The 72,089-nt window shown below is 46.6% G+C and overlaps 1 protein-coding gene across 1 annotated transcript; it reads left to right on the top strand.

Annotated features, from left to right (window-relative positions):
- Window positions 1-16,892: 16,892 nt before the first annotated feature.
- LOC146197886 (propionyl-CoA carboxylase beta chain, mitochondrial-like) lies at window positions 16,893-71,198 on the top strand. The gene is made up of 14 exons (XM_084593167.1): window positions 16,893-17,299; window positions 17,368-17,481; window positions 17,572-17,640; window positions 17,709-17,765; window positions 24,120-24,344; window positions 25,679-25,720; window positions 29,003-29,069; window positions 34,163-34,283; window positions 43,913-43,994; window positions 49,505-49,628; window positions 49,850-49,957; window positions 52,369-52,469; window positions 56,097-56,295; window positions 69,361-71,198. Exons 1-14 carry the CDS (start codon window positions 17,099-17,101, stop codon window positions 69,480-69,482), a joined length of 1,632 nt encoding a protein of 543 aa, XP_084449293.1. The 5' UTR covers window positions 16,893-17,098; the 3' UTR covers window positions 69,483-71,198.
- The last annotated feature ends 891 nt before the right edge of the window (window positions 71,199-72,089 follow it).

Genomic DNA, 72,089 nt, shown 5'->3' with positions numbered 1-72,089 from the left:
CTTGCTAGATCCAGGACAAACTAAGACCGCCGCTCAAGGACAGATGAAAAGATTGGTTCATAAATACCAGGACACGGCTGAAGATCTCATAGAGGAATTGAAGAGCAGATACCTTAATACGTGCAAAGGGGGTTCATCTGCACCATATCGAGGACCAGAGAACACAGAGCTAGGTAGAGACATATCAATAGCGGAGGTATGGAGAGCAATGAGTCAGCTAAGAACCACATCAGCAGCGGGAGCAGATGGGGTCAGCAATAAAACGCTGAGAAACCTAGATTTCGTATCAGTCACGGCACTCACAGACTTTCTTAATGGGGTATGGAAACGAGGTAGAATGCCTTCAGAGTGGAAACATGCTAAAGTGGTCTTCATTCCGAATCCTGGGAAGAAACTTGAAGAAGGCAACCTCAGGCCGATATCGCTAACATCGTGCCTAGGGAAGCTGATGGAGCATGTAATACTAAACTGAATTCAGGAGTATGCAGAGGAAAGGGAGATATTTTCCGAAACAATGCTAGGTTTCAGAAGCAAGCTGTCCACGCAGGATGTAATGATTGAACTCAAAGCAGACATAACTGACGCGCCCAATAAAGGGCGCACAAAAACTGTACTTGGCCTTGATCTACAGAAAGCCTTTGATAATGTCACACACGAAGCCATATTAAATAATCTGGAGGAAATTGCCCCTGGCAAGAGGATTTACGATTACGGTAGGGATTTTCTAATCGAAAGAACAGCAGAAATAAGCCTTGGAGACATCATGTCTGAAACAATTAAGCTAGGAGACAAGGGCACCCCACAGGGCTCAGTTCTTTCCCCTTTCTTCTTCAACCTAGCGTTAAAGAACCTCCCACCATTACTGAAAACTGTGAAAGGGGTGAAACATACGCTATATGCTGATGATGTCACGTTATGAACATGCAGAGGCAACGATAGGGAAATAGAAGAAAATCTTCAACAGGCAGTCGACATTGTTGAAGAATATGCGGAATGGGCAGGGCTGAAATGCTCACCAAGCAAATCGAAACTTCTGGTAATCCGAGGAACCAAAAAAAAAACGCAATATCAACGCTGAAGACATTTTGGTGGAATTAAATGGCACACCGATAACCAGAGTGGACAAAATCAGGGTCTTGGGACTGATAATACAAGACAATGGAAAGAACACAGAAATAATAAATCGACTTACGTCAACAATTAACATGACAACCAGCTTGACAAGGCGAATAGCCAACAAAAGACGCGGAGTCAAAGAGAAAGATTTGTGCCGAATTGTTCAGGCTTTTGTGATAATCAGATTAGTGTACACCATCCCCTACCTCAAGCTAGGGGTGGCAGAAAAGAACAAAATTGAAACAATCATAAGGCAGGCATATAAAGCAGTACTGGGGCTACCCCATTGCACCCCTACGGAAAGACTTTTTAAACTGGAGGTCTACAATAACACCATGGAACTATGCGAGGCACATATAATAACACAGCTAAAGAGGCTCGCCACTACATCCACGGGATGGAAAACCCTGGGTAAATTAGGACTACAAGATAGAATCCCGGAAAAAAAATGCACAAGTAAAACTGCCGACTGAAGTAAGGAACGCACTTACTATTAAACCGCTACCAAAAAACATGCACCCTGCTTTTCATCAAGGCAGGAGAAAAGCAAGAGCAAAGGCCCTTGAGGCCAAGTTAGACTGAGGCTCTAAATACACTGTTTATGTAGACGTGGCGGAATACAAAGGAGGCAAATTTTCTGCTATCGTGGGCGTGAACGACTCGGGTAAAACATTAATGGCAGGTTCAATAAAAACAAACTACTCAGGGACAGCGGAGGAGGCGGCTATCGCCATGGCGAAGGTCAGCACCAAAGCGGTTACCATAATTAGCGACTTCAAATCTGCTATAAACAATTTTGCGAGGGGCATGATCTCCAAAGAGACAGAGCGAATTTTAAGATATAAAGACTGGAACCAAAAAGAGGTGGAATTAATATGGGTGCCGGCATACTCGGGGAACAAAGGAAACGAGTTGGCTCACAGTATAGCTCGAGGTTATGTCAGCCGAGCAGTGAGCCAGGTTGATTCCCCCAATTTCTCGAGAGATGCACTAATCTCATTTCATGACTACACTAATCACTTTAAACTAGAAAGGCGGATATATCCTCCACCAGACAAGAAACTAGACAAAAGGCAAGAAGTAATCTGGCGTCGGCTCCAGACGCGTGCTTCTTCAGCCCTTCTAAATTAGCGCACATGTGCCCAGCACAATACAATCCAAATTGTAAACACTGCGGCGAAATAGCAGGATATGATCACATATTATGGAGCTGCAAAAAAGCGCCGCCACCTGCGGACTTACTACCAGTCCCTTCTTTTGAGCGGTGGGAAGCTATATTGGGCAGCTCAGACCCGTTAACGCATGTTAGGGCTACTAAGTGGGCTCAAAAGGTCGCCGAGAGCAACGGTCTCGAAGCCATCTAAGTGTAGCGCCCACAAATCGCTCATTGCTGACAATAAATGTTTTCCAATCCAATGGTCATTTACTGCAATAGCAGAGCATTCTTTGCGTTATGAAACGTCATTTTGATGTCGTAATTAAATGTTTATGCATGACGTATTTTCCGCCCCACAACATCAGCCAATCAGATTTCAGGAGTCGGCTTTTGACAGTGGGCGGTTCATTCCAGCCCATTCGTAATACAAGCGTAAGTGCTTCCCTTTCTATCATATATACCTCTGTTTTCCCTCCACAGTTACTTATATATATTCTCCATGCATCATGAATACTACCGCTAAAAATCGTTTTTCACGCTCACGTCATTTTTCCGTCACCGCAAAAAGCCGTTTCAACACACCGCAATTTCGCGCCCCAAATTTGAAACACGTGACTGTTCTGAAAACCAATCAGAAAAAAAAAATGGCGCCGAACGGCGGTCATGTGCGTCGAGATAAGGGCCACCGGCCACTGGTATCTCTAAACCCTAGAGCTTCAGGAAGAGTGACTGCGCCTGCATCGACTTCCGGATAAGTCAATTGTTTCAGTGGAGTTGCCACGTACTGCACATGCGTCATCTTCATTGTTAAACTTTTTTTTTTGTAGCTGCGTGTTCTAAAACACCCTGATCAAGCTTCAAAAAGTAAGGCACTGCCTTTATCGAAGAAATTTTTTAAAGTAGGCTTCCCTCCTAATCAGCCTTTTCTACTTTCAGTATAATTCTACCGAAAGTGGATGGATGGATGAAATGGATGGATTATAGGAGCGTCTTCTTTGAAACAGGGTGGTAGCAGTAGCTATCATGCTCATTTTTCTCCCTATATCTTAATTAGTGATTTAGAATGGTTACCTAAACCATCATTGTATTTATTAAATTTTCGTTCCTACATTACTAACATTATGTCACTTCTCTGCTTGCCACCAATCTTCCAGTCATTTTTTGCTAGTTTCCACCGCCGGTTTATTCACCCGGCCACTGTTATCTCTAAACCCCAGAGCACTGTACCCCAGATGCCCCAGACCTTCAGGAGTGGTTGCGTCTGCATCAACTTCCGGATGGATACCATTACATTCGAGTATAATATGGTCAATTATTTCACTGGAGTTACCACATACAGCACATGCCCCATCTCCATTGTTAAATTTCTTTTTGTAGCTGAGTGTTCTAAGGCACCCTGATCTAGCTTCAAAAAGTAGGGCACTGCCTCTTGAGTTATCAAAGAAATCTTCCTTCCTGATCTGCATTTTCCACTTTCGGTATAATTCCACACTCTCTTTCATCTGAGGAGGAGGAGGAGGAGGTAAACTTTATTAAAGAAGAGGTCGTAGGCGCGGGGTGGGTTGGCGTTCCCGTCCCCGCGGTGGGCTCCTCTTCTAGGCCGGACGCCAGGTGGCCGACCGACGATGTCGTTCGGCGACCTCTTCGGCTCGCTCCGTGACTCGGAGTTGAACCTCCGGGTCGGAGCTGAGCAGCGCGGCCCCCCACTGAGATTGGGTAGAGAGCTGCAGACTCTGTGATGGCTTGTCTTGATTACATGAGTATAGGATGTGTGGTGTGTCTGCCTTTTGATGTCCACAGAGAGAACAGACAGGGCTGAACTGCTCTGGGAACCATATGGAGTACATGTACGGATTAAAGAAAGTGTCTGTTTGAAGCTGGCGCCAGGTGACTTGTTGTGTTTTACTTAGTGATCGATGTGGTTCTGGGAAGATTTGTCTTTCTTTCTTGAAGTGGGTAGTAATTTCTTTGTAGGTTGTCATCCGCTCCCTAGCCGACCTGAGCTCAGGGCAGCGCACCTCCCGGTTAACTACGAATCCTCGGGCAAATTGGTGCGCTGCCTCGTTCCCAGGATGGTCCGAATGGGCAGGGACCCAGATCAATGTGATAAGGCGGGTATGGGAGATTTTTTGTAAGATTTTGATGGCTGCGGAGTGGGCCCTTCCTTTTGCAAAATTTCGAATTGCAGTTTTAGAGTCGCTAAGGATGTATTTGGCAGTGGTGGAGGTAATGGCTAAAGCTATGGCAGCCTCTTCGGCCTCCTCCGGAAATTTTGTTTTATTGATTGTCGCCGATGCGAGGGGAGAACCTCGATGATCGACAACTGCCAGGGAAAAGGCATCTCTGTCCGCATGTTCTGCCACGTCCACGTGCGCCGTGTCTTTCTGTACTGAAAATCTTTCGTGTAATTTTTGTGCTCTAGCCCTTCTTCTGTCCGTATCATATTCTGGATGCATGTTTTTAGGCAGAGGACGGACTATTAATTGCTCGTGCACGTGTCTTGGAATCGGCAAAGTGTGGGCCCGGGTTCCTTCATATTGTATTCCTGCTTTTTTTAGGATGAAACGTCCCGTTTCAGTGCTTGACAGTCGTTCGTACTGTGCGGTGAGGTGTGCTTCCACCATTTCCGCTAAGGTGTTATGAATTCCTAACTTTAGTAGTGTTTCATTTGGGGTATGACGAGGGAGGTTTAGCGCAATTTTATAGGACTGCCTAATTAGTGAATCCAGGTCGTCTCTTTCTCTAACTGTGAGGGTGACGTATGGTGTAGAGTAGATAACTCTGCTAAAAACGAAGGCTTCTACTAGTTTCCTGGTCTCAGCTTCTTTAATTCCTCCACGCCTATTCGCGATTCGTCTGAGGAGGAGGGAAATTTGGTTCACGGTGTTTTTCAGTTTCTTAATTAGTGTGTCGTTTTTTTGGTTTGACTGTATGAGCATTCCCAAGATTCTTAGTGTTTCCACTTCTTGGATGGCTGCACCTTCCGCGTAGATTTTTATCGCAGGCGCTTTATTCTTTCTTTGACGCTTTGGGTGTAGAATGAGTAACTCAGATTTCTGGGGGGAACACGCGAGTCCCGCGGCTTGCGCCTCCTCTACGACTACGTCTACCGCTTGTTGTAGCGTATCTTGTATCGTGCCAATACTCCCCTTGGTGGTCCAAAGGGTGATATCGTCCGCGTACAAAGAGTGTTCTAGGTCTGGGATTCTTGCGAGTTCGTGTGCCATTTTGATTAGGGTTATGTTGAATAAAAAGGGGGAGAGGACCGATCCTTGCGGAGTTCCTCTATCTCCTAAAGTGAAGGTGTCGGATTTGATAGTGCCAATTTGAATTTTAGCCGTCCTATCGGAGAGAAAGTCTTTGATGTAGTTAAACGTTCTTGCGCCTACATTCAGCAGTGAAAGAGATTCTAGGATTGCTTTGTGTTTAACGTTATCAAAGGCTTTGGTTAAATCTAGGGCTAGGATTGCCCTGGTACTCCTTTCTTGCTCATGAGATAGGACTTCGTTTGCTAGTCTTAGCATCGTACCCTGTGTTGATAAATGTGGTCTAAAGCCGACCATAGTGTTTGGATATAAATTCTCTTTTTGCATGTGGGACTGGAGTCTGTCTAGTATGACGTGCTCTATCAGTTTTCCTATGCAAGAAGTAAGCGAAATAGGTCTGAGGTTTTCGAGCGCGAGCTTTTTGCCAGGTTTTGGGATAAATTTAACGATGGCATGTTTCCAAGACGCTCGGAGTTTTCCCTCCCTCCAGCACTCGTTCGCAAAGTCCGCGAGGGCTGTGATAGAAGCGTCGTCTAGATTTCTGAGTGTCTTATTGTTAATGCCGTCCTCTCCTGGGGCGGATGTTGTACGTACCTTAAAGAGGGCTGCTCTTATTTCCGCCAATGTTATGTCAGCATCCAGGATGGAGTTAGGCTCTCCTTTATAATTGGGCAGGGACTTCGTCTCACGGGTTGTGCAGAAGTATTTCTGCTGTAGCGTGTCTATAATATCTTGATCCGTGCCTGGGTCTATGTTTAAAATTTTGGTGATTTCCTTTTGAGTGGTAGCTTTGTTGGATTCCGGATCAAGGAGATGCCGCAGAAGATTCCACGTCTGCTTCATGCCTAGATTGCCATTCACATTTTCACAAATATGGCTCCACTGCTGTCTCGCTAGTTCTGCGGTGTGGTGTTGAATTTCTTTCGTGAGTGTGACGATCCTGTTTCTAAGCTTTTTGTTATATTTTTGCTTAAGCCATCTTTTTTCTAGGCTCTGCCTTGCCTCCCACATGTGCGTAAGTCGGCTGTCAACCGTATTTACGCCTAAGTCATGTACTAGTTCCTTAGTGGCCTTTCCCACATCCGATAGGAGGGTCTGTGTCCAGTGTTCTAAGTCTATGATTGGTTCGTTGTTTTGGTCGCGGATAGTCCTAAGTTTGTCCCAGTCGGTGATTTTGTTTTTTCTGGGTTGGGGTTTGAGATTGGCAATGGTGATTTTAGACATTATGATATAATGGTCACTTCCCAGATTTTGTCTGGTGTTGCTCCAGCTTAAGCCTGGGAGATTTTTGCCTATCGTTAGGTCCGGGCACGTGTCCCTGGTCACGCTGTTTCCTATCCTAGTAGGTTGCATGGGGTCCGTGTATTGGGTGAGCCCTCTTTGCTGGATAAAATCCATTAGGGCCGTTCCTTTCCTGGACATGGTTGCGTGTCCCCATTGCACGTGTTGAGCGTTGAAGTCGCCCACAATTAGGGTTGGGTTTTGGCCTGCGATTTGGAGGGTTTTGAGTATAGCGGCTTTCGCTGGTCCAGCCGGTGCCCTGGGGTGGCTGTATGCGTTTAGTACGAACAGAGAAGAGGAGTTTCTTCTGCTAGGCAGAATTTCAATTAATATACAATCGAGCTCTACGTTTTCAATCTCGTGGTTAACCACGGTAAGATTTCTATGTACCAACGTAGTGGTTAAAGGCTTTTCTTTGATGTGACATGGCAGAACCGCCCGGTACCCTAGCAGTTTTAGTCGAGACATTCTGGGTTCTTGAATCGCTATAATGTCAGGTTTTTCGGATTGCGATTGAATGTGTAACTGCAGATCTGTTTTTTTGTTGCGCATAGACCTGCAGTTCCACTGCCAAATTGTTACGGTTTTAGGATTGGCCATTTTGCTGGGATAGATCGATTGGCGCCCCTTGAGCTAAAGGGGGAAGCCGGTGTAAAATTTCCTGTAAAACGGTGTCAATTACTCCGAATTTGTGATTTACATCCTGTATGTGTTGTTCGAGTCTTTGTGTTAAATTATCAACTCTTTGGGTTAGGCTATCGAGTTTCTGGCTGTGCTCCTCCACTTTTTGTTCGAGTTTTGGGACTCTATCCTCCACTGAGGTATTTCTTACGTCAGCTGCTACTGCTCGTTTTTTGCGAGGCGTTTCTTCCTTGCTAACTACGCTTACTGGGGTTTCGACTGAGGCGGTCACAGTAGTTTCCATTTCTGTGACTTCCGGCAATGGGAGTGGTTTCGGAGGTGGGTCCTTAGATATGACGGGTGCTTTTAGTTTACTATTTTCCTCCTCCAAGTGTTTGATTCTATCCGTGAGAATTTGAATGTGATGGAGTGCCTGATCTAGTTTAGACTGTAATGTCTGCAGCTCCATCCCCTTCCCATGAGAGGCCACTCCTGCCCAGCTCACCTGTTTCGGCCCGGGGCTCTGAGTCCGGCTGCTAGTGCTGGCGCCTCCTCCATTGCTGCTGCTTCCGTTTCGTCCGCCGCTGCTGCTCCGTCCGCTACGGCTGCTGCTGCGTCCGCTGTCCAAGGACGGGAAGGAGCTCGAGCGGTCCTTCCTTTCGGTAGATGTTGGGTCGTCACATCTCCGTGATTTGGGTCTTGATTGGTGCTCCGACATTTTCTTTTGGTGTCGTTGAAATCGCTTCTTGCAGCTGTTATTGCCTGTGTGGTGCCCTCCTCCGCAGATAATGCAGACCGGGTCGCAGACTTCTTCTTTCAGGTGTTGGTTTCCGCAGTACGGGCACCGTTGTTGCGGTGGCTCCGGACATACGTCTCTTCTGTGACCGACTCTTCTGCAGTTTGTGCACGCCTCTACTTTAGGAATGAAGGGGTAAACTGGGTACAGGACTCCGAAGTAGACGATGCTATCTGGGAGTTCGTCCGCGTCGAAGTGAAGCAGGAGGGACTTTGATGTTCTTCCCATGGTGCGTGCTTGAACGATGTCCGGGTTTCTTTTTCGGAATTCGGTCATCATTTCTTGGTGCGTTTCGCCATCGTAAGCCCTATAGATAATGCCTTGCAGGGCCCTGTCCGGAGGGGCGATGTACGACGTCATAACAATGTCTTTGCCTTCTATTTTGATTTGCTTGACTGCGACGTAGCGTAGTGCGTTTGCCTGCACCGGCGTCGATATGGTGATCACATTTTTTGCAGAGTTGGTTCTAGATTGGTCGTTTTCGGCCGCGGACGCGGTGACGCCGCTCGCTGTTGCGATCGCTTGTCTGATAGATTTCTCGGTGTAGCGCGTGATGTCTACGCCACCCGTTGGTCTGTAGATGATTTTATAGTCCTTTTCCGGGAGTCGGGGTAGCGGTTTCTTCGGATGTAGCGGAGGGAGAGGTTTCGCCTTCGGTTTCTCGGACTGCTCATTTTTCCTCTGAGGTGTTAATGACTCAGATTTGGGGTTCTTGGTACGGTAAGAAACAATTGTCTTCCAGTCTGGTGTTTCGAATTCGGCTGGAGAAGCGTTCGTCCCAACTACGGCGTATTCCATGACTGCCGCCGTGGCGTTCGCGCCGCACTAGGCCTGGCGTTCGGGTAAGCAAGGGCGCCGGAGCGACGCTGGATTTAGACAGTCGGAGCTCGGTCTCCCGAGCTCCGAATTGCGTAAAAAAGGTCTTGAAATGTGCCTTGTACACTCACGGTTCTTGTCCGTGTGTCGCAGTCGACGTATCCGGGTGTTGTCCCTTGTAGCAGGTGCTCGAAACGCGGAGCCCACACGAAGCACATGCGCCTCCGTTGGCCCCCTAGCGGAGAATCTCTCTTTCATCTGGAAGCGCTCAATACAAGCTTTTTGCTATTGCCGCCATTGCAAGGTCAACAAGGTCAATGTACAACTGGTCGCGCAACTTGGAAGAAAACGCGTGCAGCTGCCTACTGCCAGCGGCATCAACTCGATGATGAGGGCTCCTGCGAACTGTGAGGCAAATTACTAGCGCACAGAAAATAAGAGCTGCTAGAACTCCAAAGAATTAGAAAGTAAACATAATATTCGCGCTCAGGAATGAATGCAGTTTTTGTTTCTTGCGTAAGAAAAAACGTGTCACATTTTTAATAATTTTTTAACTTGTTTCTAACGGCCTCTCTCGACCACTTATTATCCGCTGCGTAGTTGCCCAACGCTCAGATATGGCTCAGACCAAAGCTTTTTTCATCCGCGGGATGGGTGCTTCATCGGCCCCGGTTCAACGTTCATCGTTGCGTGCTGCGTACAGAGTGGGTTATCTGTAACAAACAGTCAGTATTTCATTCTGCTGGTTGTGGTAGAGCTTTACAGCAAGGCGAAGACTGTCTGTGCTCGATGAGAAACTGAGTGCCGCTGCATGTGCGCATTTCCGGACGATGGGACAATGCTGCGTCACAGCTCGGCGGCTCGGCTCGGCCTCCCAGGCACGTCGCAAAAGTGGTGGCTTGCCTTACGGATACACGTCTGCATGAGCGGCGTATCGCTGCATGTTTTAATTGAGCGGTGAAGGTGAGATTTTATTGCCCCCAAGACGCGTGTCGCATTGTTCAAAGCCTTCCGTTCCGCTCCCTTTGCTGCATGTTTTGCTTACTGCGTCGTATTACCGCACCAACGTTCGCTGAACGTGCTTTAGCTGTTATTACAGTGATGTTCCTATTGTCAATGGGATCTTTCTCATGAACATGGTAAATGCTTAAGTTGTAAATTTGTAACCTCACATTGACTCCTTTCAGTGGCAAATGAAGTGCGAGTAAAATATGGGAATCATGAACAGGGCGAGATTTATTGGAGCGAAGCTATATATCGTAGATATTTTCACTTTTCAGACGCATTAACTTCTAAATACTAGCAATCCCAATTTGAATTGCTTACCTAAGCTCATACAGGTTGGCGTTCTAGCGCTATCGTTAGTTATTCCGTTTGTTTTTGTTGTTCTTTGACGCTGATATGTACTTTGTTTGCAAGATCTTTTACCCTTTTATAATCTCACCGCGTCTCGTTTGGAGACCTACGCTCAGGTCATTTTGTTATCACGAGGATTTCATGAAGACCGTGACGAATGAGCGGTGGTCGCTTTCCTACACTTAAAGATTTCATTGTCGTGAAGCGTCTATGTAAGTAATCGTGAATTAATAAAGCCTGGCTTTCTATGCAGCAGAGCTTCACTCATTTATGCCCTTAGTGAAATGCCTCAAGCCATGTGATTCTATCCATGTGCTTGCCGAATTCACTTGAAGGCCCTTGTTCACAAACGTGCCAGAAGAAATAAGCCCCAGAATTCGTTTACATGACGCGCGACGAAAGACTAGGCTAACGACGACGGAGGCAGAACGATGCTATGATAAGGTGGTTAAAGATGCCGTAACATTTCAGTTAACGTAAAACTTGACAGTAGAAATCCATGTCAAGTAAAGTTGGCTGAACAGTTACGGTGTCCATTTTTCTGCCTTATCCGAGCATCGTTCTGCCTCCGTCGTTGTTGGCCTTGTTTTTCGTTCATAAGTAAAAAGACAATCAAATTCCCCGCCAAAAGTACGTCAATGTGATGTCACAAGTAACGTCACGTGTTTGTTGTGCCTCACAGTTCGCAGGGGGCGCCGGGAAATTATGCCACCGATGCAGATTTTGCATCATCCGCAAGCTGCACCACAGGCAATGATGGCCCATACGACACCACCCAGCCCAGGCACCGACCTGGTCCGGATGGTCGGCGACCTTGTCCGCCAGTTCATGAGCCACCAATGGCCACATCAGCAGCGCCAATTAGCCAGTGCTGTTCCCGTCGCACCAGAAGGCGTAAACGGCAGGAGCATTTTATAGTGGGGTTCCTAAACCTACATGGAGCTCGCCGCGCGCAGAAGTGGGCGGAGTTGTACTGTGCACTGGACGCTGAAAAATTCTCTGTGTATGCAGTCGCAGAAACACACCTTCGGGAGCTGGAAGAGCCCCCCATCCACCCAGAGTGGTGCTGGGCTGGCGGCAATAGACGGGGGCAAGGACGCAGAGGTGGGGGTGTCGGATTACTGTGGCGCCGAGAGTTGCAGTGGCACGTGCCATCACCGGAGCAAGTGCAGCGACCACCTGTGGGTGCTGGGTGATGTGTTGGGGGTGCCAGTAGCACTGTGTGTACTGTACCTCTCTGTTTACAAACCCAGAGATTGTGCAAATGCCCAGTTGGTGCAGTGTGTGTGCCAGGACTCAGCTAGGTGGGCTAAGGAAAGAGAGGTTGTCGTGATTGGCGACTTTAACGGACACCTCGAGGAACTGGATGGGCACACAGACAAGAATGGGCAACTGTTGCTGCAGCTTTCTGAGGCTCTCCACCTGGTAATTGTGAACCTGGACTCTCGTTGTATAGGGCAGAGCACATGGTGTGCACGTGGTAGTGCTACTTCTATCGACTATGCGTTGGTGTCTGGTCGTCTCAGCGCCATTCTCCGGACAATGGACATCGACGAGGATGGAATGCATAGCCTTGGGAGTGATCACAATAGGTTGAGACTCGTGTTTAGCCACTCCTGGTCAAGTGGCATTCGCCTTCCTCCTGGAAGGAAAGTCGGTGTGTTCCTGCCAAGCAAAGCCATCGAGACGGTTGCGGAAGAGTTTGAGAACAGCCCATTTCGACGAGCAGCCGCATCGTATCAGGACTTCTTATCAGCCTTGCGAACCATCATGGACAGCCACATGGTACGGGATGCAAGGCCGTCGCGGAAACCCAAGAATCCATGGTGGGATGCTGAGGTTGAGAATGCATGGCGGGCACGCCGCGAGGCCAACCGTGATCATCGCAGGGCCCGTAAGTACGGCGATGCTAGGTCATGTATGGTTGCATGGCAACACTACCTCAACCGTAAACATGACATGCAACGGCTCGTACAAGCCAGAATTGCAGAGCACAACCGCAAACTCATGGAGTCTATCAGGGCGGAAGGGCAGTCTGCGGCCCAGAGGTTCTGGCGATATGTCAACTCCCTGGACAGAAGTGCTCCAAGGCCACCCACACTAAGAGACTCGGAAACTGGTTTGCCGGTCACCAAGGTCAGAGAGCACCTCACCCTGCATTTCACTCACTTGTATGGGAGACCAGGTGATGAGGATCCGCCTATCTCCACAGACCAGGACCTTGAAGTTTCTCATGAAGAGACAGAACCGGACAGCACACCACCACGATGGGCCGTCTCAGCACGCACGATCGACCGAGCCATCTCTCGCCTGAGTGCCCGTTCCTCCTCAGGTCCTGACGGGCTCCCCGCTAGCCTGATAAAAGGCCTTGGACCGGAGGCCAGAGGACAACTGGCTGGCATCTTTACGGGCATAATTCAGGGGGCTCCGGTGCCTGAAGACTGGCGTCACGGAAGAGTCACCCTCATACACAAGCGAGGAGGGGACGCGGCCAGTCTTCGATCATACCGCCCAATCACTGTCACGAGTGTCATGTATCGGCTGTTCGTGCGTGTCATGAAGGAGTGGCTAAGTGGGTGGGCCGAGGCAGCCGGTATCCTCACCGAACTTCAGAACGGCTTCCTCCCGGGCCGCCGGTTGGACGATAACCTTTTCGTCCTCACTCAGTGTGCCGACATTGCTAGAAGGGAGGGGCGCTCTTTGTTGTGCTGCTTCCTTGACGTGGAGCAGGCATACGATAATGTTCCGCATGCTGCCCTGTTCAAACGCCTGTCGGAGCTGGGGATGCCCGAAGAGTTGCTGCGCACCATTCGTCGCCTCTACGACAAAAATGAAATCGTCGTGCACTTCGGCGACGCAGTATCGGCTCCCATCACCGTAGCAAAGGGCCTACGCCAAGGATGTCCCCTCTCCCCACTCCTATACATTTTGTATGCCACGAGCATTGAGCGGGCCCTGCTGCAGGCACACATTGGCTTCCGCTTGCCGTACTCGACCAGCGGCTGTGACGAGGACCACCGGTTGCCGGGCCTGGCATTCGCAGATGACCTGGTGCTAACGGCGGAATCGCAGGCGGACATGCAAGCTCTGTTGGACGTCTGCTCCGCCGAAATCAAGCACCTCGGCCTGAGGTTCAGCAGCCGGAAGTCTGCCGTCGTTTGGCTGGCGGGAGGAGATGCGGAAGCTGCGGATCTCACACTGGGCGGAGAGAGTATCCCGGTGTGCAGGGCATTTAAATACCTTGGAGTATGGCTAAGCGCAGGAGCGGGCTTGTACGACCTCCACGAGGCGCACCTACGACAGGCCGCTCTTAAGGCGCAGTTCATACTTCGCCGCCGCTGCCTCTGGGGATACAACCGCTACATCATGGTCCGAGATCTGTGGAAGCTGGTGCATGTGCCGGGCCTTACATTCGCCAACGCGGTGGTATGCCTCTCGGCGGCGACGCGGGACTGGTTGGAGCGGCGACAGCGAGATGTGGGCCGCACCGCGCTCGGATGCCATGGCCGGGTGGCGAACGAGGCCATTCAAGGCGACCTGGGGTGGTCGACCTTCAAAGCCCGGGAGGCCAAGAGCAAGCTGGTCTACCTTGGCCGCCTGCGGTTCCTGCCCCGAGACCGGTGGGCCCGCCGTGTGTTTGAATACCTGGCAGCAACATGCGTACGCACGGCATGGACACGTCGCCTCTACGCGATAGAAAAGGAGGGCGGCATTTTTCGAGATCGAATTGTGGCCGACACCGTGACGAAGTGGACGGCTGAAGTGCGTGATCGTGTGCAGCACATTGAGCGGGAGGTGTGGGCTGCAAATATGGAGAAGAAGTCTACTCTCTTCTTCTACCACCTGCACAAGACAGACATCGCGCCTGTGCCGCTATATGAGAACAGCGGTGCTAGCAGCCTCCTGTTCGAGGCCCGGGCTGGGGCTCTCCGTACGCTGCAGTACCGCAGCCGCTTCGAGACAGCAGTGTTATGCACGCAGTGTCGGGCGTGTGGAGTGGCGGGAGAAACAGTGGAGCACCTCGTCCTCCATTGTCGCGGACTCGAGACACCGCCCCTCGAGGGCGCTACGCTGTCGCAAGCTCTCGGGTTTGGACAGGTTAAACCGGCAGCAGTAGCAGCCTGCAAGCGCCGCCTGGCTGAGTGGTGGGCCGTGGTGCGTGGTGTTGACTGATGGTGCCAGGAGCACCGCTAGCACAGCACATACTTTTTTTTTTTTGGTGTTGCACTTTAATTTTTCATTTTAGTCGGACTCGGTTAGCCCGACGTCCACCCGTTGCAAAGGGCACGACCGTTATATCATCATCATCATCATCATCATCATCATCATCATCATCATCATCAGCCTCGCTAGCCTCGCTCAGATTCGACGCGCAGGCTTCTATGGGAGTTACGCCAAGGTCAATGTACAACTGGTCGCGCAACTCGGAAGAAAACGCGTGCAGCTGCCTACTGCCAGCGGCATCAACTCGATGATGAGGGCTCCTGCGAACTGTGAGGCGAATTACTAACGCACAGAAAATAAGATCTGCCAGAACTCCAAAGAACTAGAAAGTAAACATAATATTCGCGCTCAGGAATGAATGCCGTTTTTGTTTCTTGCGTAAGAAAAAACGTGTCGCGTTTTTAATAATATTTTAACTTGTTTCTAACGGCCTCTCTCGGCCACTTATTATCTGCTGCGTAGTTGCCCAAAGCTCAGATATGGTTCAGACTGTTCAGAACTTCAGACCAAAGCTTTTTTCATCCGCGGAATGGGTGCGTCGTCGGCCCCGCTTCAACGTTCATCGTTGCGTGCTGCGTACAGAGTGGGTTATCTGTAACAAACAGTCAGTATTTCATTCTGCTGGTTTTGGTAGAGCTTTACTGCAAGGCGAAGACTGTCTGTGCTCGATGAGAAACTGATTGCCGCTGCATGTGCGCATTTCCGGACGATGGGACAATGCTGCGTCACAGCTCGGCGGCACGGCTCGGCCTCCCAGGCACGCCGCAAAAGTGGTGGCTTGTTTTACGGATACACGTCTGCATGAGCGGCGTATCGCTGCATGTTTTAATTGAGCGGTGAAGGTGAGATTTTATTGCCCCCAAGAAGCGTGTCGCATTGCTCAAAGCCTTCCGTTCCGCTCCCCTTGCTGCGTGTTTTGCTTACTGCGTCGTATTACCGCACCAACGTTCGCTGAACGTGCTTTAGCTGTTATTACAGTGATGTACCCATTGTCAATGGGATCTTTCTCATGAACATGTTAAATGCTTAAGTTGTAAATTTGTAACCTCACATTGACTCCTTTCAGTGGCAAATGAAGCGCGAGTAAAATATGAGAATCATGAACAGGGCAAGATTTATTGGAGCGAAGCCATATCGTAGATATTTTCACTTCTCAGACGCATTAACTTCTAAATACTAGCAATCCCAATTTGAATTGCTTACCTAAGCTCTTACAGGTTGGCGTTCTAGCGCTAGCGTTAGTTATTCCGTTCGTTTGTTTTTGTTGTTCTTTGACGCCGATATGTATACTTTGTTTGTTAGCAAGATCTTTTACCCTTTTATAATCTCACCGCGTCTCGTTTGGAGACCTACGCTCAGGTCATTTTGTTATCACGAGGAGTTTATGAAGACCGTGACGAATGAGCGGTGGTCGCTCTCCTACACTTAGATTTCATTGTCGTGAAGCGTCTATGTAAGTAACCGTGAATTAATAAAGCCTGGCTTTCTGTGCAGCGCAGCTTCACTCATTTATGCCCTTATTGAAATGCCTCAAGCCATGTGGTTCTATCCATGTGCTTGCCGAATTCACTTGAAGGCCCTTGTTCACAAACGTGCCCGAAGAAATAAGCCCCTGAATGCGTTTACATGACGCGCGACGAAAGACTAGGCTAACGACGATGGAGGCAGAACGATGCTATGATAAGGTGGTTAGAGATGCCGTAACATTTCAGTTCACGCAAAACTTGACAGTAGAAATCCATGTCAAGTAAAGTTGGCTGAACAGTTACGGTGTCCATTTTTCTGCCTTATCCGAGCATCGTTCTGCCTCCGTCGTTGTTGGCCTTGTTTTTCGTTCATAAGTAAAAAGACAATCAAATTCCCCGCCAAAAGTACGTCACTGTGACGTCACAAGCAACGTCACGTGTTTATTGTGCCTCACAGTTCGCAGGGGGCACTGGGAAACTAAAGCCTCGCTCAGAGTCGACACGCAGGCTTTTATGGGAGTTACGCTACCATTTGTTCTTCTACCATAGGTACGCTACCATTTGAGGTCAATGCCATTGCGTTTTGGAAATCAAACTCTTCTCTCTTTTCCATCTTAATTAACTATATTGCTGTTATCCTAATACTTTTTACCGCTGCGAGTCTTCAACTAATTTTATTTTACATAGTTTGAAATTTAGACGATTTTTTTTTTTTCTTTAATGGCCGCAGGTGCCGTCACTACGGCTTGGCTATAGCTTGGCTATGGTGTGGTTAGTTTTGTGGCTGCGGCATTGGCTGCGGCTGTTTGGAGAGAAGGAGAAGGATTCTTGTTTCGTTTGCATTTTTGCTGCAGGTTCATTGCTAGCGGCCTTTTAGCTGACGTGAACGTAATTGGGTTGTTCGCTTTGCGCAGATGTATTGTGTATAACCGAGGTCGCCGCCTCTAAAAAGAAAATTTCAGCCCGTGCACGCAGGCAGCGTCTGTGGCAGTAATTCGCCATGTCTGCCACTTTAGTTTGTGCGACAACGCGTCGTGTTCTACCCAAGTGCTTCGCGGGCCGCTTGTCCGTTTCTGGGCAGCTGTCACTGCGCTACTGCTCGGTGGCGAACACGCTGCGCGTCAAGAAGGAAATCGACGAAAAACGCAAAGCAGCTTTGCTCGCTGGCGGTGAAAAACGAATTGCTAAACAGCATGAAAAGGTTGGTTCGCTTTGGCTAAGTGCTCGTGACGTGCCGCTTATGCTTGTATTTCATTTGTTATACCGCAGGGGAAATTGTCGGCAAGGGAGCGCATATCAATCTTACTTGATCCAGGAACGTTTGTCGAGTATGACATGTTCATGGAGCATACGTGCAGTGATTTTGGAATGCAGAAAGAAAAGGTGAGAGCTCGGCGGCCAACTTGGATCGGACGATTACATATGTTGCGTAACCGTGAACGATGTTGAAAATGGATTGGGTTTACTTTACAGTACTCGGGAGACAGCGTTGTGACCGGGCATGGTGAAATTCACGGTCGCCAGGTGTTTGTGTTTAGCCAGGTGAGTATGCATTATAGGAAGTATATGTAGACGGAGCGTAATTTGTCACTGTCATTGTCTATTTAAAGGACTTCACAGTTTTCGGAGGAAGTCTATCCAGTGTCCACGCTAAGAAGATTTGCAAGGTAAGCTACTTACGCATATGAGGAACTAATATAAATGACACCTTCTCATTCTCGGTAGGTGGTCTTAAGCATGGATAGGTGTCAAAAAGACAGTGCAAACCATTTCAGTGATTTCACCAACCAAACCGTGTGCCTAAAGTCGGTATTGCAACAGAAAAGGGGAACGCAAAGGAAAAGGAGGCTAATAAGAACACAATAGTGAAGGCGCCCATACTTCATTTAAATCAGTTCAGCCACAGCCATTGCGACAATGAGGTCCTGGGCCAAGCATATGCTTTCAAAGGGGACATTTCGTAGTAGCCAAGGAGATTCATGGCGGCATACTGTGTGAGCCAAGTACGGTTCTACGCTGTCAGTCCTGGGAGTTGGTTAAGAGCTGTCGGCCAGGAGTTTTCTGATGGCAAATAGTAAAATGATATTAAATATACGTGGTAGTTCGGTAGCTTCTGGTTCTACTTGCTGTTCTTTCTTCTCAAAAACAGTCAGAATTTCAAAAAAATAGTTGATTGTGTAGGAGTCAGGACACATCAAGGAATGTAATCAATAATTAAAAATGAAGAAAAAGTCACCAGAGTTAAACTGGACTTGTCACAGTCAGCTATATCCCTCCATTATACATGCCTTGATAAAGTGCCCGCCCAGAAAAGAAAAAAAATCTTTGGCACTCTGCGTGTTATTCTCCTCAAGTTACACTTGTGTTGTGTTGCGATAGCAACTTCTGTGGCATCATTCATTAAGGTAAACTCTAATTCACCGTAAAGGTTAACTTGGGCGTTTTTTTCGACCTCAGTTTTTTTCTGAAATTTCCACATATGTTCTCTGCAATTTTCCTGTCCTTTATATCGAATCTTGCACCCGTGCATTGCTTTGTTACAGTGCAAATTAGTTTTAAAATGTTTTAAAATTTCACACTTTCTAGTCTAACTTTGGGGGATATTTATGGATAACTTAGCATCTGACAGACCCAAACTGTTGCTAACAGTCACTAGTTTATCCAGATGGTGCATGCAGAACATGTTTTGTGACAGCATCCGTGATTTCATTGCACAGTTTGTCATGTCATCGTTTGTGCGGAACCAAGTTTTGGTTCTGGTTTCCTGGCTCTTGCTCTTAATATACTTCCACTTTGTCTATTGGAAAACAGGTTTTTGTACTGGAGAGTAGGAACATACTTCCACTTTGTCTATTGGAAAACAGGTTTTTGTACTGGAGAGTAGGAACACCAAGAAGTTCAATTTTGTTATCAATTCAAAAATGTTTAAAACAACCCAGAGTCATGGTAGTAGTAGGGAAGTACTTAGGAAAGTAAAAGAATGTTGCCGGCTACAGCAGTTGCTTTCTAATATCTTAAGCGCCCAAGCTATGGCCAGTGAAAATAAGAGACAGGGAGAGGATAGTGAGAAGTAAAATGCCTTTGATGTGAACTGTAAATTGCGGAGTCTAATGTCCTGCAGTGATTCAAGGGCCATAAGCAATACATAGTGGAGGGCTTCGGCTTAGTTTAAGCTAGCTATGTTTCTGTAATGTGTTCTGACTTCTAAGATTGCCCATGCATTGTCAGCACAGGTTGAAGAACCCCAGGTGGTCTAAATTGATCAGGAACTGCCTACTACAACTTGCCTTATAATCCCTATGTTTCTTCAGGACATTAAACTCCACAATTTTGGGTTCGCATTAATGTGAATTTGCACTTTAATAGACGGCGGAATAATAAGTTGACATCTCAGCAACATGGGGACCAACTCGAGAGAGCAACGCAGTGCTGTAATTTCGTTTTCTCAGTCTCGGGAGGCTCGAAAAATATGAAATACACTGTTTCAATGTGAACACAACAAAAGAATGGTTCTGAGAACATAAATTCACTGCATCTCGGTTCCAGAACAATAAGGATAATAACGTGTCCCCGCATGTGCAACACCTGTATGCAACTTCGGTTAGCTTTTTGTGCAAATTGTCACACTTAAAATTTAGATCAGTTGAGTGCCTTTTAAAAAAATAGTTTTGAACACTTCAATATGTTTAGATAGTTAAAATGAAAGAACAGTTACAAATTCTGCTTTTTTTTTTCTGCACTAAATGTGAGAAATAACTTAGGGTTATCATATAGATCTCAAAGAAAAGTACTTATTACTTCCAGAAGGGGAAATTAAGTTTGTTTGTCACTCATTCTTGCCAAGTAATCAGTGTGCGTTGTTGGGCAAGTTGGTAAAGCACGATGCATGGGATGGGTTCTGCACACAAAGAGACTAAGACAAAAAGGGAACGCATTATATTATGAGTTCTCAGTGGGTTAATGCTTGTGACATGTTCTCTTTTATATTGGAACTACCTGTACACTTTTGCCACGTGAAAATTATTTGTGAACTGGGAAAAAGCAGTGTACCAAGGACTGAAAAAAAAAAAAAAAATAGAAAGTTAGAAGGCTTGTCCCGCCGTCTGTATTTATTGTGCACTCTTTCCATCCACTTGTGCATTAGACTGCTTCAGCCCATAATACATGGCAAAGGCAATGCCATGAAACTTGGCATGTCAAGTGTTTCAGACATGCTAAATTGAAAATGAATTGGTGCTTAGCATTACTGAAGTTTTTAAATGATGTGTATGAGAAAGGGAGAACAAGGAAAGACTGATTTTGTTTTGCCATGCTTTTCGGTCTTGTTTAAGAATGCAGTAATATCTATAGACCGTTTTAGTTTCGATGCCTGGGTGCAGCCATCTTAGTTTGATGGTGGCGCCCCGTATGATCCAAACTGGGAAAGTCCGCTGCGGCTACTCTTGACGCCATCTTGGGCTGTGCTGTGCGTGTTGATGCTGCGGCGCGGCAGTGTAAAAGTGCTGTTTCCCGGTGCTCGTGAAAGCTATCCGACACCTTGGTGCTATTTGTGCTTTGTTTGAGCACGCCAGCAAACCATATTCTATCCGTTTGGCATGGCGGCAGCTGTTGGAAACAGCACTAGCGGCCGGGGTGACTGCGAAGTACTGCGCTCCACTTCCGCAGTGAGGATGTATCTGTTGTATATTTCACAATACATGTATTTTCAATTATATTTTATAATCGCAGTGGTAACTGTACACACAAACACAGAGCAAATGAACCGTACGGGCAGCTACTGAACGCAGAATGCAGATACTGCGAAAGATGGTTTCCAGTTATCGCCGTATTGATTTAACGTGAAGTGCAACCCATTTCGATATACGATCGAGCTGTCCTGCTTCAGCATTGTAGAGTGAATGGTCTCTCATGGAACTCCCTTACTGCCGATCCCATTGTATCAGTAAAAGAAAGATGTACGTTTCGGTAACGCATTAGCAGCGGAGCCAGCGTGCAGACGATGAGCCGCGCGCTGCACCAACGGCAATGTGTTGTGTAACATATTTGTATTGCAATTATCAATAACATGGTATGGGTCAGAAATCCACAAGGAATATTTTTTTTTTGCTTTCGGCTTACTGTTTAAGTGAAGAGCAGATTTTAGCACGCTCTTCTTGCGCAGGCAGAAGAGATCCGTCATGTATTATTGTCGCGGAGGGCTTGCGGAAGGCACAGCCTGCCCGGCTCGCGTAGTTACTATAGCGAAGGAAATGAAATGGGCATCATATTCGTGAGTCCGTCATTGGTACTAAGTCTATCTAGCTTACAAAAAACGTTCATAGGCAAATTAAATCAGGATAGACTGGAAAGTGGTGAAGCAGAAACATATTACAGCCGAACTCGGACTGTCGATGCATGCTTCCCTCATACGCTCTCGGCAATCATCTTTCTATCTTTGTGCAGTCCACGATCATGCATTGCTGTCCCGATAACATTACAACTAAAAGGGGCGCTAATAAAGGCATTTAAGCCTCTCAAACGACAATGTACCGAGGTGCAAGGCCGCTCTGCTATGCATGAAGCGCGTGAATGCACAGCCCACTCGGTACTGGCAACAATGGGCCGGCGCATCTGGTTAGAGAGTATTTTCCTCCTCTCCTGCTTGCTCTCGGTAAAACGGTCTATAGGGAATGATCGGTCAACACAGTAAATAAATTAATGTCTGGTGCTTGAATTGTCTTTCTCATTCCTCCGAGCTGTTTATTCTCTTATGCTTTTTCAAATTTCAGCTGTTGACGTCAACTGACTAACCCTTGAAAGAGTACTCTTGTATATGTGTGTGTGTGTGTGTGTCAGTGCGTTCTCTGACTGATTTTCAGCATAAAATAAAATCAGTAAATAAAATCACTACACACTCCTGTACACTCCAACCTGACAGTAACGTGCCCAATACCCAATATGTCACATTTACTTTGATGCAGATTATGTGATGCCTTTTAAGTGACAATGCCAACTGTGTGCAATCTCAGTGAGTCCTCTCGGTGCATGCATGCATGCATCGGCGGTACGCAGTACTCACTAACTCATCGGTACTGTGAGTGTGTTATGTCTGTATATGGACATCTATAACCGCAGCAAAATCCTACTTATTGTGGTTCAAATGTACAGAAAGAATTTTTGCACTTAGTAGCATTCAGTACTGTTAGAGAACTCACTTACATTGCACACAGTTGGCATTGCCGCTTGAAAGGCGTGACATGATTGGCATAAAAGTAATTGTGACTTGTTGGGTACGGGTTATGTTACTGTCGCATTGGAGTGTACAGGAGTATGCAGTGACGTTATTGCCCGTGGGCTGGCTAGAAGGTGCTGAAATTCAGTTCACCCACTGCTCACTTGCTATTATATTTATATTTAAAGCCATTTTAATCTGCAGAGAAAGCATCAAAGCAGCATTCCCACTTGGTGCTACTGGATAATGACTAGTTTTGGCCAAAATCTGTGAAAAGGTGTTCTGACGTAGCGCAGCTTTTTTGATTAGTAAATATGTTGCCCGGCTAGTTGGTTTAGCATCTTGTAAAATTGGGAAAAAACACCCTGGCGCAATAAAATTAACACATACAAAAGAGAAGCGAGGAGACAATGGACAGGCTGATTAATTTATTTACTCTTCAAGGCCACTGTATTATTGCAGGATGGAAAAACAAAGTGGGTTGAAGCATTGGGAAATTCCTTCGTCAAGCGCATCCTTCGTCATGTTATTTTTTCTTACATTGGGTCAGGTGTGTTGCTTAATCAATTCTGTTGAACAAGGAACGCCTCGCTACAACAGCATTACTTTAGTTGTTGAAATATACTAGCCTTGCTGACGATATATGTCATAGTAGCATGCAAATTTTGTTATGACTAGTTTTGTGTTAATACATTCTTGTACTTTGCCCCTTCTGAATGTGCTGATTCTAATTCTTCTGAATTAAGATGGTGCACTCATTGGCTTTTACTTTAGCAGCTCTTACATGCAGCTTAATGTATACTGCAGAATATACATTACGTGTCAATGTATGTTTTAAAGAGAAAAACTTCTGCAAGCAAGCGCATTGGGCCTTGCCTTATCCGGCTGTATTCGTTTGTGTGTCAAGGACTGTGAAGTAGCATGTCATTGTAATTCTCTGCTCAACTGGTTGCAAAAATGGCGCTCTCAGACTTGGCTAGAGGTTCTGTAAAAGTATACAAGCCAGAATGGTGTAGAACATCCACTCTCAGAAATAAAATCGTTGTCAACGTCCAATTTACTGCACAAATCTACATTATGTGCTGGAGTGCAAAGGCCAAGACAAGGTGGTTTGGATTTTATGGCTAGTCATTTATGTTTGTTCTGGCTAGCCATTTATGGGTATGAATAATTGCAGCCCATTTTCGGTTTCTTGGTTGATGCAGTATTCAGTGATGATACTGCATGTTCTATATTTATCTGACTGGGTCGTAAAAGAGCCTCCTGCACGAACTATTTGACTATTTGGGCTAAAATGTCCACCAGAAGGTAGGTAGCATATGAGTTTTACGTTTTTTGATAAGTAATTTCACACTGGAACTTGCCTGAGTTTTCTGGAATCATCAAAAGACTGCAGTTGACTGCGAGAACTTTTCATCAAGGTAGGTGGGGCATTTGGTTTGACAGACTGGTCCATCCGGCAAACTACAAGGCAACCAATATCTCAGTCACTGCTAGGGGGTAGGTCTCGCAGTCTGCCAGATGGCACAGTCTATCGAATAAGTGGCTCCGTTCTCTTCGCAGAAAAGTTCTTTTGCAGCAGACTGCAGTTCTTCACTGATTATGGGAAATTCAGGAACGCTTCAATTTTAAATTTCTTATAAAATAAAATGCAGGCCATCACAAGCTACCTTGTAGTAGGCATTTGAGCTCACATAGTGCAGTAGTTTGTGGAGGAGACTTTTTTTACAACCCAGGCAGATAAATGCACAGAACATGCAGCAGTTATGCCTTAGTTGATTGCTGGTTGACGATTCTGGTCCACTTCTAGATCATGGACCAAGCCATGCTTGTGGGCGCTCCTGTGATTGGGCTTAACGACTCTGGTGGTGCGAGGATCCAGGAAGGCGTAGAGTCTTTGGCTGGCTACGCCGACATCTTTCAGCGCAATGTTCTCTCCTCCGGTGTTGTGCCACAAATCTCTGTGATCATGGGCCCCTGTGCTGGTGGTGCTGTCTACTCTCCTGCCATCACTGATTTCATTTTCATGGTCAAGGTATGCATGTGTCTCATTTAAGCTTTGCATTCTTATTCTGATTTCTTGTTCATCTGCCTTGTTTTCAGTATCACTTAGAAGTTGGCTGAGCTAAGCAGTATGTGCTGACACACAGCCGTTTTATACTTAGGTGCTGAATGACATTTCGGCATACTATTTCAGTAACTTTGAAGTTTTTTAAGGTCAGATGAGGAGCCAAGCCCACCATTATACCTTACAGTAGCACAGATCATGCTATTGCATCCAAAGACGCTGTCGCACAAAAGTGGCATTTATTTCTTTCTCAATTCTGGTACGATTTTGAAAAAGTACATTATACACTCCCAATTTTTCTAAGCTAACCCTGTCACTTTTCGAGCTCTCCATCCTTGGATCCAAGAATCTAAGAGGGTTCGATCTGTTATCTCGAAGGAGCTGCACCATTTGGGAGCACATTTCATCCCGACCATTTTCACATGGCCCCATGATATCACTGCAACATGCCAACTAATCAGTGCCCTGTCATGTCGCCTGCCAGCTACCATCTGCCAAAGGCGTGGCCATGGTTTTTCGCTTACAACACCAGCGCCAGATTTTCTGAAAAATGGGGCCTTTAACACTGTCATGTTAAAATATTTGAAAATTACTATGTGCATGTACCAGCCCGATGAATTAGGTTTATTAAGGGTAAATAAACCAAAATGTTGCTTTTTTTATTCTCTTACTAAAAAACTACACACTGTGCCATTTAAAGGTGGCGCCAAGTACCGTGTTCTTATAGCCAATTCTCCCATCAGGAATGTTTCTGTAGTGCATTGAAGCCTAGTTATTTACTGTTTTGTTGTAGGTACCTTCCATATCTGTTGTTTCTTCTTAACAATAGTGTGCTGAATATTGTGATTCATCATGGCATGATTGCCTACAAAGTGGACGAGCGAGAGGAAATTTCACGCCCACAAACTATCACATCGAAAGTGCCGGTTTCTTGAAAATGGTGTCGTTGCGACCATACCATTAGTGAAGGTAATCCTGAGGCACTCTACCTGTGAACAGTCTGCTAACTGCTGCTCTGGAAAGAGTTCTGTCAATTTTCTGAATTTATCCTTCTTGGTTGGTTTGTTGCCTGCCGTTATGTGTCCCGAGCCTCTATTTAAAATGTGAAATATCTTTCCATGTTGGGCTGATAACAGAAATGTGAAGGGCAGCAAAGAAATGACTGCTAGCACAAAGCATAGCATAGATCGGAACAGGAGTGATTCATCATTTACCACTGCATACTTTTACCTTTTATGCGGCGCTGTGCAGACGCTGTTTTGTGAAGGGTCGTGTGTCTAAAATGTGTTTGTATGCTGCAGGACACCTCCTACCTCTTCATAACTGGTCCAGATGTTGTAAAGGTATGCATGCACATTTTCATTCACAGCTGATACTAGTCATACACTCTGATTCTTAATAAGTGCATGCTCACGAGGCATAAAGACCTTTTTCAGAAAAGGATTGGCTGTTTATTTTTAGAAGTGCATCAGCGTTTCTTGCTTGCCATGAGACTGAGACTCCAGCACTGTTTAAAAACTATGCCTTCCGGTCATCTCTTGTTCACTACAACTGCATTTAATCCTTGATATACTTCTAGCATAATGCTCGCACTTTTTTTCGTGGAAAATTGATGCTAAGTTGGGAGATGCAATAATTATGCGAGGAAAATTTTAGAGCAAAAGTTTTGGAGCACTAAAAGCAAATTTAAATAGGTGTGAATCGCGATTCTTATGCCAGCTATTGTAAATATAGCCAAAACATTACTTTCAAGCAGAATTTATCCTTGTTTTAAAAGTACAGGGTCGCCAAAAGCACAAATTGCTAAAGCACTTTATTTGCCGCATGCAGCCTCATCACTCCCCGCGTTTCGTGGTATAAAGCTCACGGCAGTCTATACAGTTCTACTCTTGATTAGAGACTTGACCCGAGTCCGTGTCGACACTGCTATCGTCGTCTCCATAGCATACTACGCAGAACTCGTTGATGCCGAAGTGCCTGCTGGCAGCATGGTTGCTATGCTGTAGCGCATACTCGAAAGCTGCTAGCCTAAAAGAAAGCAGCTGTATAACTTGCATACCGCCCCATCGCGATGTGGCACCAAGAACGCTGTAGACTGTGGAACAAACCAAGTAATACGGACGGAATGAAGGAACAATGACAATGAGACGCAGAGACACCTCGCAAAATGGCGATGACTACAAGCATCATGGAGGTAAAAAAAAAAAGGAAAAAGACTAGCATAGCCTATGATGATGATGATCTACCCGAGCATGCTATCGCCGCCTGGTAGCGCGTGCACACGAGGCCAGCTAGGTTCAGTAGCGCTCCAAAAATGGCGCTTGTTACTACTAGCAGACTACTCTCGCGGTGGTAATATTGGTGGTGCGATGATTATGAGAGGAAAAACAAATTTCAATTTTTGATGCCCAATGTTGGGGGTGCAGCATACAGCTTACCCCTTGCTGCAACGGTCGTCGTGGCCTCCACCGGCTCCCCTCCTTGCTGGCTGCAATGCTGTCTTTTCCCTAGTTACATTTTTTTCTTTTCAAATCTATCCCCGCTCGATCTTTTCCAAGAGAAAGCGCGTGCTTGCTCTGGAAGTAAAATGCGCTGTATATCGACAGAGCGTCCCATCTATATTCAGCTCAAGAAATTACTCCTTGCGCGTTGGTCAGAGTTACGTCTGCCGTGGGCGCAAGTCGTAACGAGGCGCGATGCTCGAAATCCCAAGATTTGCCTCTCGCTGCAGCTGCCTGCTGGTGGGGGAGTGCGTCCTCCTCGGGCCACGCAGCGGGGCTTGAATTGCGGTGCGCTTTGTGTAAAGTCTAGCTCCGCCATCTTTGCTTGCAGCTCTGTCGCGCATCGGCGTGTGCCCAACGCAGCAACCGTGGCGTTGTTGCGAACTTATAGAGCAAGTTCTACCCATTCAACAACGTCACCATGCACATCACTAGGCAACGAAATGACACAACTTGAAGAAAAGTCTTAGGGCCGTTCGCATGCTCAGCGATGCAAATGTGCGATATAGCTCGTCTCAGCGTGGCGTGACCAACCTCGAAGGACTCACGTGTATCCTTCGCGTGGGGAAAGGATTGCGCAAGGTGCTATAGAAGTACAGACGGCAGGGATCCAACGCGCTCACAGCAATACAAGCTGTGTAGCGCCCGCACAGGCAGCAATACCAGCGTGCCCGTTCGACTCCCAGAGCCCGTCGAACACTAGTCGAGAAAATAAAATTAAAAACAGGATCCTACCGCTTTCCTAAAGCTTCCTTAAGGCTGACTAGGCTCCCCACTGCACTGATGCAATTAAAACCGTCACCACTCAGAGAAGCCGGGTAGGCTGCCCCTTTTCTGAGGCTGCGAGCTATCGAGACGAACTGGCTAACGGGCGCGGCAGAAAGGATAGTAATAACATTTCTCATGCCATCAACGTGTTCGTGCAAAAATGCATACGCTACATCGTTGACCGTCCTCCCGTAGAGCATGGTAAGTCAAAACACTACGGGATAATGCCCATCACACCAGCATCCGTGCGTCACACTGCTGCAGAGCGGTGGAGTCGTGTGACCTCCTGCTCTCGCAGAAAATTACCAAGATCACAGTGGCTAGCGTCAGCTCTTGAGCTCTCGCGGTAATAAAAGGTTATGGTGGTTTTGCTTGCTTGCCGTTGTGTAATCACCACTGCAGTATTAGAAGAGACTGAAAGGTCAGTCCTGCTCACTGCCATAACTAGTTTGTATGTCTGCGTCGTACACACACAGACACTCGATTTGTCAACATCTCTGGCTCCACACTGGGCGCCAAAATATGGGGTTCCATTCTCGCAAGAATGCGCCACGGGGGGGCTAGACGCTACAGTCGCCTTGTAGCCCCGACGTGCCAGCCTTAGCAGACAGAGCTGTGACCCCCCAACCCACGGTGCGAGAAGTCGCCACTGCGGCGGGTTCGAGCCAGAGGGGACAAACACAGAGTTACGTACTCGAACATAGTTTATTATGCTTGAGTACACGGCAAGGGAATAGCAATCAAGAACAACCACCGTGTAGCGAGCGAACGCCGCGTACGGGGGTGAAATAATAAAAACCACCTAATGGGGAAGCGCGTCAAGGAGGTGAGAGGAAGAGTCTTCTCACCTGACACGGCTTCGTGCTCACATCCCGTTGCGGTAAGTGCCTACGGTTAGTGGGCGATTCTCGATGACGGCGGTGGTCTCCTCGGCGGAAATCATGAACCGCGCACGTGCGCGCTCATTCGCCGAAGAACCCCGAGCGAGTTGTTACAGTCGCGCTCCTCGACACAAAACGGGAGAGGAGGTCTCCCGGTTACGCCGGCAGGAAAGAGGGAACCCCGCGGCAGTGTCGCCGCAGGCCCGGGAGGCGGCGGGGGGTGGCCAGCATGCCCTCTCCTCCGCCAACCTCTCTGCCAGCGCGCGTAATCATGCGTGTTAAGTACACGCGGGCGTTATAATGGAGGAAGGGGATTGTGAATCCCCACAAGACGCAAAGTTATTTTGCGGACTTGGCTTGCTCTTTTCTGCTGCTTTCATCTTTGGCTGAGGGGATTGTTTTTTTTATCTGCCACTGGTTTACTTGCGATAATTGATCCTTGAAGAAATTTTCTTTTTGCATGGTGATCTGGCAGGCTGTCACGAATGAAGACGTTACTCAAGAGGAGCTCGGTGGGGCCAAGACACACACAGTCACATCTGGTAAGTAGCAGTCTTTTACTAACGAATCTACAGTCATGGACAAATAAATGTTTGTGTGTTGCACTTTTGCTGAAAAGAAATTTTCTTCTTGTGCATGGCTTCTTTACCTAGCCAGTTAGTATTAATTCCAGCAGATGAGCATGCATGCCTCTTTCCGGTTAAATGTTTTTGTTGAGCTTCTTAGCCTGACCATAAAGAAATGCTTTTTTCCGCCGGGGTGGCACAGTGGTGACGGCGCTCGACTACTGTTCCTAAGGACGCGGGATCGAATCCCGGCCTCGGCGGCCGCTTTTCGATCGAGGTGAAAAGCAAGGCGCCCGTGTGCTGTGTGAAGTCAGTGCACGTTAAAGAACCCCAGGTGGTCGAAATTTCCGGAGTCCTCCACTACGGCGTCTCTCATAGCCTGAGTTGCTTTGGGACGTTAAACCCCACAAACCAAACCAAACCTTGAGTCTGCACCTTGCAAGCTTGAATATGACTCTGCGAAGTAGGCTTATTTGTGTATGTAGTTGATAACTTTGTATATGGAGCGGCAGTTACAGTAGCCTGCTGCCTGCCATCTGAGCTTGCATCATTTGTTGCTAGAGGGTTTGATGTATCCGTTTCGTGGCCAACCATATTTGTTGTATGGAGTAAAAAATTGCTTGTTTTGGTCAAAAATACCTACAAAGAGTTCAGTTTAGAAAACAATTTTGCCATCAATGTTTTTATGTTGTCACGTGGTAGGGGCAATGCTGTAGAGGACAAACGAAGTGACCAGTGTTTCAATGAAAGAAAACCATTATGGGGCTGACTTGCATCCGCAAAAAAAAAACTAAGCAAATCGGTGGTGGCGATAGCAGCAAGCATGCTTTGCGGTCGTTGATCTATGAATGCCCGTCGCACCCATCAATGCTCGATTTAAAAGCGGCAAAGAAACTTCTAGATAAAGTTGCAAATGTTGACTAGTATAATCGGAAATGTTGTCGAAACACCCGCGAGTGGCTGGAATTTTTTGAGATTCATCTCGGTGCATCTTGCTAGACAGAAAAAATGACAAAGCTGTGTCTCGCAACAGCAAGCGTGAACAAACAAATAGTACAGAATTGATCCGCATGCTACAGTCACACTAAAAAGGCCGTATGCCAGCAGTTGTCGAAAAAGAACAAATAAATATTTTAATGGTTCACGGCAATATTGAGGTTTGGCTTACTGTATATGAATTGCGATGCACATTATAGCTACAAAGGTCACTGCATAGTGAGGCCACTGCTTCTTGCACGCTGTTTGAAGGACTTTTTTTCCGAGATGTCATGTGTAATGCTTGATTTCAGTGTTTATGTTTACGAGGAGCCTATATATTTAGGTGAAAGGCTGAAAGCAGAGGCAGAAAGCATTTGGATATGCCGAGCAGGCAGCATCCTACATAACCACAAGAGTCTGGCTGGTTCAGGTTAATCTGGAGCCCCCTTTTTTAGTGTTCCTGGCCATGCATGCGCAGCTCCTGGATGTTAAAAATGCTAAACCTACAGACAAACAAACCAACAAGCACTGTTTGATACGAAATTGGCTGCGTCACAAAAAAGAAAATTATTGGGGACACTTAAGCTCTGCCTTTAAGGGTATGATGCGATAGCGTAGGGTTCAGTTCAGTTCAGTCGTTCAGTCGTGTCCGACTCTTCGTGACCCTTTGGACCATATCACGCCACGCTTTCCGGTCTCTCACTATCTTCCTAACATCGCATAACTTCATCTGCAGCGCCTCGAGGATGTCATCTAACCATCGCGTTCGCTGCCTACCCTTTCTCCGGTGACCCTCAACCTTTCCCAACATCAAATCTTTCTCCAGCGACTCCTCTCTTCTCATCAGATGACCAAAGTAGCTGAGCTTTAACTTTAGAATTTGACTCTCCAATGAGCAGTCAGGGTTTATGGTCGACAATATCGACTGATTTGATCTTCTGGCAGTCCAAGGAACTCTCAAGAGTCTCCGCCAGCACCACAATTCAAATGCGTCAATTCTTCGGCGGTCAGCCTTCTTCACAGTCCAACTCTCGCACCCATACATGCGAGCGTAGGGTACCAGTCCGCATACAGTAGAACCCCTTTATAGTAAAGTCACTGGGACCAGAAAAAATCTTTACTATATCGGGGTCTTTACTATATCAGTTGTCGGTGATGGCATGGTCCCAAAGTTGCAGTTTTGTAATGAAATGCTTAGTTACTGAACAATCTTATCGCTTTAGAAAAATTCTAAAGTACCATCCATCTCTCTCTCTCATCGTCTGTTCGTGACATTTTTTCAGTTATATGATTTTGTTTACATCTGGTGGAAGTACCTTTAAGGCATAAGGACAATGAATACAATCGAGTTTGACTTCATGGGAAAATTAAAGCCTTGCATGAATTCGGCATCATCTTCGGCTGTTTCTGTATTTTTAAGAGGCAATAGATGAGAAATGCGCACTGCAGTCAAGTGCTGCAAAACTGCACACGGCGTGCCTCTAGTTCTTGCCACCACTGCCTCGAGCTTTGTGCTGCAGAGTACTTCGAATGTTTGGCCGTTTCTTCTATTCCCTATTTATCACTCACTGCACTTTTATTCTTTTTACTTTCTGAACAGACTGCGCCGCCTTCTTTCAACGTTTGTGGACAGCTTTACTTTTTTTCGCTACGTGCTGCATGCCTTCCCGCGCGGCTCCAAGGCCTACGTGATGTTGGCGCTTCTTAGTGCTGCTGGGCCTAGTGGTAAAGCCATTGAAAAAAATTGGCTTTTTTTTTTTTTTTTCGAAAAACAGTTTGCCTCGCGATCCTATCTGCGTGCCTGCGGCGATGCCATTTCGTGGGAAATTGTCGCCGAGGCCAGATGCACTTCACTATTAACCAATTTTTATCAAAAATGTCTTTACTAGGGGGAAAAATGTACAGTTGTCTATGGAAGATGAACTGGGGCTTGAGTTTCACTTTCCTATATCCGAGTTTACTATAGCAGCATTCTACTGTATAAAGCTCCACTTAAACCAAGCAGTATGAATGTGTCTGCGTGGCCTAAGGGCTAACGTGAATGTTTGAAGCTGAACCACAGATTGTCAGGTCTCCACAAATATATTTGACAGGACCCGCTGAGCAAGGCGGGAACGGGACAGCAAACCGTTGGCATTCAGTCCTGCTGCCATGTCGAATGAACTGCGCGTGATTGGCAGGCGGGCTGAGGCTGTCTTCTTTTGCGGCGAGACAACGATGGCATGCCACAAATGCAAGGGTCCTGGCAGGCTGATTCTGATATCACCCTCTGATGTGGAAGGAGAGGCTCCAAGTTGGCAGCTCCTACTAAACTGTCTGGCAGCCATATGTCCAGTTAGTGTTCAACCCTGTCAGCTGCCAGCTACTGCCTGCCAGCGCCATGCTCATGACGTTTTGCTCGACGCAGCTACTGGCGCCGTATCTTTAGTGAGTGTGGCCTTTAACGCCATTGCTTTGAAATTTGTGTCATCCAAAATTTCGCATCGTCACAACGAACAAATTATGCTTGCAGAAGCATGGGAAATGCGTTCATGCAAATCTGTTTGCGGCTGAGGGCATTTACTTAGGCCGCATGCCAACAGCTCCTCATTATTTGCAGCAAGTGCAGCGTGACTGGCAGTCACGATGTCTGTCACTTTGGCCGCCTTGGACATGGTGCGTACAGTATGATTAGCCATAGTTGATCAAGCTGCTCTGTATGTGTACAGCAGGGGTGGCGACTGCAAAGTAAACAGCGTGCAGGTAGCACATCGTGCTTGAGGTTGCATGTTCGCATCATCCGTAGTGACACGAAACAGTGTTTAGAACATTCGAAATTGTGCGCTTTGCACACAGTGCACTGTTGCCAGAGAATTTTATGATTTGTATCATCCCGAAAAATCAACCCGTTTTGTATTACAGTTAACTTTCGTCAGTTCGGCCTTCAAGGAACAGAAGAAATGTTAAAATTAACAGAAAGTTAAAATTATCGAATGACTCTGAGCATAACGGCTGAAAACCGTTTTCATCGCCAATAATTTTATCTAATGAATGCCTGTACAGTTCTTCGCATTTCACCCACCGGGGTGGCGCAGGGATTAGGGCGCTTGACTACTGTTGCCAAGGAAGCGGGATCGAATCCCGGCCTCGGCGGCCGCTTTTAGATGGAGGCGAAAAGCAAGGCGCCCGTGTGCTGTGCGATGTCAGTGCACATTAAAGAACCCCAGGTGGTCGAAATTTCCGGAGTTCTCCACTACGGCGTCTCTCATAGCCTGAGTTGCTTTGGGACGTTAAACCCCACAAACGAAACCAGTTCTTCTCATTTGAGATGAAACCCAAGTGAGAACGGCGGCTTTGCCCTGTTTCGTGAAATGCTTCGCTTTATGCACAATGTTGGGAACGTAGAATGTGTGCATCGTAATCATGAAGACCTTCGATGCCCTTTCTGCAGAGTGATGCAGTAGCAGGGATGTTTCTTCGCAATCCTGTTGAGGTTTTGGGGTGCTTTACAATGGGTGCTCAGAGAGGATATATGCGTAGGCATTAAAACAGCGTGAGGCCATTCTAAAATGAAAAGAAAAGAACGGTGATGTGCCAAGTAGTGTTGGGAATGGCGCGATTGGCCGATTCATTAGATGCAAGGAAAGCGAAACTGAAACTAAGTGACTGAGCTGTTATTTCCGAAATGGAGGAACTTCTGGTCATCATCATGCCTGCCACAATGTGCAAAAAGTGCGTAGTCACCACTTTCTCATGCAGCTCGTTTGCTTCATGTTTTTGATATACGTTAATGATGTTTTGTTCCCGTCTGCTATAATGCCACTTGTGGTGCTGTGGGTATTGCAATAAATAAATAAATTTAGACTCTGGGAGGTTTATTTCAGCAATCGCTCGCTGTATGGGTTGTACCTTGACATGATCCGAATTAACGAACATCTTGAATCACAGACTTGCATGGGCATCGACAAGGACCGCACTCCTAGTTTGAACTGCCTGCATTCCCAGATTAACAGGGGTTAAATTAAAAAGATCTTGTACTGAGGTTCTACTGTAGCTTATGGGGTGTGACATTGCAGTAGTGTGTGACAGATTTTCCCCTTGTTCTTATTCAGGTGTTGCCCACAAGGCATTTGAGAATGATGTGGATGCCATGATGGAATTGCGTCGCTTCTATGACTTCATCCCAATGAACAACAAGAGTGGGCCCCCTGTACGAAAATGCTTTGATGCCTGGTGAGTGGTATTTGAAAAGCTATACTATAGCATAGCTATCTAGACGGCAGAATCTTTCAACCAATACCACAGGTGTAAATTATCCGGTCTTCTATCACAGCAGCAAGCACTGCGCATGCGCCAAGCCATCTCAGTCCATGGCAGACAAAACGTCGGACACTTTCTCCAGCATGTGCTGTGAACTCTGCGCGCGGCGGCTGACATTCAATGCGCGTCTTGTGTCGTTATGCTAAACGTGAGTAAGCTATGGTAGCTGCGAATGTTAAGAAGCGGCAGATTTTTTTTTTTTGCAAGAGTCGTTCATTCTTGCACCTATGAATCAAAGAAAGCATGTGATCAGCTGCGATCATGACACTGGCTTTTAGCTTTGTTCGCTTCAAACAGCATTTGCAGCTGTCATGCTTTTCAATGATTTTGTGGCAGTGGACTCCGCCCGCCCCAAGCGCGCCGTGATAAATCGAACCAGTCTTGTTCAATCAAGCCATCACGAGCACTCTGCCAAGTTTGCAACCCCGCCACCGCAGGAGCTATCAAAAGATAAGCACGCCGTGATGTAATCGCTGCGCAGCATCTTGGCGCACTGCCAATAAATGAGCTGTGGATGCGACGGCCGAAACGGAGGGATGCGCCACCGAAGTGAAAATGGTTGCTATTTCTGCCGTGGCGACGCAAAAACCTGTTTTGAGCTGTTGTGGCAGCTCGAGCAACGCAGCGTTGGGTTTGCTCGATCGCTTGCATGTGAACTGGCCTTAACACTTTATTATTTCCTTTTTCAAATTCTCATGGGCAAAAGTGGAGGGTGGGTTCATTATGCGAGTGGGTTGATTATGCGACAAATAAGGTATAATTTTTCACGATTGTAAGGGGCACCTAAAGCCGATTTTTGTATATCGAATTATCGATATATCGAACTATTTCGCGATCCCCTTCGAGTTTGATATATCCAGGTTCGACTGCAATATCATTTAGCACAAAGCACACACAAGACAGAAGAAGGAAACACACAGGACAAAACTCAGATGCTGCTCACAACTTATTCATTGAATGGAAAGGGTCGAGGTGTATATATATGCTCGCAGACCTTGTGGGCGATTTTTCTGCCCGAGGCATGCGCACGACAAAACACACAGTGGGCCGTATGATAAACATCTTTAATCTCACAGGGATCGGGGATCGTCGAAGTCGGTGTCGTCGTCCGGGTGGCTGCGGGTCGTTGAGAGCGCCGGAACGAAGCGCCAGGGACCAAGGAGCTAGAGACCAAGAGAGGGCGAGACGGCGGCGCGTGCCTTCTTTTATAGCCCCCTCGCGCGGGACCGGTTATCCCCGCGCAAGCGGGGAGAGGGAAACAGGCACGCGCGCAGGGAGCATTGGGAAGTGGCGCGGCCTTCGAATGCACGGCGCGCCACGAGCCCTACATCTTCCCCCTCCTCAGCGTCCGACCCGGGCTCCGCCAACAGCCGGGCCATGTCCATGTCCGAGCCCGGGTCGGCGTAAAATATGAAGGCTTGTCGCCTGGCTCTTGCGGGGTGCCATCTCAGCTGGTCCGTGGGACGGGAGAAGCAGCAGGCATGGCGGGACTGTTCCGGCTGGTCCCTCTCCGGCAGCGGCCACATCCTCGGGGTCACAGCGCAGCTGGGCTCGGCCACGGATACGACTGGCAGCGGCCCTGAGCTGCTGCTCTACATCGTTGACCCCTTTCGACGTGACGCCGTGCTGGATGCACATTGCAGCAGGCGTTTCCGCCACGGGCACACCTGTCTTCCTGAGGCCCGTACTCCAGGCCTGGGCAGCGGGCTTCAATCCAACTCGTTGAAGACGGCCAGCATGGCCGCGCTGGTCACAATAATGGGCCACAAACTAGGGGGGTACCCCCTGTTTAAGTGGCCCCTCCTTGAACCAAGCGCTGGGTGCGGTTTCCCGCCCCAGCGACGGTGGTTCATCTGGCTGCTGCAAAATCTTATCAGAATGCATTCTGAAAGAAGCAAAGACGTTAGACAAAGTAGTGCACTACCTTCGCCTTAGGTTATAGCGTCGGTTGCGAACCGGGTTGCTACCTGCATCGTTTTGAGCTTCCCCCGCTTCGCAGTTATCGTCCTTGCGAAGGTGGTAAGCTTTCAAGTCTGCGACGTGCACCGGACCAGCGGTTTCACCGCTCGCCAACAACCGCAGCTGGTAGGTAAGTGGCGTAGTCCGTGCCGTAACTTCGAACGGTCCAACCCACTTGTGCGCTAGCGACGCGGCGAAACCACGCGCTGCGTTACTAAGCGGGTGCGTTCTTTTCAGTACCAAGTCGCCCGTGTTGAAAACGACGTGACGACGACCTTTGTTGTACTGATCCGCTTGCTCCATGCGCGCGACATCGAGGTTTTCACGAGCCGCGCGCTGCGCTGCCTCAAGGCGCTCGCGGAGCTTTGCCGCGTACTGTGTAAGCGGAGGGGGCGCGGGCCCCGCCGCGTCAAGTAGGCCGTTCTCTAGCGGAAAAGCGATCTCTTTCCCAAAATTCAAGTAAGCAGGTGTCATACCCACCGACCTGTTCACGGTTGTTCTAGTGGCGAAAGCCAGTTCGGACAACCGTGCGTCCCAATCTCTGTGCTGCTCGGTCGTCGCAACCAGCATACTCTTAACATTCCGATTCACTCTCTCGGTTATGTTACTCTGAGCGTGGTAGGGACTCGTTTTCCTGTGGCGGATTTGAAGCGCCCGACAGGAATCAACAAAGACTTTGCTTGTGAAATACGAAGCATTGTCTGTAATGAGGTCGGAAGGGAAACCGAAACGAGTGAATGTCTCCAACAGTTTCTCCCAAATCCGTTCTGACACAAGCTTCCTAAGGGGGAAAACCTCAACCCACTTGGAATAGTGGTCCGTTATTACCAGGATATATTGGTGTCCGCGCGCGGAGCGAGGGAGGGGTCCCATGATATCGCACGCGACCACTTGCCACGGATAGTTGCTAACTACCGGCTTCATCATGCCCACTGGTTTCCCCGCCCGAGGCTTGGCTACCTGGCAAACAGGACATGTACGGGCGTAACCCAGCACATCCTTTCTCATACCTGGCCAGGTCGCGACACGGCATAACTTATCGTAAGTCTTACTGCCGCTGCCATGGCCTGCCAGCGCTGAGTCATGGAAGTACTGGAGGAATCGTTTCCGCAACTTCCTCGGGACCACGACTCGGAAGGGGGATGCAATCGCCTCTTCCTCGTCAAGTTGGGGGATGTAGCGGAGCAGTAAGCCGTCATCGCCCAGCATATACGCGTCGTACTTGCCCTCAGCGTTCCCGGTGCAAGCTGCACTACTCGCAAGCTCTGTCAGCACCCGCTGGCATAGACCGTCTGCTTTCTGGGCCTCAATTAGCTCTTCCCTACTGACCGCTACTCCCCATGACAGATTTCTCTCTGCCTCGCTTGTTGGCAGGCGAGTAGTCGCCGCCACCAGCTGCTGCGCCTTCTCTCTCTCGCAGCACCGCGCGGCAACTCTGTCCGCCTCCTTTCTCTCCTTAACTACGCAGGGCGCGACACTCGCGTCCGCCCTCTCTTCCTCCTCTCCACTAGCGGCGACGCCGCTTTCAGCAAAGCTGGTCTGCGCCTCTTCTGAGCTTCTGCCAGCCTTCAGCGGTGCGCGCGATAACGCATCGGCCACCTTATTCATGCTGCCCCGGCGGTACTCAATGGCGTACGCGTAACGTTGCAACGTCAGCGCCCATCTCGCGAGTCTGCCTGCGGGGTTTTTCAGCCTCTTTAACCACGAAAGTGCCTGGTGATCTGTCTGCACGGTGAAAACCGCTCCGGCTAGGTACATGTCAAACTTTGACAATGCGAACATTATCGCCAGGCATTCCTTTTCGGTCACGGAGTAATTCCGCTCTGCCGATGTGAGCGTGCGGCTAGCGAACGCGACAGGGCGCAGCTTGCCTTCGTGTTCCTGCAACAAAACAGCTCCTACACCGGCATCACTAGCGTCTGTCTGCAAGACAAACGGCTTGTTCAGGTCGGGGAGGCGCAAACTAGCGGTGTTCGCTATCGCGCGAGCCAAGGCAACAAAAGCGTCGTTCTGTTCCTTGCCCCAGACCCACTTCGAGCCTTTTCGCAACAGCTGGTTCAACGGCCTAGCGAGCTCTGAACAACTAGGGATGAATTGTCTGTAGAAGGCAACCATTCCCAAAAACCTCTGCAAGCTTTTCACGTCCGTCGGGCAGGGGTAGTTCAGAATTGCCTGCAGTTTGTCATCGTTTGGTCTCAAAGTGCCATCATCAACCACAAATCCCAAGAGGTTCACTCTCTTCGATGCCAACTGCACTTTCTTTGGGTTGATCGTTATACCCGCACGTCTCATTCTTTCAAGAACGGAATTCAAGTGAATGAGATGCTCTTCGAACGACTGTGAGAATATCACGACGTCGTCGAGGTACGCCATCGCGTAGTTGAACCTTGCATCGCCCAGCACGATGTCCATCAATCGCATGAACGTGCTCGGTGCATTAGACAAACCAAACGAAAGTCGAGTAAATTCGAAGAGCCCGCGGTGACAGGTGAATGCGGTTTTCTGAATGTCACCTTCCGCCACCTTAATCTGCAGGTACCCTCTGCTTGCATCCAGGACTGTGAAGAACCTTGCGTTCCCTGACGCGTACATCACAGCCTCGATCGACTGGAAAGGGTGCGCAACCATAGGCGTCAGTGAGTTGAGCTTTCGATAATCAACACACAGCCTGACCGAACCATCTTTCTTTGGCGCTAGAACCACTGGGGACGCCCAGGGACTTTGTGAGGGTCTCACCGCGCCGGTATCTATCATCTCGTCAAGGGCGCTGTCGAGAAGCTGTCTCTTATGCGTGCTTAACGGCCGCGGGTTACATCTGAAAGGGCGCGCATCACCCGTTTCGATCTCGTGCTGAAGCAAGTCTGTCCTGCCTGGTTTCTCTGTGAAACAATCCGAAAATGGGAGTAAAGTTTCTACGAGCCTTCGGCGCTGACTACCGGTTCCCGAGAAGGACGAGGTAATTGCTTCTAATGGGCTACCATTTAGTGTCGCGGGGGAGCCCTCTGCCACAAAAGCGTGAACGCTCGCTCGCTCAGCGACGTATTCCTGTTTGGGCGCGCTAACAAAGGGAATGAGAGGGGTGAAGGGGCTATAGCGATAGCCGTTCTCCCCCATGTCAAGCACAATGCCTTCGCTCGAAAGAAAATCTCTTCCCAGAATAACTGGTATGGCTAAGCCGGGCAGATAGACGAAGCGATGCCTCCGCTTCCTGCCGTCAAAACGCAGGACCAGACGCACCGCTCCTTCTGCTTTTGTTGTCCCTGCTGCTAAGCTCAAAGGGGTTTCTGCTGGCCTGACACGGATGTTACATCTACGGCAGGCCTCGAAAACATCATCACCGACCAGTGACAGAGTTGAGCCCGTGTCAACGAGTGCCGAGTAGCTTTGACCAACTAACCGCACTAGCATAAAAGGGCTCGAGCGCGACAACATTCCTTGCGCTCTACAGGCGAGGGGGACAAAAGCCTCTGCGCCCCCGGGGCGGTTGCCCGATGACGCGGCGTGGGAGTACATTTCCCATTTTCCGCCGTGGCTACCACGAAATTCTCCCGGCGACGGCGACAGGCTGGTGTTACCAATTATGGCCGCCGGCGGTCCGCGTTTCCCTGCATACGCCTTGCTTGGCACTCTCGTGCCACGTGGCCCGGCTGGTTGCAATTCCAGCAATGCCGATCGTTCACCTGCTGCGTGGTCGGGGGATGCCGCGTTCCACGAAGCGGCTGGGGACGTCTTTCGCCTCTCTCCGCGCCTGTGCGGATGTCGCTGGCGAGCCCAGCTCGACGCCGCTGCTCGAACGCGTACGGGTCAAGAGCGCGAGGAATATCGGAGCCTTCCGCTGGCCTTTCCTGCCCAACCGTCATTACGTCTGCGCCTCTGGCGCGCGGCACGGAGTCTTGGCCTCCGGCCCAGGCGCATCGCGGCTCTAGCGATTCGGCTGGCCTGGGGGGTGGCTGGTAGCGCAATTCAGCGAGTAAATCCGCCTGTACTACCTTCGCTTCCTGTGCTAGGGCCTCGAGGTTTGCAAAACCACGTCCCCGCAAATACGGCTTGAAGCGCGGATGGCATTGCCTCATCACGCGCGTGACCTGTTCTAGATCGGTTGCCGTGGGATCTGCCCTCTTGTAGAGCTCCTGCATTGCGCGTACATACTCGAGGAGGCTCTCCTCTGGGTGCTGTGTGCGCAACGCTAGCTCCTCAAGCATCCGGCGTTCGTAATCGGGCGGCAAGAACTCGGCGCGGAAGCGATCTGTGAAGTCTGGGGAACCCAGTGCCGTCTGATAATCCTCGAGTTCTTGCAAGAACTCGTGGACTGACTTCACGTCCGTGTAGCCGGAAAAGGAGGGAACCTCTACATTTATCCGCGGACGCGAGACTGCCGCCGCAGCTGCGGCTTGGGTGGCGCTAGCCACCGAACCGAGCTGAAGGGTGAACACCGACAATACTTCGTTCCCAGAGACCAAGAGAGGGCGAGACGGCGGCGCGTGCCTTCTTTTATAGCCCCCTCGCGCGGGACCGGTTATCCCCGCGCGAGCGGGGAGAGGGAAACAGGCACGCGCGCAGGGAGCATTGGGAAGTGGCGCGGCCTTCGAATGCGCGGCGCGCCACGAGCCCTACAACCTGTGCAGGCACTACCGTACATGAATCTTAGAAATCAGCATTCAGGGATTAATTGATGAGGTGAGAAAGAAATTTTATCTCACTTTCGTAAAGGGCAAGGGAACTATGCTGCTTTTCTGATCAATAAAGCTTCTAACATTTCGTGACCACTTTTTTGGCTACTTCTGCCTAGGATTCTCATGCAACGAAGCAGTGGTGTACAATCGGTGGTGCATCCTGTCATCTGACCAACTAGCTCGACTTTCTACTGTATTACTGTACAATCAGTGCAAGCTTCTGGCCTACAAGGCATATCTGTTTGTTATTAGCAAGATATTTTGCACTAAATGAAATGGTATTATTACAATGACTCAAAGCCAACTAGCCCAGCACTTAACTGTTTTGAATAAACGAGATCTCAATCTGTTTCGGCGGTTAGTCTGAAAGAACCTGATTGTTAGCTACCATGTACTACAGTTGAGCTAAATTACGACAAATTATTGATCGTACTAAACCACCAATTCATTTTGAAAGCTCTATGCAGATGTAGCACTGCTGTTGAGGTTTCTTAAATTCGTGCTCAGCGGAGTGTTAGATTAATTGAACAACGTGTCACGCCCCTACAACTGGCACTTCTCCTGAGGGCACTCTTAGAACACTTTGCGCACGAAGATGGGTCGTCTGCATGGCTTTGGTACATTCTCACTTTTTTTAGATTTCAGGTAATAATTTTATTCACTGCCGTGTTTTATGTATAAAAATGTTCAATAGTCTAGGGAAGGAACAGCAGTTTACATTAGGTAGCGAAGCACTGGAAGTAGTAAGCGAATATATCTATTTAGGACAGGTAGTAACCGCAGATCTGGACAATGAAAGGGAAATAACAAGGAGAATAAGACTGGGATGGAGCGCATTTGGCAAGAACTCCCAGATTATGACTAGCAGCTTACCGGTATCGCTCAAGAGAAAAGTATACAGCAGTTGCATCTTACCTGTACTTACCTATGGGGCTGAAATGTGGAAGCTAACAAAAAGGGTTCTACTGTAGTTGAGGACAACGCAGAGGGCTATGGAAAGAAAAATGGTAGAGATAACGTTAACAGATAGGAAATGTGCAAAGTGGGTCAGAGAAATAACTCGTCACTGACAGGTTAATGGAAATCAACAAGAAATGGGCATGGGTAGGACATGTAGCACGAAGACGGGATAACCGATGGTTGCTTAGGGCAACAATCTGCATTCCAAGGGAAGGAAAGCGCAGCAGGAGGTGGCAGAAAATTAGGTAGGCGGATGAGATTGAAAAGTTTGCAGGGGTCAAGTGGATGCAGCTCGCACAGGACCGGGTTAATTGGAGGAATATGGAGAGGCCTTCGCCCTGTAGTGGGTACAGTCAGGCTGATGATGATGATGATGATGATGATTTCGCATTCTCGTTTGAGTTTGGTATACAGTCACCAAGAGATTTTTTTTTTGGGACTTTTTTGGGACCCGAGAAATGGTCCGAATAATCGAACAGTCCACAAAATTCGTCAACTTGAAAAAAAATATCAACTTTCAAATTCACGAACTTGGCTGCTCCCCATGTTTAGTTTATACGCTGATGACAGGGAGTTATAGAATAGCGCGATCTGCTACTGTGATTGGTTTCCGCACATCGCCCATGCATAAGTGTTCACGTGATTCGATATGGCGGGCGCAGCCGCCAGTGCGCCCGGGCTAGCTGGTGCTGACCCCTAAGAAGCATGCAACTCGCTCAAGGTGGTCACTGCGTGTGCAGGGGTGCCCCGCAGAAGCGAATCATTCTAAACTGTAACCGCTATAACTCTCCAGTTAGAATATCTTGGCCAGTCATGCTTTTGTCATGTCCATGCCACTTCACGACATACTGCGACACAGTTGATAGTGCCGCGAACAAATGCACGCGCCGAGTGAAGCAATAAAATTTTTTCCTTGGTTAACGATACTCAAGACCACGAGATAAAACTTGTGGAAAAAAAGCGAGCGGATCGAGAGCCCCCATGAATCAAAAATGCACCGGAACCCCCCCCCCTTTCTCTGCGGGTGGTGTTGAAGCGAGCCGCAGCGGACGGTATTCACGTTTCATTTTCAATCTGATTGCGCGCTCTTTCTAGGCTGCCGTGATGAAAACGTCGAGCATTCACTTATTGCTACTGCCTCAAATGGTGATGAACAATTTCCAAGCTAGTCCGCCCAAATGACTGCTTTGCCTAGCTTTCACGGCCGCGCAAAACTGGGTGTTTGCGAAAGCAACGCCTGCTTGCATCTAAGTGATGTGAAAAAAACGAGCCTTTGGCCAAAAACACGATCTCCACAGTATCGGTTACTCCAAATTTAGTCCGAAAAATCGAACTTTTGGACACTATAGAGTCCAAAATATTTCTTGTGAAAATGTACACACTTCTATGGGCTGTGTGAAGGTTCATGAATAAAGTTCGAAATATCACGCAAGTTTGAATTATTGGAGTCTGAAAAATAGTCAGCTTCTGTATCCGTGACCGAACGTATGTCGAACAGCTTTGCGATTCCAGTCTTGTTCTCTACATCCAGGTTTGACTGCATATGAGTGCATCATATAATATGTTCAATGCTCTTTCTTTCATTGCATGAAAATTGGCTTTTTAGGCTGCAGTGCCCACATTTGCATAGCATGCTATTTTCGACCAACCATCACGTTTGATGACCTGTGACGCACAGTTTTCTTGTGGCTTCAATATTTTTATTGTATTCAGTTTTTCATTACGGCACATGCTGCTGACAGGAGAGAATATAGCAGCAACTCAAAATTGTTTTAGCTATTCAGTGCATCAACTTGTGTCAAAGGAACATTTAACCTCGTGCACACACACGGCACTGTCACTGTTTTCAGCCTCGCTAGACACGTATTTCAACGAAGCTGGTCGTGGTTGCTTTTTTGCTATAGCTGTGTAGTGCCTACGTGCTGTCATTTTAAGGTTTCCTTTGTGTAGGGATCGGCTTGTTCCCAGCTTGGACAGTGTGGTACCTCTGGAGACGACGGCAGCCTACAACATGCTTGATGTCATCCTTGATGTGAGTTCAAAACCTTCTTATGCCTCTAGCAATAAGCAGTGTGAAAGTCAGCCATTGTGTGGCAGTTGTTTAATGCCAACCAGAGCTCTTTTGTTTTCAGTGTCTCACAAAGAAATACAGCTTGGCACTGGAGCTGTTTTGAAAAGAAAGGTCAACAATCAAAAGTATTTGCAAACATACAGGTAGCACTGGTATCAATGAGAACACATTATCTACGTTTAACTAACAATAACTGCAAAGCACAGTTTATCCTTTGTTCTGAATGATTTTTCTCTAGACAAATTAAACCCATGAGACACTTTCACCTTCAATGCATTTAGAGCATTCGGTGGCCAGAGGGCTTCGGTATGAATCTTTCAGCCAAGTTATACAGTTATACGTATATGCTGCACATCACTGAGCAGCAAGCCTACATGACTTTGGCATCTGCAGTTCTCTGCATCAGCATTACTGCTTGAGGTACAGGGGCATAAGTAGGGTTGTTGTAGGCAGTGCATTTGGATCACATCTAAGGTAGGTCGGGCATTGCTCCCATGGGCTCAAAATGGAAGGGGTACTGAGGAAAATTGCTGAATTTGTAACCTTTTATTTTGGAAGTTTATTAAAGGTTTCTGTTTTTTGTTGCTTGTTTAGAAAAAAATTCCCTGTAGACATTGCTCCTGAGGTGTCCTATTGATACCTCAACATATTTCATGGCACTTTGTGGGAAAATTTTGAAATGCTGCTGTGCAGGTTTGCCAGGTCCAAAAAACGAAAAGTCGCCACAAAAATGGGAAAAGTAGCCAGAAAGTAGCCAACCAGAGGACGAGCAATAAAAAGTAGCCAAAAAGGAGCCATGGGGCCATGCATGGGGCAGTAAATAGAGCGCTCACTGCAAAAAGACAACCAAAAACATTCGTTTAGTATATTCTAGGCACTATAGTTTAACAGTCGTTTTATTCTAACGCTCGTGAAAAAACAAATGCCAGTTGCGTCTTATAGCAACTAAATCAAAAGAAAACTGGCTGCGTAACACTGCGATGTTATATAAACAGACATAAAACTAAACTGACCAGATAAACACACATGTTATCAGAAACTTCTCTGTGATGACTAGAAACAGTATAAAATGCATAAAATTATGTCCACGAAAATGTAAGTATAAAATGTTAGTGGAGTTGGACGTCTCAAACAATGGCTACAAAAGGAGAACACGACGAAACGAAACTGCAACCACTCAGGTGCGATTTTCAGGCCTGCCGTAAATGGTTGAGTTGACCTCAACCATGGTTTGGGTTTATCAAGGATACGGCCAATGTGCAGGGGGTGTTCACATGATCACACACACTTCTTTTTGATCATGACTACTGGGCGTTGGACGGGAACCTTCGGTTTCTCAAGTATAATATTACATTATCGAGAGGCGTTTACCTTGCCTAGAGATATAGAAATCATTCTTTCATAGGTATATCAAGTATATTCGTAAGCTTTCTTGACACCAGTGCCTAATAATGTTCGGCGAATTGCGGTCAATGAATGGTTGTCCGCGCTCCTTGATCGCATTGAAAGTGTGCAACTGTTTTATTCAGTGAATAAACTAGAGTGCAAAAGCCACTTTCACATTGATGAGACAAACCTATGGACGGAAGATGCACTCATGACTAATTTATTGTCAGCAGGTGCACGCTAAATAAGACCTACTGCACGCAAACATGCACGGGCAAAGAAAAACATTTCGAAGAAGTTCGTAGTAAGCCTAGTTAGTGTGTTAGCTCTGTTGTGATATTTATCTAAGTTTGGCTAGCTAGCATAATGCGTTTACACTTGCCCTTTGTTGGCCATCTATAATGCAAAATTTAGCTTCAAGTGCAGTTAAATAATTAGCACTAATTAATTCGGTTCGATAACTAGCACAACTCATTTGCATTCAACCTAAGCTTTCGAAAGGTATATGACTCGGTATATGAAAGGTATATGGTTTTGATTGCATATAGCTCACTAACGCTAATATGGAACGCTAATTCAGAGCGTTTGGATTCATCCTAAGTTTTTCAACGGTATGACGATCGTCTAGCTCAACGTTAGGTTTTATACAAAATAAATATTTAACGCAGATTAATGAGGATCGCTAACTACCACAGTGCCATTACACTTGGCCTAAGCTTAGCGGTATATGACTCGATGCTGCAGTGGAAATTTGGGTTTCAAGTGCGGTTTACTAAATATCATTTAATTTGGCCCGTAGTTGGTCAAAATAAGTGTATAATTAACCAATGATCCAAACTGAAAGTTTATCACGTGACATATACTATGCTTAGCCAAAATAGCTTGAAAGTAGCGAAATAGACTAAGCCGCTTTGACTTTTTCTGATCTTAAAGTTCAAAGCACCAGCCTGGGCCGTTTTCTCGTTTTGCGAAGTTTTACCGCGGTGACAGAGTTCACGCTAAAAAAAAAACCAAAAAAACAAACGCAGACAAAGTCAGAGGCAGTACTAGATCCTGGAGCGCAGACCTGGACCAAAAATGCGCGCTTCACTGACTGCTGCGGCCGGCCGGCGGGCGCCTGGGAGAAAAAGCGTGTCGTGCGCAGAGCTCGCAGCCGCCCCGCGCGAGGAGAATTGAGGAGGAAAGCGCGGCGCGGAGGAGATTAAAATTATCAAGGGGTTTTAGTGGATAGATGTTAAGAGCGTCCCCTTTGAAACAAGGTGGGGACAGTCGTCACCATGCACAGTTGGTTGTATTGCAGCGCTACCGTTGATAGATTTGCTATCTGTCTATCTATAAAAATGAGCATCCTGAACAGCGCGCAAACGGGCTCGTTGGAATAGGCGAAAATTTTTCAAAGTAGCCAGAAAGTAGCCAAGTAGCCAACCTAAAATTTTTGTCGCCAGGCGGCTCAGAAAGTAGCCAATTTGGCGTAAAGTAGCCAAATCTGGCAACCCTGCTGCTGTGCGTTATAAGTGCGCACATCCAAGATTTATGTGCACGGAGGAGCTCGCTCTCATTTTTCGCTCAGCCAGGCAATACAAGCTTTGCTAGTACGAGACCTCACTAAAATTAGTTAAAACAAGCCTTTTGCTTTGAGCATCTGCTGGCACAGCTTGTCGTGATGATCAGCCAAATACGAGGGTCGTTTATAAGTGTGGTAAAAATATAAGGGATGGCGGTACAATCAATTCTGTTTTCTTCTAGGTGGTACGCAAGAAGCATCCTTCATATGGTGTCAGAACATGTCTAAGCTTATACCGATATTTTGTAAGCGTCCGAGAGCCATTGGCGCTGAGCTATGTGGTAATTTCTGCGAAAATAGTAGAAAGAGAGAATTTCGAGCAGTGATTAAACATTTTTATTTAAAAAGTCTATGGATGCACAAATTAAAGCTGTGTTGTGCAAAGTTCATGGCGACTCAGCACTATCACTGAAGTCAATTTACTATTGATTGAAGGAATTTAATCCTGGCTGAACTTCTACGCAAGATGAAGCACGTCCTGGGCGTCCAGTGGCAGTCACTACGCCGGAAATAGTATCGAAAATTCATGGAATCATGATGGAAGACCGCCCAGGGAAGATACATGAGATAGCTGAAGTTGTAGGCATCTCAGTAGAGTTCACAATATTCTTCAGGAGAAATTGCAGATGAAGAAGGTTTGTGCACATTCTGTGCCGCGACTGCTGACGATCGACCAAATGCACATGATGCTTGATGGCAATCCTCAGGACTTTTGGCGTCGCTTTGTGACAGTTGACGAGACTTAGGGGCATCATTGCACTCCAGAGTCCAAACAGCAGGTGAAGCAATGGACTAAGCCTGATGAAGAGACTCCAAAAAAGGCAAAGACTGTTCAGCCGGAAAGGTGATGGCAACTGTCTTTTGGGATTCAAGAGGAGTAATCTTTGCTGACTACTTAACAAACAGCAAGACGATAACAACTATGCAGCACCCCTGGAGGAACTGAAACAAGAATTGCTCATTAAACTACCTGAGTTAATATGGAAAAACTCCTCATCCACCAAGACAATGCTCCCCTCACAAATCTCTTGTTGCAGTGGTCAGATTTCATGAGTTAGGCTTCGAGTTTGTGCCTTAAACACCTTATTCGCCAATTTTGGCCCCATATGACCTTTTCCTGTTCCCAATCCTTAAGAATTGGCTGGGTGTAAAGAAACTTTTTTCATATGAAGAGGTCATCTCAAAGGTGAGTGACTACTTCAAGGGCCTCGAACCATCCTTTTTTTTTCTGAGGAGATGAAAAAAATTGGAGCGCAGCTGAAATAAGTGTGTGGAGCAGGGAGGGAACTATGTTGAAAAATAAAATATTGTTTTGAGAAAACTTGCTATCCTTAATTGCTTTTTACCACACTTATCAAAATACCCTCGTAATGCAGCAACATTACCGTTACTCCTCATTGCTCACCAAAGAAGGCCTGGCTTGAGATGAATAGTATGCTGCTGGATTTTGTATTGATGGATAGCAAAAAGTGTCTTCTGTTCCACATTTATAACTACTCACCAGCTACCTCCCAAGCTTAAAGAAGCATATAGCTTGTAGTTCAGTAAGGGCTCTCAAAGCTTGGGTGAGCATGTTAGGCTTCAAAGCCTCTTCTTCCTTTTTACTTATGATCCTGCACAAAATGCTACACTGAAACAAATATTGGACTCTGCTGCCATGTCCAGCTGATTAAAGGTCACTGCTATTTTCACTTACATTTTTTCTGAGCAGTCGGCTATGCACAAGTGCAAAACACTTTGTGGGGCCTCTCGTAGTGTGCTAGATTGTGCAGGCAATGCTTCAATGTGTTTTGCTCATTGTGCTCATGTTTACTGCTGGAAGAATCTATGTCCATTATTTGTACTCTCTCTACTTTTTTTTGTTTATTTAAGGGTTGCCATTACGGGTATTCAGTCGATCCCACGGGTATAAGGAATAATAACATGAGTTACGATAACGGCAGTGCATCTCAGATGTACTGAACAGTTGTAGTCTTGCAGCTTGTCTGTTGTGAACGAGAAGCACAGTCAAAAAGCTGGTGCTTCCAGGAAGTACTAAGAATGGAGAGCATATCTCAGACTTCTTGGCAAATACCCCGCCAATGTCATGAGTGCCCGAAAAACCATTTAAAAAAGGTGGCATTAGAACCGTGGGCAACTGTCGGTCAGTCACGGCCCATGGCTAGAAGATAATGATTGCATCTGGGCTGAGCAAAGTGTCTAAAATAAAAGGAGCGTGGTTGGTGCAGAGACTGGGGCAACATAAAAGCGAAGGTGCCACCGCAGTCTGGGATCTGCCAAAGCAGTTTGAGAAGTTTGAATGCCTCGCTGGCATAGCCGATCGCATAATATGAATCTCCTGCCTCGTCGGAGCTCGAAAGTGCAGGTGGATCTCTATTTACTGCAAACCTCGGGGAAAATAATCGCAGTGAAACGTTTTCATGAAATTTGGCAAAAGAAACACATAGGTGGGAGTAGGATGGAAGGGCGGAAAAACTTTTCGAACCGCATCAGTGTTTAACTGCGATTTGTTTGATTGCAGGTAGTGGACGATCGTGACTTCTTTGAGATCATGCCAACGTATGCAAAGAACCTCATTGTTGGCTTTGCTCGCATGAATGGCCAGACTGTGGGCATTGTGGGAAATAATCCAAAGTCAGCAGCAGGTTAGTTTTCTGCTCCCGCCTCCTACTGAGTGCTTCAAGGAGTAGGGAGATTTTCTGTGATGTCCAAAAATATGTGACCTCATTATAAGTATGAAGCGTGCATAATTCTTGTGTGGCCATATTTCGCATTGCTCATTAAAGACCACCAGCAGTCAGTTTTGCTTGTCCTAATACAGGCCACTATATTTTTTCCCTTCGGCTTGCACTGTTTTATCTTGCAGGGTGCCTCGATATCAATTCTTCTGTAAAAGGTGCAAGGTTCGTCCGCTTCTGCGATGCCTTCAACATTCCCATCATTACATTCGTGGATGTTCCAGGCTTCTTGCCAGGTGATTCAGTTGCCTTCAGTATTCTTGTTACCATATATCGCCATCAAAACAATGATTATCAGAAATTGACTGGTCGACTTGTGCATAAATAATATACATAGAGCCGACCTATTTGCAGAGTCTAAGTTAGTTTCAGCCGAATAGTGAATAGTAAATGTCACATGGAGGTGAGCGCTCTTGGCAGGCGGCATTAAGCTCGGTGCTTCAAAAGAAAGACAAAGCATTCTTATGCTGAAATTCATTCAGAAGCTACCATTTGCAGTAGCTTGACGAGGGGGCCACGCCCTACAGTAGATGACAGCAACTGAGCATTCATCGGGGTGCAAAAGCAGTCATATATACAAATCATATATACTACATGCAGTCCAATTTGAAACCACATACGCATACTTCCTTGTTTACGCTGGTAAACAAAATCAAGTTCAAGATGTTGTACATGCAAAAGGAACGGACAAATCTGTAAAAATACTCATACAGTAATATAGAAATCGCCAAATTAACAGTTAGGCACAAAAGATAATTCAGATGTGGCAAGCAATAAACAAACAAGCACTATACTCCATGCCAGTAGTTATGTGCAGCAGTACCAAAGCTACAGTGAGCGCAGAGGCGCATTCCGACTCTGCGGAATAATGGGGCCAGTATAAAATGGTCATATGAGCATATGGGATAGGGTGCTATAAAGTGCGCATTTGTGAAAAGCTACTGTCCAATTGCGTGCTCTTTGTAGGCTACCGCGATGACAAGGCCGAGCATTCGCTTACTGCCACTGCCTCAAATGGCAACGATGAACAAAGAGCCAAGCTAGTTATCTGAATGACTGCTTGGGCAACACGGTTGTTCGCAGCAACGATGCCCACTTGTGTCTAAGTCGTGCCATAACAAATGAGCCTTCAGCTGAAAAACGATCTCCAGAGTATTGCTGGCACCAAATGTGATCCGAAAAATTTAACTTTTGGACGTCTGGAGTCCAAAATATTGGTCAGAAAAATGTGTGTGCTCCTATGAGCTGCGTGATGGTTCCTGATTGAAAATGTGGCGCGAGTTCAAATTATTGGTGCCTGAGAAATCGTCGCCTACTGTTCATAAAAACTAAAGCTGCGCTCCTGTTGAGATTTCTTAGACACAATTTTAGTCAGTTACTCAGTAGTCTTAAATGTCATATTTGCTCATGTGACTCATTGTTAGACTATGCTTGCTTGTGCTGGGATTCGTACACTGCCGAATTTCTCGATTCACTTAGATACAAAACACAGCAGTCCGATTTGTCTGGGAGAATTTAAATATAATTCTTAGTGTGTAAGCAGCTAAAAAAGTAGACTGAAATGACCCAAGGTGGAAGTGTACAGAAAATATTTCATTAAAATTTTGTTACAGCTTATGCTGCTTTAAAACTTGTAAAAATTAATTAAAAGATAAAGATCATTACTAAGTTCCTCATCTTATGTCCACCAAAGATATGAGCACTCTTTCATGTTCATGAAATTCCTTCTAGAAATGACATCTTCCACTACTGCTCCTTTTTTGTTTGTAGCTTTAGAGAATGCAAAGTAGAGAATGCAGAGAATGTCTGCAGCCGCTATAGCTTATGCTATGACGCACGTTCAGCATGGTGGCAATGATGGTCAGCTTGCAAAAGAAAAACAAAAACAAATCTGCTGCTTCTTAACGCCGCAGCCGCCATAGCTTACGCTGTGCCGCACATTCAGCACGACGACACAAGGTGCGCATCGCACGTCACCCACCACGCACGAGGGGTTCACAACACAAACTGGAGAAAGCGTCCGACGTTCTGTCTGCCATGGGCTGAGTTGGCTTGTCGGTGCATGTGTATTGCGTGCTGCTGCAAACGAAGGCCGGGAACGAGGAAGGAGAGAGAAAGCTCGGCAGAAGAATGGGCACACCCTTGCACTTCGCTCTATCGCGTTGTTTCCCCACTCCCAAAGCCATGGCTGCATTGGCTGTGTCTGCTTCATACCAGCCTTTGCCAAACCAGTTCTCCCTCGTTCCTTCATTCGCATGGCTTGCAAACGTCACGTGCTGGTGCGCGAGAAACGATCACCGCCGATGCGCGGTTTTGGGGAAAGGGCGCGCCGCCGCCGAACATTTCTCTCTTATTCTGCCTGTGGCTTGAAAACGTCATGCGGCAAAAAGCTAAGGGTGATGCGATCGTCTTTGGTAAACGTGCACCTTCCTGTGCATGGTGCTGAGTTTGATACACCGAACGACCAGTGACATTGCAGTTCGATATATGACGCAGATTTCCTACACTTCTGCATGGGATTTTCAAGGTGATATTTCGTGAGTTCGATATAACCAAAATTCAAATTATTCGTGTTTGATATATCTGGGTTTGACAATCATTATTGTCAGCTCTGAAAAATTTCACTTCTGCTCTGCTCTTTTCAAAGGCACTTCTCAGGAGTATGGAGGGATCATCCGACATGGGGCCAAACTTCTCTATGCCTTTGCTGAAGCTACTGTGCCCAAAATTACTGTCATCACAAGAAAGGTGAGTGGATACCCTCCCTCTACTGCACTTATACAAATCCGTTTGCAGGACTCAGTAGTCTTACTTACTTTTGAGGCTCTGCTGTTTTCGAGCTCTGCATTTTCGACAATTTGGCAGTTGAAATTCTTAGCTTACCACTGTCCAGCGTCATCTGATAGATTCTCATACATTTCTCTGTGTGTACATTGAATATTGCATGCACAGTCATGGCAAATAATATGAAGCGCTCTCCAACAATCTAACTCCTCTTACGCCTCACCTCGTGAAAAATTAAAAGGTGCTTAAACACTGGCAAAAAGATGACACTGGTGTGGTCATGAACAGACTGTTAAAAGTGTACATTAGTTCTTGCACTTGTGCTCATGAGGTTGTCCTGAAAGTCCCACTGATCACTAGATGCATCCAGATCCATCCTTGACCAAGGCCACTGCCACTTTAGGCAGTCTTATACATGTTATTTGTCTATACACTCACTGCTGGCCAACTTGCACGTGACGCCAATTTTCCCGATATTCCTATCAAAGCTGTCAGGCGACCATTTGTCGTACAGTGGTATAGGTGGTGTTATACGATTTTTATTTGCAATAGAATACATATATATATATATCGCTGTTGCCAACCAATTTCTCGGACTCGGTGGGACCTGGGAATAATAGAACAGTCTGAAAAATCGATGAATTTAAAGAAAAAAAAAATTACTTTTCTGCAAAAAATTAGCTTAAATTATCACAAACCTTGCTGCTTCCTATGTTTCGTTTAATATTCTATCAAGTGCTAGAGTGGTTTGATACAGCAAGCGTGGCGCTGGGAAGCATGCATCTCGAACAAGGCGGTCACCGCATGCGCAATGGTGCCTCGCAGAAGCAGATTGGGCTAAGTTATAACTATACTAGTATAACTCTCAGACACGCTTTCATCATGTCCATGCCACTTCACGACTGTGATGCAAGTGCAGGTCATACTCAAGCCACGAACTGATGCGTGCATCATGCGAAGATCACGAGATGGAACTCATGAGAAAAGAGCGAAATCTGCTGAATCCGCCCCCCCCCCCCCCCCCCCCCCGCCCTTAGTTTTTCATGGACGGCGGCGGCGTTGAAATTGCAGTGGACGGTTTCGTTATTAGTACATTTCCTGTTCCTTTGTGTTGTTTTTTCTATGTCCAACCCTTCCTCTCTCTCATGAAACATCTGAAAGCCAGTGAAAGGTGCCAAATTTATAAGAGCTTTCGTTGTCTCTTGCTAGTCAGACTTTGTATCCACAGCGTGAGTGATGCAAGTTTAGAAAAAAAAAAGAAAGAAAGTAAAACTGATTAGCTCTTGTTTGAAGCTACAACCAGACTGGCGACAGTTATTTCCAGAAGTGGCTTTTTTTTTTTCAACATTGGTTAGTCCTATTTCTTCATTTCTTTTTGTGGGGATAAGTTGCTGCTGCAGTTGGTGCTACAAGAAGAAGCATGACGCAAGACTGAGCCACATTCCGGCTTTTATGTGACAACTAAAGAGCTTTTTTGGGCCTTCTGCTGTTGACACCGTGGGGTCACACTGAGGAAATTAAACAAATTGAAGAAATTTACAGCCAGTAGTGGGATTCAAACCCGTGTTCGCGCAAATAGATCTGTTTCGCTGGCTGGTGCTACAAGCCACTGGACCATTGCTGCAGCCGAACATCCTGCATGGTAAACAGCCGGTTTCCCACGATCTCATCTGGACGGTGTCATCGTGTTCTACTTTCCATGTTCTCGCATGTAAACTGCCAGTTTGCTGTGCTGTGCTCTCATTGCTGTCATCTTTGTCTTCCTCTGTCCATTAATTTACAACGATTGCTGGGCAAGGAAACCATGGTGTCGGGCTTAGCTGTGTGTGCGTGTGCGTGTGTGCATGCACCTGCTTGGTATGCTGTTGCATACCAGTCTGCACAGTAGTACATACAGTGGCTTGCTCACAAACCTGCAGGGAATAGGAGAGTGCTAAGGGCCCTTCCACAAATGCTGCGTGAAATGTAGTGTCGATGAAATATGGAGCTAGTGTAAATGGAAAGATTGCTCTTTTCGTCTAACCAAGTGCATCAGTGGAGGCTCTGCATGCTCTCTAGTCATTTATGGAGTTCAGCTAACCATTGGCTGGGACTGTAAAGTGACGTATTAGTTTTGCAGTCTCACATGTAAGAAGTCTTAAAGTTGTCCAGCAACATAATTAGATTGTGTTGTTTTGCTTGTTTGCTACAATTGTTCAGGTACGGCGATGCTATTACTGCCGATTGCAACATGTGTATTTCGGTATCTAATGTTTTCTTGTGTACGAGAAACCAAATTGATGGCACTGATGGTGTTGGCATGCAGTAGATGGGACTTCATAGGTTATGTCACATAATATTTTATGTTAATACAATGAATCTATGCTTGCATTATGCAAAGGCACTGCAAAGCAACTGACACAGAAAGCACCAATCGAGGCACTGGTTGCTACTTGGAATCAAAGAATTCCATGACCTATATTTATGCACAGCTATCTGTGGCTACGCAGCCAAGGTTAAGCAGAAAAGAATTGAACGACCTCGGCAGTTGCTCCCCAGAGTCTCCACTATTCTAGGATGCCTGCGGCTATAGAAAAGGGAGTGGACAAGGGGCAGGCCCACGAGAAAAGCACGATAGTTGGGGGCACATGGTGACAAGGCTAATGCTCCTTCCTCTGCCCACTTCTGGTCTGTTCGTTCCTCATTTTATTTTGGCAAGGTGCAAACACGATCATAACCATGGAAGCAACATCATCAACTTTAGTGAAAACATCTTAGTGACCTGGAAACCGCGAAAAGCCACCTTCCGTGACATTATAGTGACGGTCTCGTATAAGCTGTGTCGATTGGTCCCACCCAATGTCGTCAATGGACTAGTGAGTAGGAAAGGAGATGGACCGGGAAAATAAGTGTAGAGGGCAATTTTTAGTTTACTTGTATTTTGGAATGTGTTTCCATAATAACTTCAGTTCTAGTACACTTACTCATGTAATTCTTTTTGAGCCTGCATCTGTGAGACGTAAAGAGTTGTAATGTGCTTTCTGTTGTCACTTTCAGCACAGTTTAATTTGTATTTATTGCACACAGTTGTTGTCTGCAGTGGACGGCTGTGCATTGAGGGATCTTGGTTTATGTTTTGTCAGTGGCTTTCCTATCAGTTAAGCAAAGCTGATAACGAAGTTTTTGTGAGAAAAAAATTCTCCTGTGAAATCACTTGAGTATGTTCCTCCTTACCAAATCTTACCAGCCTTGCTTGGCTTAATATTTGTTTTTTTTATTCATTTTAATCACCCTAGTACAAAAATATGCACACTTTTTTATAGTAGTATGTAAAAAATAGAATGTTTTACTAAAATTGCCAAGAGGCTGTGTATTATGCAAAGGTCCAACTGCGCTTTTTTCTGGGCGCTCACAGGTCGACCCATTTTCAGAGGCACAGAGGTGTATTTGACAGCTGGGCATTGAACTTTTGATTTCATTACTGTGAGCAAGGAACTTCAATGCTACACTTATTTTTCACCAGGAAACAAATTACTAGATAATGCATTCCTTCAAAACCAACGGATTCATCCAGTGTTGTCATCAGCTGAATGGTCCCTGGTATTTGTGCAGGCCTACGGGGGTGCCTATGATGTGATGAGTTCCAAGCATCTCCGAGGGGACACCAACTATGCCTGGCCCACGGCTGAAGTAGCGGTCATGGGAGCCAAGGGAGCCGTGGCCATTCTCTACAGGGGCAAAAAGGACGTGACTCAGTATGAGGAAGAGTACATCCGCAAGTTTGGAAACCCATTCCCGGCCGCCGTTCGAGGTGGGTGACCAATCGGAAATCACCTTCTCTGGTCTTCTGGAGAAGTAACCAAACACATTGGTGGTCACGCGGTGATGAATATCAAAGATAGGTTTGGCTAATGAGAGATCACCCATCGCATTTCGTCAATAAGGAACCATTGATGAGTCTTGTTAATGGTTCTTCGAAATCTCTTGCGGCTTGAATTATCTGGGAAAGTTAGCATTGCAGACTGCCGTAAAAGCCTGCATGTAAAGTGGACCCACATAAAATGCTGGCAGAAACGGGAAAAAGTTTTCACCCATATATGATACAAGTGAGGAAAGTGCACCAAAGTCGTTTATTTACACTGCATATCACGGCTCCCTCATAAGGCATACACACTGTGTGCTCATGTGTCTAGTGCCACCCCACTCCAAGTGTCAAACGAGAGCACACACCTTCATGTGCCTGGCTCTGGTAAGCAGCTCTTCTGCCTTACTCTGACATGCTTGATCTGAGAATTTCACACAATGAAGAAAAGAATAGCTCATATTCAACCTGGTAATTGCGGAACAATTGTGGTCCTATGGTTGTTGTAAGCCGGTATGTCACTTTCAGGTTGCGCATGGCACGAACCTGCGGGCTGCTTTTCCCATTCTTGTGAGGCAGGAGCGAGGTAGAACGGGATTCTTAAGAACCTCTTGAAGGCAATGAGCATTCCCTGGTCGGAAGCAATGCAGTCTATCTTGGTGCGGCTTAATCTTTATCCTTTTATTAGACAACTTGCTGAGGAAGCTTGTATCCTCTGCAGATATTATGCTGCTACACTTTGATGATTGTAACTAATTTTACCAGGTGGAGGCAATACGATTGCAACAAAAAAAGGCTGTATGCCATGTGCAGCTGCTCAAATTATCAAAGGAGTCAAATGCTGGGGCGTTAAGTTTGCTGCTAAATTAAAGGGGTGTACCATTTGGCTTCCAGCAAACATTGCAAGTATATTGCTGAAAGGAATGAATAAGTAAATAGTTTACTATTTTCTTTTTTTTTGTAGGGGTGTACATATATTGGGGAACTTTCGAATACGAAAATGAAGCTTTTTTTCCCATTTCATCATGTGTTTCACTTTGCTCACACCGTCTTGGAAGGCCCTCTTAGTAAAAAGGCCCCATCGCGTTTTGAGGGTGCTTCACTGCATGTTCATCGCACTTAAGCATTGCCAGGAAGCGAGCAGTGCGGTATGTACACTGTCGGGAAGGTTTGTCTTCACAAAACTGCACTGTCACATTTTGAGGATCCTTCACTGCATGCTCATCGTACTCGAGCATTGCCAGGAAACGAGCAGTGCGATGTGTACGCTGTCGGGAAGGTTTGTCTTCACAAAACTGCACTGTCACGTTTTGAGGATGCTTCACTGCACTGTCTACACGGTCAGGCATTGCGATGAAGCACGAAATCTGCGGTGTATTTGATAATTTTCGAATATGAGATTTTTTAATACGAATACAAATCGAATCACAAGCATTTTCAATTCGTATTCAAAATTTGGAATATTCACACATATAGTACAATCTTTTGTAAATGTAATGTGAACATTTTAAGAAAGCAGTAAGCTGTTTGACAGAAATGTTCCTAGGATCACTGTTGCCAATTTTTTGTGAATAATTTCCATGGGTCAATTCTTTCTTCAAGCTGGTAAATATTGTATTTACTCAAATGTAACGTGAGTTTTTTTCATGATTTTTGGCTCTCAAAGTCTACCCTTGCATTATAATTCAATCCTGCGATTCGGTTGGCCTAAAGCAGCGCCCAGGTGCGGCCATATTGAATCTGCCACCACTTGGTTTCGATTTCCGTGGTTTTGATGTTATATTGGCAACATGGGTACTAGGGAAGCCAAATCGGCCAAATCCCAATCCATTCATAGTCAAAATGTTGCGCTTTTTGTTTGTGGGCTCAGGTGCACGTTGTCCCCTTGATCACGTGCTTGTCGCATCTTTCGCAGTGGATTAGCGCATTTACTTCTGTTGTTATTGCATTTTGCACGATGGCACTATGCCATCAATGGTACGACTCTCGCTTAAAAAAGCTATTGTAATAGCAGAAGAAAACGGAAATTCTGCAGCAGCTCGACGGCTAGATGTTACTAATCTACCTTACATGGGTGGCTGATGCAGCGGGAAGTAATTTTAAAATTTGAGCCTGACTTTAAAGGCTTCTGAATAGTTTGGGAGGACGAGAGTGAAAAGGAAGACTCTGTTTCCTAGAACTGGGCCTTCGGCGACAGCGACGACGAAGGTGCGTTTTTGATTAGACTGCGATGGCTATAATGTCTATTAAAGGTACTTTTTCAAGCGATTGTCTCGCGCTACATTTGTGGTTTTAATTTTTCCCGTTGGGCAATATGGCGAAGTCGCCCTTCGCATTACATTCGCGGTCACGTTACATTCGAGCAAATATGGTACAAAGATATGCTTTTACATCTATTATGAGCGCAGTGCGCAAACTTTCACCTCTTTCATCTGTAGAGACCCATCATCATCATCGCCTGCTGCTGGTCGGAACATCTCGCGCTGTGTGCCAGGTGATTCTAAAAGTACAGACGTTCATTGAAGTGCTGTCTTACAAGTGGCGGAGGTGCGATTCATATTCCCCGCCTTTGCATTGACCCATCTACTGTTCTCCCTGGAGCTCCATTCTGGCCTTCGCTTGCGTCCATGTCCCTCAGCTATGGATAAAGGCAATGGTGCTCGCTCACCCCAGACATCTCCAGCTGCTGCTGCAGCTCCCCCTGCTTGGACCATCACCAGCCACTAACGCGATCTTTAGATCTTTGCCAGCCTTCGCGGTGAAGGTGCTGATGACTGGCTGGACAACTACAACAGTGTCAGTGCGTTTAACCGGGGGGGACACGTGTCTTGCGGACCAAAAAATCGCGAAAAAATCACTTTTTAGAAAATGTGATTTGCGAAATCAGTAGCTCTTTATCTACCTATCTGCTAAGTTTTTCATCTCTAGGGTCGGTATTTTAGTCACAATGCCAATTTATATAATCGATGTCGCCCAAATTTGGGCCGAAAACGACCCCCGAAACAACCATTTTCCGCGAGGCGTAGCTCCCATTTTGTGCGCGGCACCGTAGCCATCTTGGTCTCATTCGAAAGAGCCGCCTTTCGTCTTCAAATCGTCGCCTCTGCTGTTTACATTCGCCCATTGGTCGCATAAAAAATAGCAAAAAAGAAAACGTGGCATTTGCAATCCCATTGGCTTTCGGGGTGCACGTGACGATAAGGCGTCCCCGCATTGGTGGAGCTGGCTGACGGCGTCTGCTCGGCGCGCCCGAGCCGCGGGGAGACGGCGGAGACGTGACGCCGGCCGCGCTTGGTTCCGAACCGCGAGGTGCGTTCATGGCAAGAATTTGTGAAAAAAGTGAAAAAAATAGTTGAATAATCATCTCAAGTGATGCCCTGCCCCGGCTGTGCGCGCTCAGGCCGACGGAAATCGTGCGCCGAACGATCGTGTGTACGAGCCTGAAGTAGGCCTAGTGTGTTCCCCAGCACGGGGGACTGCTACTGCCAGCGGTCGCACCCGCCGCGACAGTGATAACGCTGGCCGCAGATGAGCAGAAAGATAAGCTCAAAACAGGAAAAGCTTGGACTCTCGCCAACTCCAGCAACGAAGCGGTAGACGGATTGTGTTCGTAACGATGACGGCAGCGCGGCGGACAGTCCGCTTGGCGATGCGGAGTTCACGATCGTCAGATCTTTGCCGAGATTGGCGAGGCGTAAAACATACGGCGGCGATATTGGCATTTAAAAAAGTGAACGGGGATAAGGAATCGCCGTCAAACTTATTCTCCAATGCGTAAACTGCGGGACGTCGTCTTCGTAGAGCTCGCCGCGCGTTTGCGCCGATCGGACCTCGTTCATAGTCCTTAGGTTGGTTGGTTTGTGGGGTTTAACGTCCCAAAGCAACTCAGGCTATGAGAGACGCCGTAGTGGAGGACTCCGGAAATTTCGACCACCTGGGGTTCTTTAACGTGCACTGACATCGCACAGCACACGGGCGCCTTGCTTTTCGCCTCCATCGAAAAGTGGCCGCCGAGGCCGGGATTCCATAGTCCTTAGGGAATTCACTTGCTTCCAGTGCAATGCAGAGCACTGGGAAGCAGCAAACAGCTCCAAATTACATTTCTTTTCCGCAATAAGCGTTCAAAAAGTGACAACTGAATGTGCTGCAACTGCAAATCAAAATGAGAGGCGACACTTGGACGTTGGAAAGCAAAGAGGCTACATTCCTGGAGGTTTATAGCCATTTTAAATTGTAAACGTGTGCATTGCACCAGTGAATGTCTAAGAGCAGAGAGGAAGCATGCTTCCTCTGCAGCTTTTCAGACTGCAGCAAAACGAAAGCAGAAGGGCAAACCCAATGCAGATTACTGTCCAGGAGCCTTCTAGGCCACAGTGGCCTGCATTTCTACAGTTTTTGTTTGATTAAATTAGTGTTTGACATTGCAATTCGTTTTTTCCATTTTTCTCAAAATGAAAATTTTGCCTACCCTTCTATTTTGCGGGTGGCATTGTGGCTCTCCTACTCGTTCGATTGTAATGATTTTTATTTTTACTGGCTCGTGAGTGTTAAAGGAACACAATAAAGCTATTATACAAGGTCTCAACTGCATGAAAAATTTTTAAACATACGAAGATGTAGAAAGGGGGTGGTTGCACTTGTGAAGCTGAAACTTAAAATTTCCACAACTTTGGCTTGTAGTAAGGCAGGAGCACAAAACTTGTTTTATTGTGTTCCTTAGACATTCAGGAACAGATCCATGTGCATTTTAGCAATTTCCCTTCAGTAGATATTTTGACAAGCTTCCCGCAAGTCTCGAACAGCAAAGTTGCTGTAACTACTCAGCAAATTTATGTAGAAGAAAACTAACAACATATTTGAAACCAGCACAAGAATTTACATAAACCCTGCAAATTTCATACTGACAGGACAAATATTAAGAAAATTTTGCTCAAGACCCATGTCCCCCCTTAACCGCTGAGATGACCCTCACAAACTGCAGAACGTCGTCTTTTACTTCGCCGACACTGTGAAAACCTGGATCCTCACTCATGAGGCAAGACATTGGTCACTGGCCGGCCTTCACAGACCAGCTCAAAAAAATTTTTGGCACTCCTGCTGATCACTCAAAACTGGCCAAGAAAAAACTCGCCGCTTATCTCCAGCAGCCAGGCGAGTCATATACTTCGTGCATTGAGGACGCTTTGGCCTTTTGCCGCCATGTAAATGCTGCTATGCTTTAGTCTGAGTGTGTTCGCCACATACATAAGGGCATTAGCACTGTCGCTTTCCATGCCTTCCCAGCACAGAATCTATCATCTATGTCGTGACATTACATCAACCTGTCAACGTCTGGACGAGCTTCAGTCATGCCGTCTCATTCAAGAGCCCAGTGATGGCAGCGCCCTCATAGATGGGAACTTGAGTTTCCTCATTCGTACCATGATACGCGAGTAGCTCTACGGTCACCCCACCCCATTATCTGGATCTCGGACTATCCAACCAGCTGCAAGAGATTTGCACAGCATCATCAAAGATGAACTGGCCACTTTCAACTGCACTGTGGCACTTGCTACATCTCCCATTGCTTCTGAGTCGCCCACCTATGCCGAGAGTGCTTCCTGCCCACCCGTCCTGATTCCTCCGACTTGTCCAGCATCCGTGTGCAGTCATGTCGTTGCCATGGCATGATATCCACCAGGGCTTCGTTCTGTTGCAGCCTGGTGCCCCTCCCGGCCTGTGTGTTACTATTGTGGGATATGTGGTCACTTTCCCTATTGTGGGATATGTGGTCACTTTCCCGTTTGTTAGATGTCCTCTTGCAGCACTGAGAATCTTGATGTGGGCACCTCAGCTTTGGAGAAGACCTCTGTCACTTCTCATCACATAGAAACGGATGGCTCTGCTATTGTTCGACGACAGCCATATTGCATTTCAGCATCAGAACGAAAAGTCTTTGAAGAGCAAGTTGCCGACATGCTTGCTCGAAATGTCATCCGGCCATCCATGAGCTCTTGGTCCTTGCCTGTTGTTCTCATTCATAAAAAAGATGGCTCAGTCCGTTTCTGAGTAGATTGCCGGGCCCTTAACAAGATCACCCGCAAGGATGTGTACCCTTTGCCTCGCATTGATGACACGTTAGACTGTCTTTAAGGCGCTGAGTATTTCTCCAGTCTCGATCTTCACTCGGGATACTGGCAAATTCCCATGCACGATGCAGACAAGGACAAAACCGCCTTTTCTACTCCTGATGGTCTCTACGAGTTTAATGTGATGCCTTTCGGACTGTGCAATGCGCCGGCCACCATTGAGCGCATTATTGACACCATGCTTTGCAGAATGAAATGGAAAACATGCTTGTGTTATCTCGACGACATCATCGTCTTCTCATCGAGCTTCACCCAGCACTTACAGCGTCTCACCGAAGTCCTCACATCCCTTGCCCAGGCGGGACTTCGGCTCGATACCAAGAAAGGTCACTTTGCTAGTAAGACCATCAAAGTACTCAGCCATGTCGTAAGTGAGGCGTTAATCCAGCCTGATCCCGATAAAATTGAAGCTGTCGTTAACTTTGCTTGGCCTCAACGTCAGAAAGATCTTCGCAGCTTCCTTGGCTTGGCGTCCTAATTCCACTGTTTTATTTAGAACTTTACCTCTATTGCGGCCCCGTTACACAAACTCTCGACTTCCCAAGCACTTTACGACTGGTCCACCGAATGTGAAAATGCCTTCCAAGCTCTCAAGCAGGCACTCACTTCCACTCCTGTGCTTTGCTATTTTGACATGGACGCGCCCACCATACTTCACACTGACGCCAGTGGCCACGTCATAGGTGCGGTTCTCTTGCAACGTAACTCCGTATCTGAAGAGCAAGTCACCACATACGCCAGCCGTACGCTTACTGCAGCTGAGCGTAACTACACTATTACGGAGCAAGAGTGTCTCACCGTTATTTGGTCGATTAAAAAAATGTTGACTTTATTTGTATAACCGCCACTTCACCATTGTAACAGATCATTACGTGCTCTGTTGGCTGTCATCGCCAAGAACTTATCCGGTCGCCTGGGTCGCTGGGTGCTATGTCTTCAAGAGTACACCTTTACCATCACCTATAAATCTGACCAAAAACACCTCGACACTGACACCCTATCTCGCTGCCCATTGCTTCCTGCTCCCGCGGCTCCACCTACGGCCTCCTCTTCCTCCTGCCACGCGAGTCAGCCTTCTGCTGGCCACCTGAATGTTACACCCATCACTATGGCTCCACTCGAGATCAATGCTGATTTCCCATCCCTGCAGCTGACTGGCCCCTACTGCCGCAGAATCATCGCTCACCTCTGTGGCGAATCAGTAGTACCAAACAGCCGCTTGCGCTGTCAGCTTCGTCGGTTCCAATTTCAACATGGAACACTCTGCAGTGATGTTTATCACCCTATGGGTCAACGCTGAGTGCCCGTTGTACCTCGCTCTCTTCATCTTAAAATTTTGGAGGCTTACCACAATGACGCCACTGCTGGTCATTTAGGCCACCATAAAACTTGCGACCGTATTAAGAGCTGCTACTTTTGGCCTGGACTTTCCGGCAGCGTCGCCAAATACAATTCATTCTGTCCGTCTTGCCAGCATCACAAGCATTCAACATCTCTTCCTTCTGGCCTACTGCAACCTCTACCTTACCCATCTGTACCTTTTGACACGGGCGCCATTGACTTGTTTAGTCCTCTTCCCTACACGTCAGACGGCAATTGTTGGGTCGTCACTGCCATAGACCATCTGACGCGGTATGCTGAAAATGCCCCTCTTCGCTCCGATGCCGCCTCTGAAGTTGCCTATTTTTTTACGTGCAATAGTCTTGCGCCATGGATCTCCCCTTATTCTTATTAGTAACCGTGGAGGGACATTTCTTTCTTAAATCTTTGAGAAAGTACTGCTGCCAACACCGTCCATAAGACGTCCTCTAGCTACCACCCTCAGTCCAACAGACTCGAGCGTTTTCACCCCACGTTGTCCGACATGATATCCATGTACATCGCTCCTGACCGCCGGAACTGGACAACGTTTTACCCTTCATCTCCTACGCCTACATTTCCGCCATTCAGCACACTACTGGTTATAGCCCTTTCTTTTTAGTTTATGGCCGTCAACCATCCACAGTATTCAATACTATCTCCTTCTCTGCTCCCGCGTCTCCGTCTGCATCTCTGAGTGCGCAGTTGTCTACTCGTATGGCCCACTGTCGCCACTTGCCCATTTGAACACTGAAGTTACCCAACAAGAACGCTAAAGGTGGAGTCACACTGCGGAAACAGTTGGTCAACTCTGTCCGTCAACAGCGTGTTGGCGCAGTGTTGGCGACCCTGTCACATCGCGCCAACACGAACTATTGGGAAACATGTCGTTGTCGCCCTCCAACAGCTGCCGCGAACTTGTTCTCCTACAGTTGGGCGACACCGTGTCACACCGCGGAAACTTGCTGCTCGTTGAGTCGCTGATGTCAGGAGCCGCCCATTTTGCTACTATTTCGCCCAAATTCATGCGCTATACACGTGCCTGCGAAAAATTTAATAGACAAAGAGTCTGTCCCAATTACGCTGAGCTTGCTTTAATGATGAACGAGGGCACTGTTATTGTGGGACCCTCGGTTCGGCTCTCACTGTGGTCGATCTCCTCAGGTCCCGTCCTGAGAAATGATGAGCAGTTTGGAGGAATGGGCAGAGGCTTACGGCAGAGAAGACATTACATGAGATTTATCTACATACTTACAGGAGTACAGGAAAGTCACATGAGAGGCATTTGTGAGGCCTCGACCGTGAGAACACGAATCCGACAGACCACCACCATGGCTTGCAACACAACACGAGTGGAATTCCTCGTCCGGACGACGAGTCGGCGTTCTGACCGCACAACCATACAGCTCGCCCACGCGAGCTTCGCTGATTCGATCACGTCATACGCCTTATTAATAATTAACGACTCGATTACAAATACACTTCTTCATTTCACACACGCACGTTCGCACACAGTTTTCAAACATCCGCTCTCTGTGCTGACGCACCACTCACTCCTTCGCCCATTTCTTCACGTGCCCGCTCTCATTGTCGACGCACCACGCACTGCTGCTCGGTGTCCCGTGATCGCACTCTCTCGCATCAAAGCATGGACGCTGTATTTGCTGCGCGCTAGGCCCATTCCACAAAGAAAACACCACTACCAAAACAAGGTAAACACGGATGGCACGGCGCCAGCCACCGCGGCGCCGAATCGTCGGAGGGACGCTGCAGATGGGGGTTGTCAGTTTACATGTTCTCAGGCACACACACGGGACGCTCACGTTTGGTTCAAGGTTCACACAGCCGCCGCCAAGGCGGGAATTCCCGGCGCAATAAGTCAGCCGACGACGTTACGGCTGGCAGGCAAGCGCATATCATCGCCACCTGCGGGAGGCGCCGTTGCCGAAGCTCCGTGCCCTTGCCAACGGGTGAATGCGCTGCCTGCAAGACGCCACAACGTGGGAAATGGTTTGCATGGAAACTCTGCAAAAAAAGAAAACCGTATCTGCAAGTAGGAAATTCGCAGGAATGAGTCAATCAGCTCAAATATGAGTACTTTGGTTGGTCTGTTGTTGTCCGGAAATTCGCCCGGCCAGCGAACAGGCCGAACAGCGTTGACGGACACTGTTTCCTGCTTGTTTTGGTTGCCAAACACTGTCACACCGAGGTAACACTGCAGCAACCTGTTTGGCTTCCCGACTGTTCGTGCGGTGTGACATGCTGTTGGGGAACAAGTTGGTTCGGAAACTTGTTGACGGCTTGTTTGGCGAACTTGTTCGGTTGATGTCGCTGTTGTGTTTCCGCAGTGTGACTCCGCCTTAAGCCCAGTGTGACAAACACCACTGAACTCCCTCCTTTCACCCGGTGAGGTTCTCTTGTGGATACCAACCCGCACTCCTGGCCTGTGCGAGAAATTCCTTCATCACTATATTGGCCCTTACGGAGTGCTACAACAAACTTCTCCGGTGAACTGTCACATTGTTCCCTTGCACTGTTGCCTGAAGAGGTCATCCACGTCTCGCGCATGAAGCCCTGTTCCTGCCATGCCTCTTGCCTGTAACTTCGTCCAGATTTTTTTCTTCTTGAATAAGTCTTGGTCACTGTGAAAGTTGTTACTCTCGACCAGAGGTTGGCAGAGGTGCACCGCTCTCAGATGGCTAGCCACATGTTTGTGATCGTTGCCTCTGCTGGTTTTGCTCTAGCCTGAATATCTCTGCAGCGTTTATTTTTACTGGGTTTAGTAATAATATCAGTCGCAGTAGGGAAAAACAAAACAAGGAATGGCTCGTAAGGCTGGCATTTGGCACATGCTAGCAATGGTAGTTTGATTCATACTTTTCTCACAAGCCCTTCTAGTACGGCAACAGATTGTTCAGTCTACTAGTAAACAAAAAGCAGCATGACGGCACAGTGCTAAATCAAAAAGTGCACGGTCGGTAGTACTCGGACCGTGAACACTGATGGCTGCGAGACATGCTGTGCTGCTTGATATTTTGCTCACCTGTCACGTGCATCCTTCACGATGCTGCAGAACTGATACTGATGTTTGCTGCTCTGTGGCACAAACGCTGGAAAGTATTCCGCCATAAGGTCTCTTGATGTTCCTTACATTTTGCATAGAATAACAGCAAAAAAAAAAGAACACGCATGTCAAGCTCATACTTCTGACTCAGTCTGGACTGTGTTTCACTGATATCCTCTGCAATATGGGCACCAACTGTTGTTTAGAAGGGAGCAGGTTCATAAAGGAATTAAAAAAAAAAAAATTCACATAGGTGCTTATTTGGGCTTGGCAATCGGCCTAAATTATTCTCCTTCATGCAGGCATAGTAAAAACAACTTGGAGATGTGTACAAAGGGCAGGAACACTAATGCAGATTAAAGATACCTTCCTTATCGCCTGCATTTTTTTTTTTGCATCATTTTTCTTTTATTTGATGCTTTCTGCAGCGTCGTCTGATAACAGATTTTTGCAAAGGGCGCGCTAATCAGCTCATCGATGCAAAAGGTTTTTTAGCCGTGTGGGCGAATATTCACGTCATTGTGCATGAATCGAATATCGGATCAGTGAAAAGAAAAAAAAAAAAAAGAAAATGAAAAACAACATAATGTTCTCATTGTTTCAGAATTCACATCATATTTGCAAATAAAATAAGACAAAGATTGCACAGAACTGTATACCCAAATGTAAAACCCAGTATAAATATTAAGTAGGATTCTAGTATAGTAAAACCTCGTTACAAGAGACACTCAAGGGACCCGAAAAAGTTGTCTCTTGTAACCAAAAATTTGAAAAGCACTGTGTTGATCAGTTTACTGGGCATCAGCATATAAATTCATTCACACGCATTAACAGGAAATTGTTCAGGAAAGCTTAAAGAAGTTATTCATACTAGTATGTATTTTTTTTAGTGCAGAGTGTATTCCTTCCCAAATTCTGGAGGTAAAACACTTCACTTTGCAAGCCTTCCAGTTGCTCTAATACCTTTGCTCTTACATGCTCATCACCCTCACATGCTGACACTTTTCCTCTAAAATGGCTTTGTATTCATCCTCTATGGCACATGTGTAATTTACTTGTGCACGCGAGAATTGCATAGTCTAAGCTCTTCGGGAGCACACAGGATCCACATCCACAGATACGAATTTCTCAAAAGATTCTTGTACCTGATCAGTCTCTCGGATGCTCGCCCAAGCTTCATCTTCAAGGAAGCTTTCCACAGTATCTATATATAGGCCCTCTTACATCATGTCACAACATTTAAAGCCTGCTTGTCTGTAACGGTTTTTCACAGCTTCACTTCTCAGGCCATTCCAAATACCTGAAAACACCTGAACAGCAAACTTCGCATCAATTACTATTGTACAGCCTTGTTGCCTGTTGAGCAACAGGTGTTCGACCAACCTTGTTTTGTACAGCAACTTGACAGAGTGCATAATGCCTTTGTCTATTGTTTGAAGGTAGGGTGCAGAATTGGAGGGAAAAAATAACTTTGGTGGCTTTGAGCACGAGAACTTTGGTGCTGCAAGAAGCATTGTCCACAAAGAGAAACACATCAGGATTCTGAGCTTTCATCTTGTAATCAAATTTTAACAGCGAGAGTTAAAAATGAATGTCATTCATGCATTTTGATTTGCTTCGTAAGTGGCAGTAATGCGATGCCAGTGGCTGCAACAACGGGGTCGTTTTGACTTTCCAATCACGGGGAAGCACTCCTTCTCAGTTCCTGATATATACAATAAAAAGGATGCTGATATGGAACAGACTTTAGCTAAGGGAATCTGAAGTACATCATGTACGAGTTGTTACACTTCAGCTGCATTGCACGAGCCCACTTGGGTTGTGTCTCTTCTAAATAGTGAAGAATTTACTCCAGGGACCTGCAAAAGTTGTCCTTATTAACCGAGTGTCTCTTGTAACCATGTTTCTTGTATGCAAGGTTGTTAACATGGCAGACATAGGAAAACCAACCAAACCATTTTCAAATGTCTCTTATAACTGAGTGTCTCTTGTAGCAGTATCTCTTGTAACGAGATTTAACTGTATCCAGTTTTTTTTGTATGTGAAGCGCCTGAATAAAACCAGGTGGCACGGTCATATCGCTGCTGAATATGGTTAACTCTCGTTAATTCAGCCTTGAAGTGACCAGGATAAATGTCTGAATACTATTGTGCAAGTTGTTTGGAACAAGTACTGTGGTGTAAGGCTTAGTTTCATAAATAAACTGAATGCTCCAAACAAATTGTAACTGAAAATTTTGAGCTGTTAAGCACAACAAGCGGATATTTCTGACCCTGTATTTTATGCATGATAGTCTTAGTAGCTTATGCGTCATAATACCTAACACAGCACATGCATACACACACTCCTTAAAAACGAGTTGTTGTTAATGTATGTAGGGACTTTTCACGAAACATCGGCACAAAAGCTTAGAGGCATTTCTTGGAATGTTTTAATTGCCTATGCGGATTAATTTGATTGCAGGTTTCGTTGATGACATCATTGAACCACACATGACTCGGAAGAAGATCTGCAAGGACCTTGATCTGTTACAAACCAAGAAGCTAAAGAACCCAAAGAAGAAGCATGGCAACATTCCTTTATGATTCCTGTTCGATTCTTCTTTGCTGTCAGCTGCTGTTCTTACGATACACCACCATGCATTTCCTTGCATTTGCACGTGCATTTACCTCTGTCAAAATTTCCTTGCAGAAGTAGAAAGCCCCAAGGCATTTCTGATGTTGCATCTTTTGGTTGTGTTCAGTGCTTTGTCTATGAAGTGCTTTTGTAGCTGCACTTACTGTCGCCATGCAAGAATGGAAGAAATATGTGCATGTGCTGAGAAATGGTCAAAGAAATGGTCTGTGATGGAACTTTTTTTACTGTGGTGTTATTGCCATGAGGACCTTTTTCAAGGAAAGTCAGGAGTGCACTTGTGGTGTAGTGATCAATTTTGAGTGTAGGGTCTAATAGATCTTTTCTGAAAACGTGTGCTTTTCCTAAGGCTCGTTTGCGTTGCACTTGGAATAGAAAATTGATACTACTACTGGATTGCACGTACTGTGAAACTGGCTCAGGGGCTTCTTTAGAGCATTTGTGCCATAGACCTTGTCATTTTCACCACACCTTGTCAGAGACATTTCCAACCTGGTTTTTGAGTGGGTGACTGGTTTTTATGTTGTAAGCGTTGGTGGTACATTTCCGTGACAGTTAACTTGTAAAGTATGCATGATTTGTTTTTAAAAGCAAACCAAGTGAGATTTACACAGGTTGCTGTGTTGTGGAGAATGTGAAAAAGTATGCTTGGCAGGTACCATGTTATGGTGTTATGAAATTTGTGCAAGAGCTACATTAAGCGAGCAGCTTATGGGCGTGCAATTTACATTCAACCTGCAACTTTTCCCATGCCTTTTTTTGTAATACTCTAAATTGCTCAAACTTTTTTTTCGGCCACACAGTCATTTACAAAGCATGAATCTCGCTTCTTTGGTTTCGCTGAGAAATTGCATTTTATATTTTTTCCAAAATTTATGCTTTCCACATGGGTTGTCACAATGCCAGGGTTTTAATTGCTGTCCCTGATAAACTTTAATTTGTAAAAGAATTTTCTCTGTGTGCTTAATATACTTCATGCTTGTTTTTATCAGCCTTTTCTTTTTCTGTGTATTGTCACTTCTACTCAACTTTCAAAACTGTTTTTATATATATCAGTTTTGCACGTTGCCGTGATGCTGTCAGTAATTATAAAGGGCATCAGTATTTGAAATGGCACCTGCAATTGTTGACTGAATGGGTATCTTTGGATGGCAAGAACAGCAGGACCATAAATGGAATGCATTTAGTGTTGAACCTCTCAGTGACGATAAAAATGTACCTTATTTGTGCTGAGGAAAATGGACATTGATTTAATGAGGTTAATTGTTTATTTTTGGGTCATTTGTTTAATTTTTATAGTACTACTACTACTAATTTTGTCAGCACAAGGTCCACATTCGAACTGTTCTCTATGTCTATGTTCTGACAAATAGGAAACAATGAAATTATATTTTTCTTCTATGGAAGCATCCAACTTTCCAGCTTTTTTATTCATGAGTGTGATGAAATGTCTTTTTATTTGAATCACTTGTTATTGGCTACAATTGCAAACTTTATTGTGGAACTTTTCGAGTGCTCACAGTCATACATGAACTTTTGTTTTCAGTGTTCATCACTGAGTATCAAATAACCACCTCTGCTACATTTTCATTCTTCCCACACTTGACCACAAAATTGCATCATACCTATCACACCATCTTTGTTAATAAACTACTTTTCGGAGCTAATTACACCACTTTATCAAATCACAAAAGCCGTACGCTATCATGATTTCAAGTTGGCCAGCAATGAGCATGAAAGGGCTGTGCAAAAATGCTGTTTGTCAACTTGCATATGTTTGCCTTTTGTGGCTCCTGCAGCAGTGTATGTCTTCTTAGGAGTACCACATGTTCTGACCTCTCTTTGGTATCCTCTTGCACATCCCTGACATCCGGTCTGATGCAATGGTGTGAGGGAATTATAAGTTCTCACTGGTTATTTAAGAAACTTGCAGGCACAAGACCTAGTTTTGAATACGACCACTTAAGTTTGGTTAGTGCTTAAAAGGAGATGCAGATCTTGAAGCATTTTTGTGATTTTTGGGAAAAACTGAATGAAACTTCAGTTTTACATGATAGTGCTTAAAAGGAGATGCAGGTCTTGAAGCATGTTTGTGATTTTTGGGACAAAATGAAACTTCAGTTTTACATGATTGAGGTTGAGAAGAATGGAGTTGGAATCCGGTGCTGAAGAATGGAGTTTAAGCAGAAGAGCTACGATTGTAAAGAAGGTGCAGTGGAGAGACACCGGTTGTTGACTGTGTAACAGTATTGTATGCATACGTTCCATATGGAAGGATGAGATCTCAATCGTAGTGGTTGGTGAGAAGTACTTACAAAGCATGTTGCCAAGGGCACGGTTAAATCTTGCGGTGAACCTGTTAGTCTGCACGTGATAGGTAGTGCAGGTTCGATGAATTATGGGCTTTTATGTCAGATAAAGAGATGCATCTTCTGTTACTGAGTAGTTCACGAGGTGTGCCGTGGCAAAGGACGAGTTGCTGCTAAATGAAGGAGGTTATGTCTGATGCTGTGGAAGATTGAAGGGCAGCAGATTCTGCATACCTCGCTTCCATTATT

The sequence above is a fragment of the Amblyomma maculatum genome, chromosome 2, assembly GCF_055883805.1.
Source record: "Amblyomma maculatum isolate TAMU_Amacu chromosome 2, ASM5588380v1, whole genome shotgun sequence".
Classification (NCBI taxonomy): Eukaryota; Metazoa; Arthropoda; class Arachnida; order Ixodida; family Ixodidae; genus Amblyomma; species Amblyomma maculatum.
The sequence above is the reverse complement of the archived record's forward strand: the minus strand, read 5'-3'. Positions and strand labels throughout refer to the sequence as shown.

Coding starts and splice junctions, on each gene's coding strand:
- LOC146197886 (XM_084593167.1), top strand. CDS start 17,099: ATGTCTGCCACTTTAGTTTGTGCGACAACGCGTCGTGTTCTACCCAAG. Junction 17,766..24,119: donor ACGCTAAGAAGATTTGCAAG/GTAAGCTACTTA, acceptor GTCCACTTCTAG/ATCATGGACCAAGCCATGCT. Junction 56,296..69,360: donor ATTCCCGGCCGCCGTTCGAG/GTGGGTGACCAA, acceptor ATTTGATTGCAG/GTTTCGTTGATGACATCATT.